Below are 72,089 nucleotides of genomic sequence, written 5' to 3'. Positions count from 1 at the left end.
CAGTTAGCTAGGAACAGTTAGCTGGAACAGTTAGCATGGTTTCTTAACAAAATTCCATATTGTTAATTAGTCTGTTTCTAATCAATTTTTATTGTGTCCATTATTTCTTCATTATGCCACTTGTTGGATTCTGGTAAGTAAAAATCCAAATATGAAATTGAATTTGAATGAAAATGGTTATTCTGTGGTGAACGGATTCGTATATCGATAGATGTAGGTAGGATGGTAATCGACCGTTGAATCAGATTCGAAGACTGTACAATGTAACTTATTAATGTGAAATCTTAAATATTTGTCGGGTATTACCTACCCGTTAAAATATTTTTACCATTAACAGTTTGTACGAAAGAATTTTTAATCACAATCTTTATGAAAATATATTTACATATATATTTTCTTCAGATGTAATTATGGATTTAATGAGTCAATGTGATATTAAACTCATCAGATTTACGATTAGAACTATGATACATAATCTCTAAAACATTAGAGTTTACATAATCGTCATGTCGAACGAAGATAAATGATGTAGAATGATTTGTGGAACGATAATTATACTCGAGGTACAGAATGAGATGTTGAGGCATGGATTGTTGAAACTTGGGTTGTTGGTGGTACTGGTGCCATTGGTGCTAAGGCTGCTGATGTTACTGGTGTTGGTGATACTGTTGATGATTGCAAATTGTATACCGTGCTCTCTAAAGTTAATACTCGAGCTCGGAGTTCTCTAACTTCTTCTACTAACCCGAGTTGTTTATCAATGTGAGGTAGAGGTCGGATATCTTCTCTAGTTCCATTAATGGTAGTTTCAAGACGAAAAATTCTTGCAAATAGGGTATAAACGGTATTGCGAACGGGTTCGCCGGTGAGCGGGTCAAGTACTCCAAGGTTAGGTGGTAGATTTGATTCATGATATGGAGTACCTTCTTCCTTTCTCCATAGGGTGAGTATGTCGCGAACCCATCCCCATTTTCTCCAGTAATCACGGTAGTTGATTGGTCGGTGTGCTCCTGTCACGCTGTCTTCGGAGTCAGAGGAACTTGGTCGATTCGTAGAGGCCATCTTAAATGATCCCAGGAAAGATTTTTGGTATGAAGAGTTTAGTGGCATCAATTGATAATTAGATGGTATTCTGAATGCATAATTTGCATAGATATATATAGTACCAGGATCCCTTAAATTAAGGAGAAATTTACGAGAGATATCAGGAAAGGTCTACAGTAACAGATACACTAAGATATGAATTGTCAGATACGCTAAGATATGAATTTTGTCTATACACTATTCATGCAGTCAATGCAGTAAAATGTGTCTAGACTAAGAATAATGAGTAGGTAATTTCCTAAGGGTGATAAGCGGATGTTTTTCGATAAAAATGATAAGCAAAACTTTTGACATGCAGACACGGTCGAAGTCCAGACTCACTAATGCATCCTAACGACTATCAGTTAGGCACGCTAATGCAAGACCTGGTTCGCTAAGACCACCGCTCTGATACCAACTGTAGAGACCCGTCCTAATCCATCCGGACGAAGTCCATATCGATTACAAACGATTCACAACAGTTGATTACATCGCGAGGTAATTGACCTCTATATGATAAATTTTACAAACATTGCATTCGTTTTTAAAAGACAAACTTTCGTTACATCGACAGTTGACAGGCATGTAAAGCATTTCATAATATATCCAAATATAATTGACTTAATAATAATCTTGATGAACTCAATGACTCGAATGCAACATCTTTTGAAATATGTCATGAATGACTCCAAGTAATATCTCTAATATGAGCAAATGCACAGCGGAAAATTTCTTTCGTACCTGAGAATAAACATGCTTTAAAGTGTCAACCAAAAAGTTGGTGAGTTCATTAGTTTATCATAAAGAATCATTTCATAATTTTAATAGACCACAAGATTTCATACTTCCATTTCTCATAATCATACGTCCCATGCATAGAGACAAAAATATCATTCATATGGATTGAACACCTGGTAACCGACATTCACAATATGCATATAAGAATATCTCCATCATTCCGGGATCCTCCTTCGGACATGATATAAATTTCGAAGTACTAAAGCATCCAGTACTTTGGATGGGGCTTGTTGGGCCCGATAGATCTATCTTTAGAGTTCGCGTCAATTAGGGTGTCTGTTCCCTAATTCTTAGATTACCAGACTTAATAAAAAGGGGCATATTCAGTTTCGATCATTCAACCATAGAACGTAATTTCGATTACTTGTGTCTATTTCGTAAAACAGTTATAAAAGTTGCGCATGTATTCTCAGCCCAAAAATATAAAAGGTAAAAAGGTAAATGAAACTCACAATAATGTATTTTGTAGTAAAAATACATATGACGACATTGAACAATGCAGGGTTGGCCTCGGATTCACGAACCTATATCAAGTATTAACACATTATAGTATAAATCAATTAAGTTTATATATTTGTTATGTATTAATTATTCTTATAATATATTATGATACTTATTTGATATTTAATTAATGTTATATCAATAATATTAGTTGAAACATAATTTTATGTAATATTAGTATATTTTATGTAATAATATATTTACATATATATCTTTTGTTTTGTAAAATTAATAATTGTAGAAATACATAAGGATAATAATAATAATATTAATAATAGTAATAATTTTTAAAAGTATAAAACTACCTTAGGAGTCAGTTTTAAAAAAATTGCACCAAGCCGGGCTCGAACCCGAGACCTCTCGTTCACTCATCAACACCCTTAACCATTCCTCCATTTCAGTTTTTCTGATTTATAATACAAACCCAAATACTTATCTATTACATGTTTCAACCCACTTCATCTTCTTCACCAAAATCTAAACAATCAAACAACTTCATTCTTAATAGTCAATCATCAAAATGGTTTTAGGACTTCTAAACAAACATGAAACAAAAAATAAAAATGTGTTCATGATATAAAAAAAATGAGAAAAAAAAACAAAAAAAATCCTACTGCTTGCTTGTAGCCAAGAAAAAAAAAAATTTTGTTTTCAATTTTGAGTTCGTTTTGGACAATCTTTACAACATGAAACATGTTTCAAATCATTCCTAAAAACTATTGAAATCGTCAATTGAACTTAAAACATCAAAACAAGCTCTAATTTCTCCAAGAACAAAACAGTTGACTTTTGACAATTTAACTTTGACTCGCAAATTCGAATTCGTTATCAAGAATTGGAACTTGACATTTTGCAGGAAGTTTAAGTAAATGATTCCTAACAACTCTACATTTTTAGTTTTTGAAATTTGTTTCGAATTCACGTTAGTATATATCACTGTGAAGAACTCAAGAACTCAAAAATTGATTTTTAGATTAAGAGTGTTATAGGTTATGATTAAAACATGAATTGTGTTGTAAATCATTCCTATAATCTTTATGGATCATCAAATTAACTGGAGATATCAAAACAAACTCGAATTTGATTCAAGAACACTTAGTTGACTTTGAAAACCAAAACTTTAACTCTCAAATTAGAAATTAATAGAAAGAATTGAGGATTGAAAACTTACAGATAGTTTAGATAGACGATTCCTAACATGACTGCATTATTACATTTTAAAAATTTGTTCTAAATCAAAATATGGTGAAAAAGATGAATGTACAGAGTGTCGAGCTTATTTTCTGGGTTTTCTTTGTTTTCAACTCAAATTGCAGTTTGTAACTTATATAGAGTGATTAGGTACATGATTTAACAGTTAAATTGATTTCCAATTGATTTGTGAAGTAGACTTGTAACAAACTGGAGACATGAAGTACGTAAATTATTTTCATGTGAATAAAAAGAAAAAAAATTGATAGTTACTTCTAACATAATGAGATTCCCTATTTTTATTTTTAATAAATATTAATAGTAAATACCCTAATAATATTAATAATAATTCTAATAAAATAACTAAATAATATCATAAAAATGATAATAAATAAAAATAAGAATTCGTTTAAATCATAAATAAATTTTAATCTTAATTATCTTGTACATTATTTTACATTTTCAATTCAAATGATTATTTTGTATTTTATTAATACAACTTAATAAGCCCTCTTATATTTATACATGTATATATATTTACATATTTATTTACACACAATTGTTCGTGAATTGTCGGAAATAGTCACAGGTTAAATGAATCTATATAAATAGTTCAAACATTTCGAGACTCAACATTACAGGCTTTGCTTATTGCGTTGGAACATATAAAGATTAAGTTTTAATTTGGTCGGAAATTTCTGGGTCGTCACAAATGTTACCAAGTTAAGGGTATATTTCTGGTTTAAACCCACGTAGAATTAGTTTTAGTACTTGTGCCTATTTCGTAAAACATTTATAAAAACAGCGCATGTATTCTCAGTCCCAAAAATATATAAAAGGGAGCAAATGAAACTCACCATACTGTATTTCGCACTAAAAATACATATAACGTCATTTAACAAGTGCAAGGTTGGCCTCGGATTCACGAACCTATATTAATTATATATATTTATATGTTGGTCAATATTTGTCTAACAATTTTTGGTCAAGTCATAGTGTACCACAATCCTAATGCTCGAGACTAATATGCAAAAGTCAACAAAAGTCAACTTGACCCAAAATGACTTCTAAAATTTATACGTGTTTATTATATAACTTAACTATAGTCGTTTTATATATTTTAATATATTTATTAGATTTTATAATAATAAAAGTCATTTATTAATAAAAATTTATATTAACGTTTATATATGATAAAATATACTTTTATATATCTTAAGTAGTAAAATTTATAAAGTTCACTTAATATCGTAAAACTATAGTGGTAAGTATTATTAATGTAATTATATTACGCGTGGTGAAAAATATCTTTGTATCCCCTATTTATTTGATAAAATAATATTGATCATAATAATAATAAGTAAAAGTTGTATTATTTTGTAATAATAATTATTATTATTCTATAAAAAAAAATAACAATATCTATATTTACTAAAAATGGTATTATGATAAAATGATAATACTAACATAATAGTAATAATGATATTTCTATTAAAATAATAACGACGATAGTAATAATAATCATTTTAACAATAATACTAAAATTCAATTGACTATAACTTCTAATCCGTTCATCGAAACCATTCGATATCTAAATGAAAAGTTCTTAATTTTTCGCTAGCTTTCTAATGACATGAATATCATATACCCTATCTCAGTAGTATATGTATCTAATTCAGGATTCAACAAAGCTATCTAAGGATAATATCGAATGTACAAGCATGCATAATCCTATATACTCGAGCACTAGTCAGGGATACACTATTGATATATAAAAGTTAAGTTATGAGTGCTCACGTATCAATATTGAGATTCAATATTGCAGGAAAGTACGTAGACGCAACGGAGATGATACACACTAGATTGACCTTACGAGCATACCCATGAACCATACCCATCACCTCCATAGCTATAACCCATAATTTCCTTAGCTTCGACTCATTCAAAAAAACTATTTTGAAATCACTCGGACATCATTCCGTCGTAATATTTTATGTATACTAATAATATCTTGAAATAATACAGAGCAAATATATATATATATATATATCGATCGAGAGAGTTTAGAGAAATATATTTTCAAGTTTCTATGAAATAATTAAACCTATTGAATTCTATTTATAATAGATTTTTGAATTATTAAAGTGAATTATTAAAGTATGAATTATTAAAGTGAATTATTAAAGTATGAATTATTAAAGTGAATTATTAAAGTATGAATTATTAAAGTGAATTATTAAAGTATGAATTATTAAAGTGAATTATTAAAGTATGAATTATTAAAGTGAATTGTTAAAGTTAAAGTAAAGTAAAAGTAAAGTAAAGGTAAAGTTAAAGTATAGTAAAAGTATAAAAACTATGTATGTATAATACGCGTATAAATATATATAATATTAATTTAAATCGTTATATATATTTAATGAAATAAAATATAAATATCGTTATATTTATTATACTGGTTAAGTAATGAGTTGTCAAAAGTGATTCTAGATATTTATAAAAGTTATATACTTTTTAATAATAAAGTTCTTTTTAAACTGAAAACGTTTTTGTACGTTTGAAAATAGATTAATAGAATATTATGGAAACCAATTCTCCACTAGCTTTTGTCTAACTTTTGTAAATAACACTTTTTATTTTTATTTATAAATAGCTTTACAAATTATTCCGAATATCGTTAAGAGGAATAGATTTTCTCAAATCATAGTGGACCTCTCAACAGAGACTTGTAATCATAATTCAATGTTTCTGATAATTCAATCATTTAATATATTTTTTTTTAATTTCGTCGATAATCATATTGAAACAAATACGTTCATATAAAGCATTATACGTTTAAATACTTTGTTGACATTTTCAATTTATAACATATACACATATACATACATATTCATATATATTCATTTAATGGTTCATGAATCATTGGAATTTGGTCAAGGTTTAAATGAATGTATAAACATAGTTTAAAATCCTTGAGATTTAACTTAACATACATTGCTTATCGTGTCAGAATAATATAAAGATAAAGTTTAAATTTAGTCGGAAATTTCCGGGTCGTCACAGAATTTGCGAGGAATGATCACTTTTTCAAAATCTAGACGAACTAGAATGGCGAGCACGTTTAAAGAGGCTTGCTCGCTGGGCCGTTTTAGGGAGATCTTGAGAATTTTAGTACAATCTGAAACCTAAGATTATGCGCCGCCAAATGTACTCCATCTGGCGGCGCATATTAATGATTCAAAAAGAGTGTTTAATGAAGTGACATTAGATTCAAAATTATATGCGTTACACATAATTATATTGTGAATGAAATTATAGGCCTTAAAACTATATATATCATGATAGACCATGCATATACAAAAGTAATAATACGATATATATTGAAAATGTTCAAAAAAATAACATTAAAAATGAGTAAAATGTCTTTTTTCGGCATCCTGACGACCTCGAATGGCTAGAAACTTTCCGAGAATCTTGATTTTAGGTTTATTTTAGGGTGATCTCGAGAATTTCTGAAAAATCTGAAACCAAGGATTAGGCGCCGCCAAATGTTACTCCATTTGGCGGCGCATATTAATAATTTAAAAAGCGTGTTTAATTGTCACAACCTTAACTTTTCCGACCAGGTTGTTTATCTAACTTTAATAACTTAGAATTTTCAACTTGCTTGTAGTTTTGATGAATTATATCTTGGTTTTTTTTATGGTTTGCAAGTCTCTAAGGTAACAATTAAGCCTTGTTTAATCAAGAGATTGTCTAGCACATTTGAACAATGTCTTGAAACCCTAACTTATCACCATAAACCCTAGATTTTTGTAAATCTATACCTTTATATATAATGACTTAATGAGTAAATTTATTAATCAAGTAATTAGATTAAAGACTTGTAACTAGGACATTAAATCATAAGTCAAGACATTTTTACTCTCACACCTAGACTTGATCAACTTGTACTTAACCATTACTTCCATTTAAGCCAACCTTAATCTACCTTGAATAAGACCTCATGTAAGCTTATTAGCTAAGCCTTGATCACATAAGTAATACCCCAAGCCATATCCTAAATAATTGCACTAAACACATGTAAACTACTAGGCAAAAATCAATCAAAAGTGGCTTCCACCATACACCACAAAAACCACCACCTTCATCACCCTTCACCACCAAGTAAACTTCTTCCATAAGCCATGCAAAACCATTAATGTTCATGCAAAACACCATGATTGAATTATGCATGAACATTAATACAAGTTGGTGAGTCATTTCTTCTTCTTCCTCTCTATGTGCCACCTCCACCACCTCCTCATCACCATTCATGCAATCTTCCTCACTACACCATTAAAATCTATGCAAGATATCTTCTCCCATGCAAAACATCATGATTAGCAATTGCATGAAACATTAATGAGGATCAAGTGAGTCATCTTTCCCTTTCCCCTCCTCTTGCCACATCTCACTCTCTTCTCTCTATATAAACCTCTTCAACTCACTTCTTCACTCAACTAATCATCCATTTCACTCACATTCACTTAAAATTCATGATCCTAAACACCTTCTTCATCATCTTCCTAAGCCTAGAAGAACCTTTCTCTTCAAGGTATAACTATCTACTCTAATTCTATCATCTTTTCGAGCCATCTTCAAGAGTAATCAAGGTGTAAAAGCTTGATCTAGAGTGCTTAATCACTCAATGATGATTACATGGCTAGCCTTGATCTTGATATTAGATCAGTAATCTTAAGTTTCCTACATGTCCAATGACTTAAAATGAACCTAAACTAAGAACTAAAATGGTTAAAACACATAGAACAGTTTTATATTGAATCTGTCCAAAATTTCCACTTGAAGTTCATGACTTAAAAACCAACTTATACTTGGTCTCAGGAACTCATCTTTTAGTATGATGTTCATATATATGTTCATGACTTCCAGTAAAGTTTTCATGAATTATTTCTATTAGGACCCCGAAGTTGTATAGTGTTAATGTGAAATAAGCTTAAATGATGGTTCCTTAGAAGAGGGCTATATAAGGAACCTAATTGTCCTAATTAAATAGCCATTGCATTGTAAATGGGTTCTAGAAGCTGTGGAATGTAAATCTTATTAATTCTCTCTCATATCGAGTCTCCTTCATCTTTACTGAATCTCATTCTAACTTGTCTTTTCTTCTAATCTCAACATGATCTGACCTATCATTTGGTATCAGAGCTTCCAGGAAGTGATATTACATCACTAGATCAATCCAGAAATTGAAGATTACAGAATTTGAGCACTCTCGGTATATTGAATCAGATTCGGTATAATCGAATCTGATAATCTGACGTTCAGATTCTTGGGATAAGTTCAGCGAAGGTGTATTAGGTTGATTAGAAAGACTTTCGATCATTATTACAGCTTTTTAACATCAATTATGAAGAATCAAGTTGATATTTAGAGTTCGTGGCTAAAACTCTCGGTATTCATCAATTCCAGCTTGATTCTGTATTTTAGTAAGGGTTTGAGGTCTCAGTTGTAATTGTGAGGTGCTTAATCACATTTTTGACGGTTTAATTTCATCAATTCTTCAAGTTTTGAAGATTTGATCTACATTCGGTATCGTAACTGTCATACCGAATCTGCTTCAAAGCTGTTAATTCTCATTCAGTGTTGTAGATTGTGGTGTGTTTGTGATTCTATCACATTCGGTTTGATCATACGCAGCTAATTCATGTGGTTTGAGAAAGGATTCTGTAGAATTTCTAAGTTTTCATACATAGACTCGGTATTGTCAACTGCTACAGTTGACATTCGGTATTCCATACATTCGGTATCTTTGATATTTTGTATGATACTAACTTGTTTCCTTGTGCAGCAAGGTTATAGAATCTAATTCAAAGGAATTGGGTTGTGTTTGAATTCAAATTCATACAGAATCTGACTACCGAGTCAGATACCGAATCAGGATCTCGGTATCACTTAATTCAATAGTTTTAATTGTTCTCAGGGAACAAATCTTGTAGTTACCGAATCTATACTGAATCTGGGTGTGTTACTTGTATTTTTGATCAATTTCTGATACAGAATCTAGTTTACCAAATCTGCTACTGTAGAGAATCTATACCGAATCTGCTACAGTACCGAACCAGATACCGAATCTGACATTTTTGTTAGATTGTTGTGATTTTTCATCCTAGATTTGTGTAATACCGAATCTTTATCGAATCTACCTCAATTTCAAGATGTCTACTCAGGATACTTTGATCATTGGATCAGATTCCCATCCTCTAGTGTTGTTTGATGGCAAGTACACTCAGTGGCTTCACCGTATCACTCAGTACATAGACTACAAGGGTGAGAAAGCAAAGTAAATATGGGCTTCTCTGAGAGATGGTCCAGTTGTAGATTATCATCTGGATACTGGTATGCCAATTCTAGTCTATGAACTTTCTGGTGATAGACGTGAGAGAGATCAGGGTGACATAGAGGCAAAGAATATTGTTATGCAAGCTATCCCGTATGAGTTGTTTGAAAATGTTGATAGCAACACCACAATAAAAGATATATGGGATTGGATCAAACGACAACAAGAAGGTTATGACATGTCATATGTTACTTAATTGAATAAGGCTATGGGAATTTATGAATATTTCAAGTAAGAACCCGATGAACCACTCAAGGATACCTACCGTCGTTTCAATGGTGTTCTCAATTAGTTGAAAAGGTGAAAGATCATAAAAGTAAATGCTGAAGTCAACATGAAATTTCTCAAAAAGCTCAATGTTGATTGGCTTCCTTATGGAACCATTGTTCGATCTACCAAAGAGATTGACAAGTTAACTATTCATGAGCTTGTTAGAGTTCTTATGCATTATCAACCTGAGGTGTCTAAACTTCAAGAAGGAAGGAAAGAGTCTTCTCCAGGCGATCCACTTGCCCTTATTGCCAAAAAGAAGAGCAAATCATTTACGACTTCCAAAAGCATGTCCAAGAAAGTGCTTGTTGAAGAATCAACTGATTCTGAAGAGTTGAATCTTTCTGATGTAGATGATTCTCACCTTGAATTAGTCAAAATGGCAGCCATGTTCACAAAAACCTTGAACAAACACAAGTTTAAAGGTAAATCAAGCAATCAACGCAAGAACTCATCGTCTTCTTCGTACTACAAGAAAGCTGATCAATCAAAACAACAACAACGTGCTGATGATTACAAGAAGGATGATTCAATCTGTTTCAATTGTGGCAAAGCTGGTCATTACTCTCGTGAGTGCAAGATGCCTAAGAAGAAGGACGCGGCTTACTACAAGAAGAAAATGTTGATGGCTAAGATTGTAGAAACTGGGAGAAAGCAGAAACCGGTTGATGATACTTGGTTTAACTGGACTGATTATTCAGATTCAGAGGTGGAACATGCAAATGTTTGCAAGGTGACTAAGCTCATCAAAGCTAAGGAAGCAATAGAGAATTTTGACTCAACATTTGATGATGATGATGTACAATCATCTGAAATCTCACCTGATTTTATAAAAGTGCAAAATGACATGATGAAGAATCTGGTCTCAATGTCAAACGAAATCAAAGGTTTAAATCTGAAAACAAGGTTTTAAAAGATAAAATCAAACTTTCTGAGACCAGACCATCTTCATCTAAATTACAATCAGAATTTCAAAGATTGACTGTCCAACTCAGCACAACGGAAACTGAGTTGGAAGATCTTAAGAAATCAATTCATCCGATTAAATTCGAAAGGACAGATTATCGTCTAAAATCAGAACAACTTGCAGAAAAAGTTCAATTTTTAGAAAAAGATCTTTCTGATTTGAAAACTCAACATGAACCCACACTTTCAAAGCTAAACAAGAAAATTATTCAATTGGAAAACACCATAATTGAAAAGAACACTGAAATTTCTTCATTGTCAAAAGAGTCTTTTCAAATGAAAGCTCAACTTGCTCGATATGAGGAAAAACTCTATCGCACAGAGCAATCTAAAGCTATCATTGATATGGAACTTTCAAAACAAACAATTTTCATGAATAGACCAAAAACGATTCATGGTGAAAAGTGAGGATTGGGTTATGAAGATCCTAAGATCTTAGATAATGCTTCCAAAAAGATTCCAGGATTATATCATTCTGATTACTTTCAAGCTGGTTTACCATCTCATTTTGTGCATGCTTCTGATGCTGATTTTGATGATATTATTGCTAATCGCAAATCTAGAAAATACCATCAAATTAGCTTAATGTATGAAAAAATCAATGCTAAAATGGGTAAATCAAATCCTGATTTCTTGAAGGAACTTGTTGAAACTGAAAAGAATATGCAACGTGAAATTTATCTGCCTAAGCGTAGGCTGGTTTATATCCTGACACTCATGCTAGAGAAATACATTTTAATGCTTGAGCATGAAGTGTTTTACAAACCTAGTTTTAGCATTATTTCCATAAATGAGGTGTTTGATGAACCAACTTTTGATGTGAAACCAATTATACCGGCCTTACCTGCATGCTCTGATGATGTTTTCTGTGAAGACCTAGCACATGAACTAACTATCTTCTTTGAGACGGAATCTCTAGGTCAACCTGTTTTAGATGTAAAGGTAGAACCTCGAGATGAACCAACTGTTGAAAAATTGATAGACTTTGATGTAACAATTGATCCTTTGAATGAATTTTACGCTAGCGTACCTGCTTTACACATTTTAAGTCATAAGGTAGATAGACTAGAAAAGAAGAATGTTGATTTGTAACTTAAGTGTCAATCATTAGAACAAATGCTTACTTTGAGTGATAAAACGCCCCACTTCCTAAGAAAGAGTGTACTTATAACTTTAAGGAGGGTGAAGTGATAGTTTCTGCTGAGGAATTATGTCATGAGATTAAAAGTTTAAAACACAAAATAATTCAAATGAAACAGGCTAACATACTTAAGCAATCATCTTCTGTTGAAACCAATGTGTCTGAATGTATTGGTGGAATTACTAAGACGGGGAAGGAAATAACAACATCTAAGGATGAAAAACCCATCACTATTCTTAAAAACCCACTACGTTCTCAATTTGTTAAACGTGTTTCAAAAGTTGCACCTTCAACGCAATTTGTTGTCAAGAAAGTTCATTCTCAAAATGGTTCTGTGTTAACTGAAAAGATTCCTATGATTCCTATGTCAAATAAATCAAAGGAGAGTCTTTTAACAAAATCAGTCAAGTCTACACAACACACGAGTCTTAAACCTGATTTAAGTGAGTATGATGCAAAGGAACGTAAAATCAAATTAGAAATTTTACAAAATCAATCATCTCATGTGTCAACTGGAAAATTTGGACGCCTAACTAACAGAGGTGTTTTTCGTGACACAGGTCATAATCCAAATTTGACTTACAAGTCTGTATGGGTTCCTAAGTCCATGACTAAGAAAGTTGCAACCAAACTAAAGCAATCTGCTAGTCGACCTAGGAAATCATCTCATGTTTTTCAATTTCCATCTGTGAACAAAACATCTGTTTGGAATAAGTTGTGTGTTAAGACTTCTGATAACGATGTAAAACTTGATATTGCATATGATGCTTCATGTAATGTGGTTTTAAATTATGCTTTATTGTCTAAATTGCATATTGCTTTACGTGATTATCTTGTTGTTGATCCAAAGTTTATTGTTGGTACTAACCGTAGAGGACCCAAGAAACGTTGGGTACCTAAACTCTAGGAAATTAACGTTTACAGGGTTTCGACGTCTATTTTTGGTATATCGATTTCGGTTGTTCTCGACACATGACGAGCGATAAATCCTTTCTTGTCAATTTCGTTGAAAAATTCCCGAACGGTTACTTTTGGAAATGATGAAACTGCAGCAATAACGGGCTATGGAGATTTTGTGAAAAATGGCATAACGATCAAACAAGTCTCATATGTTGAGGGTTTGGGGTGCAGTTTATTTAGTGTCAGCCAATTTTATTACGGAGATCTCAAGGTTTTGTTTGAACATCATCAATGCTCGGTGCAATCCACCGATGGAAACAATCTCCTTGTCGGTAAACGTTGTGCTTCACTTTATACTATTGACCTCAATGATGCACCATCCCATGAAACCATGTGTTTGGCTACTCGGTCAACGAAGGAGAATTCATGGTTATGGCATCACCAGATGTCACATCTGAATTACAAGGGTATTAATCTACTGATCTCTAAAGACTTAGTTGATGGTATTCCAAGCTTTCAATATGATAAGCATCATGTGTGTCCATCATGTACGATGGGTAAGCTGAAATAGACTAATCATCCGGTTAAGAAAAATCCCAGTACTTCATCATCCTTGCAATTATTGCATATGGACCTATGTGGACCCTTGAGAATTTCTAGCCTTGGGGGCCGGAAAAATGTGCTTGTCATTGTTGATGACTATACCCGATTTACATGGATTTTCCTTCTAAGGACTAAGTCAGAAACCCCCGACATTATCATTGAGTTCATTAAAAAGACTCAACGCTCTTTTAACAAACATGTTAAGAGTATTCGAACTGATAATGAGACTGAATTTAAGAATGACCTGATTGATAGTTATTTGAAAGATCAAGGCATTGAACATCAGTTCTCTGCTGCATGCACCCCACAACAGAATGGAGTAGTCGAATGACATAATCGTATGTTATGCGACGCAGCTCGAACGATTCTTTCTTACTCCAAACTACCTCCGAAAATGTGGGGGGAGGCCATTTCCACTGCATGTTATACCCAAAATCGATGCATCATTAATAAACGTTTTGATAAAAATCCTTATGAGTTACTATATGGTAGATGCCCGAATGTCAAATATTTCCGTGTCTTTGGTTATATATGCTATGTGCTTAACTATTTTGACAGCCTTGAAAAGTTTGATCCTCATGGCGATCAGGCCATATTTCTCGGTTATTCTTCGAACAAAGTTGCCTATCATGTCTATCACAAACGGACAAAGACGATCAAGGAAAGAATTAATGTACGGTTCGATGAGTTATTGGGAATGGCTTTTGAACAACTCAGTTCAAAACCCGATCCTAACATAGCTACTACTTCTTTCGCGCAAAATTCAATTTTCTTGAAGAAGGGTGTTCTACGGTAACAACAGAGGAATTGGATATCTTGTTTGATAGTCTTTATGCTCCTCAACGGGATTCAAATGTTCAAGCCGTATCGGTTACACCATCACAGTCAACTACTGTGGAGACTCAACCAAGTCTTTTTGATGAAGATACAACACCAACTGTTTCACCTGTTATTTCTTCATCCTCCCTTTCACCTCCCTGATAATCTTGAACCAATTCAAGATTCATCCGTTGATACAACTCCAGTTGTTTCTCCAGATACTCAAATGAATCCATTAGAAAGTGTTACATCAGATCAAGCGGATCAAGGCTCAATGTCAACAACGGTTGATGTTTCCATGGATATCACTGATGTATAACCTCTTCCACATAACAATCGATGGACTAAAAGTCATCTGATAGATCTTATCATTGGTGATGCATCTGCTCGAGTCTCAACTCGAAGGGCTACTCGGAATATGTGTCTATACACTGCCTTTCTTAGTAAGATTGAACCAACAATGGTTGCTCAAGCTTTACTAGATCCGAACTGGGTGGTTGCAATGCAAGAAGAGATCAATCAATTTGAACGGTTAAAAGTATGGTGGTTAGTTCCAAGATCAACGGGTCAACGACCAATATGGATTAAGTAGATTTTAAGAACAAGAAAGATTCTGATGGAATTGTGGTTCGAAATAAGGCACGTCTTGTGGCCAAGGGATATCGACAACAAGAGAGTATTGATTATGACGAAACATTTGCTCCGGCTGCTAGGATTGAGGCTATTCGTCTTTTCCTTACATTTGCTTCTCATATGCAGTTCACGGTGTTTCAAATGGATGTCAAAACTGCTTTTCTGAATGGTCATCTTCAAGAGAAAGTTTATGTTGATCAACCAGAAGGCTTTGTATGGTCTGAAGCAAGCACCGCGTGCATGGTATGAGACCTTGACAAAGTATTTGCTGTATAATGGCTTCTCTCGTGAAACTATTGATACAACGCTATTCATTCGTAAAAACCACGGTCACATTCTCTTAGTTCAAATTTATGTTGATGATATTATTTTTGGTTTCACGTCCCCCGCCTTATGCAAAGAATTTGGTGACCTTATGGCCAACAAATTCGAAATGAGCATGCTTGACCAGTTAAATTTCTTCTTGGGGTTACAAGTAACACAATTACTAAATGAGATTTTTATCAGTCAAATAAAGTATATCAATGATATGCTAAAACATTTTAAAATGACTGCTTTAAAACCAATGACAACCCCAATGCAGACCTTACTGGATGCTGATGCTAATGGGGAACCCTTTGACACTACACTTTATCGAACCATGGCTGGATCTTTAATGTATCTGACTGCAAGTAGACTAGACATTACACTTGCTGTAACTGTTTATGTCCGCTTTCAGTCAAACCCTAAGAAATCACACTCCAAAGAGGTTGTTAGGATTTTTTAGTACTTTAAAGGTACACCTAACCTTGGAATCTGGTATCTTCATGGATCCGATTTCAATCTCACTGTTTATACTGATGCGGATCATTGCGGTTGCCATGTTGATAGAAACAGTACATCTGGATCAATTCAGATGTTGGGGAATAGGCTAGTTGATTGGTCATCCAAAAAGCAGAACTGTGTGTCTTTATCAACATCTGAGTCTGAGTACATTGCTGCAGCTCACTGTTGTTCACAAGTTTTGTGGATGCAAATTTTACTTTTGGACTATGGCTTTAAGATTTATAAGACCCCAATTTACTGTGATTCACAAAGTGCTATGGCCATTACAAGCAACCCGGTCCAGCATTCTAAGACTAAACACATAGATATTTGTTATCATTTCATAAAGGACCATGTAGAGAAAGGGGATGTAGAGTTATACTTTGTGCCTAACAAAGTGCAATTAGATGACATGTTCACTAAGCCCTTAGATGAACTTAGGCTAAAATTCTTGATCAAAGAAATTGGCATGGTAGAATATAGTGCTTGACATTCCTTAGATCTTTTGGAACTTCTTATTGGGATCTTGTGTTTAGGGGAAGTAGATATTTTCAAGGGAGAGCAACTGATTTCTTCTGCTTTAGATAACATCTTTCAAGGGGGAGCCTTTTAGAATTCTTTTAACTTCCTGGGATTAAGTTTCAATGGTTACGATAGGGGGAGGTAATTCATTGATATCATATTTCAAGGGGGAGTTAATTCATTTTCTTGAGAATATATCAAAATGATGATTTACTCTCCTGTATATCACATTCTGAGGGGGAGAAAAAGGGAGAAAATGAAAAGAAATTGATTTTCAAAAGTAAATTTCATAAACTCTTTGTTTTATATCTGAAATAATTCACTAAGGCTTGTATACATCTCAGTATGAAACCCGTTTTAACAATTGGTATCACTGAAGATTTGTACTTTGTACATAATTCAAAGTTTTCTAAGTACAAATCTTGTTTTGAGAAAAATTCATAAAAATTGGAAAAGATAAAATCCAAAAAGATTTTAATTTTACTGAATAAATGCTAATTTTAGCATTATACCGAATCTGACAACCAACAGTACCGATTCGGTAAGTTCAAAATTTTTAAAAATTGTCTCAGAAATGTTTTTCATTAAAAATGTGATAATCTTGAATGATTTTTTATAAAGATTTGTCAAAATTTGAAGTGAATTTGTTTGAATTTGAAAATTGGACTGCATTCGGTAATTAAGGCCCATTCGGTAAAGCCCATGTTTTTAAAAACATTCGATAGCTATAAATAGGAGGGTCAAAGTCAAAATTTCTCTCACTTTATTCTAATTGCATACCGAATCTGAACTAATCTACCGAATCCCGTCTTCTGTATCTTCATTTTCTTGGTAATTCTTTGTTTTAATTGAATCTAAGATACACATATTGTAGATCTGAGATAATTGAACAATTATAAACCAGAAAATAATGCAAATAACAAGATTGTGACACTTAATTTTGAAAAAGTGTTGATTATACCGAATCTGAGTCGAATTCCTTAAATCTTAGATTAAACTCATCTGATTTGGTTAATTAACATGAAATTTTGTCAAATCTATGTTAAATTAGTTGATCTATCAATTGACCGAGTCTGATTACATGTTTAATTGAGTATTTGATGGATTTTTTACATACCGAATGTGTTCTTGCTACAGTACCGAGTCTGTTCACGTCATTAACATGTTTTTCTGATTTGTTTGAGTTGTTAATTGATTATGACTATGTTTTTGCATGATATAAGACTGAATATGCATGTTTGGGTGATTATATGTGATTTTTGAAGATACCGAATCTGTTCTTGGCATTTTACCGAGTCTTTGATTTGGTACTTTAAAAATAATGTGATTTTCAACTTGATAAATTTTACATGCTTTATTTAAGTCTTTGGTATGAAAACTCAAGCTTATTTGGTTACAGAATCTGAAGTTTTCATGACTACCGAATCTGCTTGATTTGTGCTTAAATTGACTAAGTGTTGTTCTGATTCTTTGTGTTATATAGTTGACTTTGCATGATGATTTTGTGCTGTAATGAATATCATATGAATGTCATGTTTGTCAATTACTTGTTCATATTTGAAATAAATGATTTTTATAACTTAGAAAAACCATAAAAATTATAAAACTTGAAAAATACAAAGGATTTCAAAGGAAAATAAGAATAGAGATATGTGCTTTATTATAAACATCTTGTGGTCTTCTATTTCTTATTTATACAGCTAAATGGCGAACAATCACTTCATCAACTCTGAAACCAACATTCCTTGCAACTACTGGACTGCAGTACTGGAGAGGCATACATTATGGCCTGCTCTAAGCTCTACTGGCAGTGTGGCTGTGACAGATCAGGAGCTACTAAACAGAACTATTAGGTTTGTGGAAGCTACACAACCTACTGCTGCAAATCCAGAGGGAACACAAACTCGTTTTGTATTTGAGCTAAGAGGAGTTCAAGGGATGAGGAGTATCACAAAGGCTGACTTCAGGAGGATCTTTAGACTTTCTCTTGTACAAAATGCTCCTGCTTTCCCTACTACTCAGCAAATGATGACTTCAATTTTTGATCTTGGTTATGTTGGAGCTACCAATGTTCCACCGGCTAAGTTTCAGAAGAAATACCTGCACTCAAGGTGGTATGTGATATTCTCAATCATCAACAGAAGCTTACTGATGACACGGAGTGGATCAGACAGCTTAACTGTGTCAATGGTGAGACTGTTCTACTCTTTCACAAGAGTAGAGTCTCCTGACTATGCAGAACTTCTATAGGATTTAGTTCAGGCCCAAGTTGATAAGCCAAGGGGTTCATACATCCCTTGTGAAAGGTTTTTTGTATCTTTATCCATGATACTATAAATGCTTGCAGAAATGCAAATATATTTGTACCAGGTACACATGGATTACTGATGAAAAGATTTGGGGAGCTGAAGATGAATACCCCGATGGTATCTGACAACCAATTCACGGCGCCGATTCCAAATTGGCTAGTGGGGCTAGCTGCACCCCAAGATGCTCGAATGCGTTCATATTTTGAGGCTGTAGGAATACCTCTTCTGAACCCGGTACAACAAGAACAAGTTGAACCCGCCACGGTTCCAGCCCCAGAGGTTGTAGAGGAACCTTTAGTACAACCACCCGGGCCAGCTAATCCTCCACTTAGGGTAAACCTTAAACATTTTAGGGTAGCACGCCAAGCTCAACCCGTGAGGATCAGGGAACCTAGATCATCTAGGATTGAACCAACCCTTTCCACAACACCCGAAGTAAGCAGTGACACCGATTCATCAGCAACTGAATCATCTCCTGAACATTCTCCTAAGAGAATTCGATTTATGCCCGATGAGATTATTCAGACTCCGCCAACCCAACGAGTAACTTGATCTAGGACTTCGACACCTATCGTCCACCAAACAGTTACTTCAATCGTTGGTGATACGGACCAAGACCTAGAGCCTATTAGGTCACCCTCACCCATTTCTGTATCACATCCAATAATAACATTAAGCCCTATACTAAATAAATAGCAAGCTTTGGTAGGCAAGAGAGCTAAACACTCGGATGGAAAAAAGACCAATAATCTCATCCAATCTAAACAAGACTTAATAATAAATCTTACACAGCAAGATGCTTCGGCATCTAAGGAAGTAAAGTCTTCCTCTGCAGTAAAGTCTGCGTTGACTCAATCGATTGAGGAAACTCAATCATTGAAGTCCAGAACGGCCAAAGGGGAGCCGAAAAGTCGTGAAAAGGCACCCTGCGTATCGGCTGGAAATCCTCCTGTGCCTCAACGTATAACAGGGTCTCGAGGTCCGACTTATCTTGATAAGGGAGATCTGCTACGTCCCATGGAAATGAGTCAACATGACAATCCTTCGGGATATTTATCAGACTTCCTGCAGACTGATCCCTTGGTTCATCAAAGTGATCCATTGGTTCAAACCACTTCTCTTCCGGATTCTGAATATCAGGGCTGGAGGAAGAGTCATTAACTGAAAGAGATGTGCCACCTCATGGTATATCAATGATTTCAGGAGTCAGAGATTGTAATATCTCTGCAAGGACTAAACCGACGGGTAGTTCTACTACTCTGTCAGAGTTCCATGAGACTAAAGTCACGGAGGCGGATGCTTCGAAAGAAACTTCGCCGGTGACAACTCCAGTTGTTACCCAACCTCCATCAGAAGGGGATATCACGAATCTGACTAGTAGTATGTACAGCCCCACATATAAGAATAATCACGTATATCCTTACCTGCCCTCATGGCAAATCATACACTTCCACCGACATTGCCTCCAACCGATGCTGCTGCTGCTGTTCCTATTGTTAATTTACCACCATCACCCTCACATTCACCAATTTTCTATGATGCTTTGGAGCAAGAATATTTCAGTCGTATATTTTCTTGAGTCAATCTTGATGTTCTTCGATGCACTTCGCTTCAAGCATTGTTTCGCGCTCGAGTACGATATCCACTTACTTCCTGCTCTTCTCCAATAAGTCCTCACCGTGATAATGAACATGACGATTCTGATCCTCAGAATAGTCATGATGGGGAGATAGGAGTAGATGAATATTATCTAACGGTGACCATTTCAACTAAGGGTGGTGGTGTGAGGTCTTCATCAGCTTCTCAAGCTCAACAAGTTCAGACGGAATCAGAAATGGTTTCTACTCATGATGATATTGATCATAAGGAGCCTGGGAAAGTTATAATTCCAATTGTACATTCTGAGGCTGATGGTGGACCGGTAGATGAGGATTTGAACTTAAGTGATTTTTACCTTGAAGAAACATATGATGATGGGTTTGTCATTCTAAGCAAGTTATCTTCAGTATCTTCAATTCCGGAAGATGTAGAGATTGTGGACGAATGGAATCCTGATCCAGTAATGGAAAGTGATGATGAAATGGATTCTTCTGATGACTATGAAGACAATCTTTATGTTAATCCAGATGATGATGATATCTTTGATCATATTGAAGATGATAATGTTCCAGCAGATGATACGACAAATCCTACATATAAATCATCAAATTCTACACCATCATCAAGTTCGAATCCAACAAATGCTAACAAAAGCTCAACTTCTGGTACATCTACATCAAGTGAAACAGTGAATTCCAGATTCAAATACAACCACGGTATATTCTTTAAGAATCGGGAACACAGATTGTTATTGGAAGTTGAACATGATTTCATAACTTTACGAAACACATTCATCGAGGAAAATGCATACAAGATCTTCCGCATTAATGAAACACCAAAGAGTAAAAGATTTACTTATATAGGTTTACGATTGCTTCCAGCAAGTGAAAGAAACTGGTATGAGTTTATGTGGAGGAAACATATCAACAAAGATGAAGATGATTTATGGCTTCAAAGAAAATATTGTATTTCATAAGTGTTAAATATTACTCGAGTCGGAGTAGAGATAAGTGAGAAAAGAGACGTCATCAGTCAGTTCCACGTTATTAGAGAAGATGAGAAGGAATACAAATTCACAGAAGCAGATTTTCATAATCTGGATATGCTTGACATCATTCACATCTACAACTACCTCAGTATCATCACCATTCAACCTTTTTCTAAGGTTCAAGCTTTGGAAGCTGTGAAAAGATACATGATGGAGACAATTGAACTGATGAGACGTGAAGATTTTCAAATTGGTCTCGAAGCAAATAGGAAAAGATTCGAATAACCTGTCCGAATAAATACACAGAGGGACTGAATGATATGAGAATGTTTCAAATGCAATTCGAACCTGAAGGGTTTGTATTTGTAAATTCTCAGTAAGAAAAAGTGTTCATCCGCACTGAAGAGTTGAACAAATATTCAGATGGAACACTTAAGGCTGCACTGAAGTATCTTAAGATTTGTCAAAGCAAGTTTAATGACATTGATATGAAAATGGATCTTGGAGAGTTTATAAAGCATATCAGAGATCGTCTAAAGCTCAGGAGTCGTACAAGACAGTTTTTAGATTCTTCGTGGCCAAAGAAAGAGAAGGTATTTTAAAGAAATGGATGAATATCCATTACATGAGGGAGATCCAATAAAAGCGTGGGGAGTTTGGAAACCTTCTAAGCAAATTTCAGAAAATCAAGTAGAAGTTTCAAAACCAGATGGTTCACGATGGAAACTAATGTTTGGACCTTTCAAGATTACTCAATATTATTATATTGTAAAGTTCACATTTAACACTAAGGGAGAGATTGTTAGGACCCCGAAGTTGTATAGTGTTAATGTGAAATAAGCTTAAATGATGGTTCCTTAGAAGAGGGCTATATAAGGAACCTAAGTAGTCCTAATTAGATAGCCATTGCACTGTAAAGAAAAAATATCATGGTTAGTCCCCAAACTTTGTACCAAAAATCAGACTAAGACCTAAAGTTTAAATCGATCAAGATTGGTTCCAAGTTTTAAGCATAATACACGTTTGGTCTTAGATTTAACTAAGCGTTAAAATCATCTAGTTAACTTTAACATGTGATAAACAAATGATGGACTTTTTTGTCTTTTCACTTTCAACATGGAAGCCCCACGTTCTTTGCAGAAATTTACTGTATAAAACAAACATGGTGACACAAGTCAAATACTACTTTATAAGCCATTAATCATCAATTAATTTTCTTAGATATATTACTATATGAATAACTCATATCAAGAAATTACACACAAAATAATGTTTCATGAAGCTCCGAAGTAGAGTAAACTGACACAAGGCAATTAATTACAAGTATTTAACAGAAAAAAAAAATAAAATAGAGTAAACTGACACATTCACCATCTCCTCCTAACTGACCTGAATACTCACTTCCATCCTATTGAAATGGAGTGATAATGTATCCCAGAATACATTTTCTACCACCACCACTACCACTTAACAATAAAAGTCAAAAGGTTTATTACTTAATTTTTGTTAATGGGTTTTATATATAAAATTACAAAAAAACAAAAAGGCATGAAATTTACAGAAAAAGACGACATCGTCCTCTTCACTTGTCTTGGTCTGTTACTTTTGTTAATTTCAATTAAGACAGTCCCGTTCCAGATCTAGAATTTTAACCCCCACCCCCACTTGTCTCCATCAAATCTGGAAATAAGACTAATGATGATGATGTCACCGAAAAGATCAAGCAGCAGTACCGTTCGCTGTAGTAGTGGAAGAGAAAAACGAAAGCCGTCACCGGAGTACAAATTGAAATCAGATCTAGAGATGATGATGATGATGATGAACAGAAACATTCACCAGATGACGATGATGATGATGAACAAAAAGGTTCGGTGGTGGCCTGAGTTTATCTATTTCACTGAATTAGGGTTGTAATTTATTCGGTACTCCGTAAAAAATAAAGGTCTGGGTTGTTTTGGCTTTACAAACAAAGTTAGATGGTTGCCTTGGTTTACGTGGGGTTTCAAGTTGTAAGCGAAAAGACAAAAAAGTCCATCCTGTGTTTATCACGTGTTAAAGTTAACTAGACGGTTTTAACGCTCAGTTAAATCTGGGACCAAACGTGTACTATGCTTAAAACTTGGGACCAACCATGATCGATTTAAACTTTAAGTCCTTATATGATTTTTGATACAAAGTTCGGGGACCAACCATGATATTTTTTCCATTGTAAATGAGTTCTAGAAGCTGTGGAATGTAAATCTTATTGATTCTCTCTCATACCGAGTCTCCTTCATCTTTACTGAATCTCATTCTAACTTGTCTTTTCTTCTAATCTCAACATGATCTGACCTATCAATTTCAAAGAAAAAGTCATTTTGCATTTTTATTTGGTAACACAAGGTCCAGATTTGAAGCAATCTGACCAAGATTCAAAGGATCATGCAAAAATCAAATTATAAGATAGATATGGAAATATAGGCTTTTGATTTGGAAACTAGAAATAATAAGTCCCAACAAGTTGACACAAGATTTTGTTGTAGTCAAATTTTGGTCTAAAACTTTATCTTTCAACTAGGTTAATGATGACCTGGAGGTGATTCCTTTTGAAAATGAGTACTTATATATGTCCTAAAACCTCTGTAAAAAGTCTTGAGTTAAACAAATATTTTTTTCTATTTTAAACTTGCATGGGAACTTATAGTGCAAACCTGAACAGTTTTGCATACTTGTAAAAGGGTGAACTTCGACCAACTTTTATTTTGAGTCTAGAAGCTAACCTTACATGGTTGGAAACTATACACAAAGATCTTTCTAGAAGTGGTAATATTATCATAAATGGATGTCTAGATTGAAAGAAACACCTAAGCTAAAGTTATGGTAAAACTAGTCAAAACTGTCAAACACTTAAAACTATGAACTATGTAAACTTTGAAACCGAGAATTGAAAGGGACATGTAAGATCACTTAATAAATTGATCTTAGACCTAACCTAAATACTATATTAAATAGTATGGCCTCTGACCTTAATTCATATTTAGATTCCAAGTCCAGATCACCGTAAACTGTCTAACCCGCACTTCCAAGTCTCGCACCGCATTGCATCACAAGTGAGTTCGTAGCCCCCTTTATCTTATTTTATAACTATTTTTGGGGTGAGAATACATGCCTACTGTTTAATACACTTTATTTACGAAGTTTGTTTTATAACATATTCTTATTTATTAAATAACACTTTATGCATTTCGAAGTTTGTTATATGTGAGTTTTATGCTAAAAAGCCCTTAACTCGGTAGTATTAATTACAGTGACTTGTAAGTGTGAATCACTAGAGCAGATATGTTAGGTTTAACAACCTTACCCTACCTTAATTAGTGGTGCTAGTTACTTCGACACATACATTTGGCATAGTGAATAGTCCAATATAGGGTAAAGGATATAATGTAGGATACTACATGTGGTGTTAAGCGTTATTTTCGAGTGCTCATGAAACATATACACTTTAAAACTATTTGGAAACTGTTTATGAATTTGATAACTGTGAAATCCTATAAACCGTGGAACTGTTTAAAAACTTGATATGTTACGAACTACGAACTTATTTTCGTACTTGAAAGTTTGAGATCATATTACTCCTAAACTGTTTATGAACTTGAGATTTTGTGACCTGTTTTACTATCAAACTATTTATGGACTACAAAATTTAATATTTGTGTTACTGTTTTAAACTATCTCAAACTTTTTGAAACTGTGAAACTTTCGTAAATTTTATACGTTGTACAAAAACCTATGAACTCACCAACCTTTGTGTTGACGGTTTAGCATGTTTATTCTCATGTACTTATTGCTTCCGCTGTAACACTTTTCTGTTGCTTAGAGGTCAAGCCAAGCACTGGGACCAGAGTTAACATTCGCGTCAATGGCGATTTTGGCGGGGTGTTACATTAATGAAGTGACATTAAATTCAAAATTATATGAGTTATAAAAAATTACATTGTGAGAGTAATAATAGGCCTTAAAACAACATGTACCATGCTAAGTCATGCATAAACAAAAGGAATAATATGAAGAAAAAAAAAATTCAAAACGGTCAAAAGAGCGTCAAATCGAAAAAATAAAAGCAAAATTGAAGGTTTTCGAGGTCTCGTTTCGAAAAATATTTGGGACAAACTGAAATGCCCCGTTCATATCGATTATAAACGTTTCATATTAATTGGTTTCATTGCGAGGTTTTGACCTCTATATGAGACGTTTTTCAAAGACTGTATTCGTTTTTAAAACACACCATAACCTTTATTTTATCGACAAAGGTTTTGAAGACATAACATAGATTATCAAATAATGATAATCTAAAATTCTAACGTTTACACACGACCATTTCATAATGGTTTACAATAATAATATGTTACAATAACATAAGTTCTCGAATGCAGTTTTAAACAATATTTTACAAGCATGCAGACTCCAAATCTTGTCTTTAATTAGCATGCGACAGCGGAAGCTCTTAATAATCACCTGAGAATAAACATACTTAAAACGTCAAAAAAAAAATGTTGGTGAGTTATAGGTTTAACCTATATATCAAATTAATAATAGACCACAAAATTTCATTATTCATAAATAGTCATAAAAGTCATTCATATGATTGAACACCTGGTAACCGACATTAACAGAATACATCTAGAATATCCCCAACACAGAACCACTCGTCTGTAGAGAAAAATTGAAGTACTAAAGTAGTTCAAATTCTCTGACTGGGGCGTGTCAAAGCCTATAGATCTATCTTTAGGATTCGCGTTAATTAGTGACAATTATAATAAACACTAATTCTTAGGTTACCAAGTTCAAAAAGGGTGATATCCGCTATAGTAATTCAACATAGAATGTAGTTTCAATTACTTGTGTCTGTTTTGAAAAACATTTATAAAATTGCATGTATTTTCATCCCAAAAATATTAGATCGTAAAAATGGGACTATAACTCACTTTCACAGATTTTTACTTCGTCGTAAAAAGACTTGGCCACGGGTCGATTCACGAACCTATAACAAATATATACATATATATCAAAGTATGATAGAAATATATTCAGATCAAATTTTTGAGGACTCGTTTCGAAAAATATTTGGGACAAACTGAAATGCCCCGTTCATATCGATTATAAACGTTTCATATTAATTGGTTTCATTGCGAGGTTTTGACTTCTATATGAGACGTTTTTCAAAGACTGTATTCGTTTTTAAAACACACCATAACCTTTATTTTATCGACAAAGGTTTTGAAGACATAACATAGATTATCAAATAATTATAATCTAAAATTCTAACGTTTACACACGACCATTTCATAATGGTTTACAATAATAATATGTTACAATAACATAAGTTCTCGAATGCAGTTTTAAACAATATTATACAAGCATGCAGACTCCAAATCTTGTCTTTAATTAGCATGCGACAGCGGAAGCTCTTAATAATCACCTGAGAATAAACATACTTAAAACGTCAAAAAAAAATGTTGGTGAGTTATAGGTTTAACCTATATATCAAATTAATAATAGACCACAAAATTTCATTATTCATAAATAGTCATAAAAGTCATTCATATGATTGAACACCTGGTAACCGACATTAACAGAATACATCTAGAATATCCCCAACACAGAACCACTCGTCTGTAGAGAAAAATTGAAGTACTAAAGTAGTTCAAATTCTCTGACTGGGGCGTGTCAAAGCCTATAGATCTATCTTTAGGATTCGCGTTAATTAGTGACAATTATAATAAACACTAATTCTTAGGTTACCAAGTTCAAAAAGGGTGATATCCGCTATAGTAATTCAACATAGAATGTAGTTTCAATTACTTGTGTCTGTTTTGAAAAACATTTATAAAATTGCATGTATTTTCATCCCAAAAATATTAGATCGTAAAAATGGGACTATAACTCACTTTCACAGATTTTTACTTCGTCGGAAAAAGACTTGGCCACGGGTCGATTCACGAACCTATAACAAATATATACATATATATCAAAGTATGATAGAAATATATTCAGATCAAATTTTTTATTTACGTGTTGACGATTTAAGTTGTTAAGTTAGCAGTCCAACGTTAGTAGACCACAATTAATAGTCCACAGTTAGTAGTACATAAATAAATCGATATAGTATATTGTCTTAATATTTTCAAGACCCATATTATACATATTATCTCGAATCAATCTACGACCCATTGTATACATGTCTCAGACTCGATCACAACCCATGGTATATATATTATTTTAGAATTAACCTCGACCCATTATCTGCCAACTCGAGCATTACCGCATATTGTATCTTATGGGTTATTCAAAATAATATATAGATGACGTCAATATGATATGTCAAAACATTGTATACGTGTCTATGGTCTCTCAAGACATGTATAATACAAGAAAGTTAGCTAAGATATAGTTAGTATAGATTTGTTATAAAAATTTCTGTAGCTAAAACTAGTAATTCTATCCAATTTTGTTTTACCCATAATTTATTCGTTATAAATCCGTTTTGAGTGAATCAAATTGCTATGGTTTCGTATCAAACTAAAATTTATTAAACTAAAAATAAAGTGATGGTTTATAGTCAGAGTTATAGGTTACAAGTCGTTTTTGAAAGAGATAGTCATTTCAGTCGAAAGAACGACGTCTTGATGACCATTTTGAAAAACATACTTCTACTTTGAGTTTAACCAAGATTTTTGGATATAGTTTCATGTTCATATGAAACATAATTTTCCCAGAAGAACAAATTTCAAATCAAAGATTTTCATAGTTTTTAATTATCCAACCCAAAACAGCCCCCGGTTTTACTACGACGACGTATGTCCGATTTTACGGTGTTCTCCGTGTTTTCAAGTTTTAAATCATTAAGTTAGCATATCATATAGATATAACACATGTGTTAAGTTGTTTTTATAGGTCAAGTTAGAAGGATTAACTTTGCTTGCAAACAAGTTTAGAATTAACTAAACAATGTTCTAGTGATTACAAGTTATATTCTTCGAATAAGATAGTTATATAAGTATGAATCGAACGATTTTATGAACATATTTACTACCTCAAGTATAGTAGGTAAACCTACTGGAAATGACAAAAAATAATCTTGAGCTTGAATGAATCTTTGATGGCTTGAAAGTTCTTGAAGTAGAATAATGACACGAAAACAATTTCAAGTAAGATTAATACTCGAATTAAGATAGTTATAGTTATAGAAATCGAATCAAAGTTTGAATATGAATATTAATTTGATTTTGAATGATAATATACTGTAAATAACAAGGGTTTCTTGATCTTAGATGATTACTTGGAATGGATTAGAAAGATTGAAATTAATCTTGCGAACTTGAAAGATTTCTTGAAGTGTTCTTGATGTGTTTTTGAATGACTCTTTTTATGGTGATCTAAGCTTTGATTATGTGGTCAAAACTTACTGAATATGATGAGAATTAAGAGAGATAGGAGTGTGGGTGTTTAGAGAGTACAATGATGTAGTAAGCTAGCATGGAATGCATGTATATATGCATGATACTACACGTTTTTTTTAATAAGTCAATAAAGGATTCTAGTTTTTGTTATTTAGTCACAATAATGCTTACAAGAAATTAAATGGTTGGTTACACTTGTTTGTTAATCATTTAGGGCTGCTAAGGAGCTGATGATTGAGTGTATATACCAATATTATATACATCTAAAAGCTGGGTATAATACGAGTACGAATACTGAATGACTACGAGTAGAATTGTTGATGAAAACGAATGGGAATGTAATTGTAACCATTTTTGTTAAGTATAAGTATTTTGATATATGTCTTGAAGTCCTTCAAATGTGTATTAATACATCCTAATACACTACATATATATACATTTTAATTAAGTCGTTAAATCAACGTTAGTCGTTACATGCATGCGTTGTTTTGAAACCTTAAGTTAACGATATCATTAAATGTAATTAATCCCATTGTTATTATATCTAATGAGATGTTAAATTGTTATGTTATCATGATTACATAGTGTGTTAATATATCTTAATATATATATATATATATATATATATATATATATATATATATATATATATATATATATATGTATATATATATATATATATATATTAAGATGTTATTACAATGATAATCGATACATATAGATATCGTTTTGAATTCCTTAAGTTAGTAGTCTTGTTTTATGTATATAGTTTGTTGTTAATATAGATAATGAGATACTTAAATATCATTTCATCATGTTAAACATATACATAAGTCCATATATTTATTATCATGTCATATACAAGTTATAACGTTCGTGAATTATCGGACAAACTGGGTGGTCAAACGTTTACATAAAAACCGTTTCAATTAATCAAGTCTTTACAAGTTTGATTGCTTAACATGTTGGAAACATTTATTCATGTAAATATTAATCTCATATAATATATAATCATGGAATTCCGGGTTATGACAGTACCTACCCGTTAAATAAATTTCGTCCCGAAATTTTAAGCTGTTGTCTCATCTTCTGGAAATAAGTGCGGGTATTTCTACTTCATCTGATCTTCCCGCTTGATATGCCACTAATGGACGGTTTTATTTGTACGGTGTCGTTAGGTCGCAGGATGTCCGATTCGATAGCACACAGTGTCTTTTTTATTTATATTTTGTGTGGCCTAAATTTAATTTTATTTTCTAAGGTGTAGAAGGTGTAAGCTAACCTAATGTCATATTTTTATGCTGATTAACGAATTGAAGATCAAGTGGATAATTGTATTTTAGTTAAATTACCTGGATACAAGATAGTAGTTGATTTTAGCTAAAGGTCCTAAATGCAGAAAAGTAAATAAAGTGGAAGGATATCTGGAGTATGCAGATCAGGGAAATGTTGACCAAGATATCATTATTTGGTTAGGGAAAGGTAATTATGCTTATGTTAAGACTATTGTTTAGAATGATGTAGATCTGGCTGGATGATCTAATTACACAGACCTACTTGTCTCTGAACTCTCGGAGTTCTCTTTGAGCAGCGAGAAGTATGTCACTTGGTCGTATAATTGAAAGGTAACAATACCTCAGAGGTTATCCTCAGTAAAGTACTATGTTGGTTTGTGCTCTAATCCTAACCCTCGTTATCAGTTTAGGTAACTGAATAACAATGTGCCGTGTTGATTGAACACTGATCACAAACGGAAGGAATCTGTCGGTTTAAGTTGGCAAAACCTTAAATGAAAACTAAAAACCATTCCATCATACTAATAAGATCACAACAATTCAAACATTATACATCATCACAGTTAATATACTGATAGTAAAGCAGATAGAAACCTAATAAATACCTAAACAGTTGATATGACTAAGACCAAGGGCAACAATCAGACAAGAACATGCAATAGGCTTGGGTCATACAATAAAGGTACTAACTAGATCTTAACAGCTCATAAGAGGTCTCTTCGGAACAGTCAATAGGTATATTAGGTCATTCATGTCTCAATTCCTAAGTTCCGTGTCCTAAAAGTGTATTAGATGCCTCTCGGGAACTCCAGCCATACCGAGTTCATAGAATCTTCAAATACATTATAACCAGGGGTCTTAGTCCTATGAAGTAGCTAATTTCATATAGGTGGACAAGTCCTGATCACAACCTAGGTTGGTCAATCCTTAAGATGCTAGCATACAGATCTATCAGACTTCCTAGTTCAGCATTATAACAGTAATCGTACTAAATTAATATAATTACGCTAACCCAAACTTCTATCATGGCAACATACAGATTAATTAAGCTATCATGGCAATATCAGAACACATTATTAAACATAAAAAGTAAGAACACATGTTTAATACAAAAGACAAGCGTTTCGGATAAAAACCTGAGAAGGCCGAAGAAATCTGCCCGAGATCGCAGGGACTCGCCGGGATATCCTCCAGAAAATAAAAGCTAAGCTAACTACTATTAAAAACTAACTAAAAGCTTGAAAATATGAAATGAATTACAAATTGAGTGTGTATTGGAATGGATGGAGAGAGCCCTTTAAATAGACTAAATTTTTTCCTGTAAACGGCTGGCAAGCCGTTTGGCAAGCCGTTTGACAGGTCGTATTTGGCAAGCCGTTGAAAGGCAAGCCATTTATCGAGCCCGTTTGCCTGACCGTTTGGCAGGCCGTTTGCCATACTGGCAAGCCATTTTGCAAGCCGTAGGGCAGGCCGTTTTTGGGGCTGGTCATCCTTGATTCACTGGATCGTAACTTGATTTCTTGTCTTTCACCGTTTTCGCTCTAGAATCTTCGTTTTAGCTCCGTTTTACTTGATTATTTTTGCATCACCTTCGTAATTACTTAATCTACAAAATCAACCGAAAAAGCGATAATTTTGCCGACAAAGTTTAAATCTTTATTGTTCTAGGGCTTAATTTAGGGATAAAAAATGTGACTTTGTGCCCGATATCACCGCTCCCAGGTGAACTCGGGTCCTCTACGAGCATTCCATCGAACCTTAACGATTGGTATTTTTTTTGCTTAAGTCCTTTAACCTCACGATCCATTATTTCGACGGGTTTTTCAATGAATTTAGGTTTTCATTGATCTTAATTTCGTCTAAAGGGATAGTGAGATCTTCTTTAACAAAGCATTTCTTCAAATTCGAGATGTGGAAAGTATTATGTACACGAGCGAGTTGTTGCGGTAATTCAAGTCGGTAAGCTACCGGTCCAACACGATCAATAATCATGAATGGACCAATGTATCTCGGGTTTAGTTTCCCCCATTTACCAAAGCGAACGACTCCCTTCCAAGGTGATACCTTAAGCATGACCATGTCACCAATCTCAAATTCTAGATCTTTTCTTCTAACATGTGCGTAGCTCTTTTGTCGACTCTGGACAGTTTTCAACCGTTATTGAATTTGAATGATTTTCTTAGTAGTTTCTTGGATTATCTCCGGACCCGTAATTTGTCTATCCCCCACCTCATTCCAACAAATCGGAGACCTGCATTTTCTACCAAAAAGTTCTTCGAATGGTGCCGCATTAATACTCGAATGATAACTCTTGTTGTAGAAAAACTCTGTTAATGGTAGATGTCGATCCCAACCATTTCTAAAATCAATAACATATGCTCGTAGCATGTCTTCAAGTGTCTGTATCGTTCTTTCACTCTGCCCATCAGTTTGTGGATGATAGTCAGTACTCATGTCTAGATGAGTCCCCAATGCTTGTTGTAACGACTGCCAAAATCTTGAAAAGTGAAATGACCCGTCCTAATCCATCTGGACAAATACATTACATTTGGTTACATCGCGAGGTACTTGACCTCTATATGATACATTTTTACAAACATCGCATTCGTTTTTAAAAGACAAACTTTCATTACATCGACAGTTGACGGCATTCATACCATTTCATAATATATCCAACTATAATTGATTTAGTAATAATCTTGATGAACTCGACGACTCGAATGCAACGTCTTTTGAAATATGTCATGAATGACTCCAAGTAATATCTCTAATATGAGCAAATGCACAACGGAAGATTTCTTTCATACCTGAGAATAAACATGCTTTCAAGTGTCAACCAAAAGGTTGGTGAGTTCATTAGTTTATCATAATCATTCATTTTCATCATTTTAATAGACCACAAGATTTTATTTTTCCATAAATATACATCTCATATCAGGCATTTCGCAAACTGCATGGAGATAAAAATCATTCATATGGATTGAACACCTGGTAACCGACCTTAACAAGATGCATATAGAATATCCCCCAGTATACAGCGTGCAGCTAATATACTAAATAATACCTCGAAGTACTAAAGCATCCATACCCTGAATGGGACTCGTTGGGCCCGATAGATCTACCTTTAGGATTCGCGTCAATTAGGGGCCATTTCCCTAATTCTTAGGTTACCAGACTTGAAGGGGCGATATTCGGTTTAATAATCCAACCATATAATGTAGTTTTCGATTACTTGTGTCTATTTCGTAAAACATTTATAAAAGCAGCGCATGTATTCTCAGTCCCAAAAATATATATTGCAAAAGCATTTAAAAAGGGAGCAAATGAAACTCACCATACTGTATTTCGTAGTAAAAATACATATAACATCATTGAACAAGTACAAGGTTGGCCTCGGATTCACGAAACTATATCAAGTATGTATATTAACACATATAATAATATTCAAATAAATATATATTTTGATATTAGTAATATACTTGTGATATTAAATTTAATATTAATAATTACTTAAATATATTTATTTTATATATTAAATTATCATAATAATCTAGTACGTACTTTATTAAAATATTTTAGAAAAGTACTTAGTATTAATATTTTTAAATACTCATAATTTTTAATATGATAACATCTTTAATAAATTTGAATTAAATTAAAACGTGAATGAACAAAAAGTATTTTATTAGTCAAAAGTAGTATACTTGTTATATATACTTCTATATATTTAAAGTTTGTATCTAATTTATAATATCTATCTTTTTAGTTTAAGATCATAAAAATATAGTTATATTTTATATACGAATATATTTTAAACTAAAGTTATAGTTAGTAATTTTAATAATAATAATAATGATAAAAAATAATACTAATAATGATAATCATATTATAATAAGGATAATACTAATAATGATTTTGTTAGTAATAATAATACTAATAATGTTTAATAATAAAAATAATAATAATAATAATAATAATAATAATAATAATAATAATAATAATAATAATAATAATAATAATAATAATAATAATAATAATAATAATAATAATAATAATAATAATAATAATAATAATAATAATAATAATAATAATAATAATAATAATAATAATAATAATAATAATAATAATAATATGAATAATAAGTATACTACCTTAAAAATAGCTTCCTAAAAAGATGTCGTAGCCCGGGCTCGAACCCGAGACCTCTCAGTTAAACACCAACATCCCTAACCATTCCACTGTTTCGTATTTTCTGTAATAATAAGGATTTAAATCATTTTAACCCGTTTTAACCAATTCATTTTTTTTTAAATTAAAACTTCCTCATCATCTATAATCTATACTATCATCTTATATCTATTATCATCATCTATCTCATCAATATCATAATCGTCATCATCACAGAACATCATCTACCTCATCGTTCTTTATGAACATCACAAGTTCACAATCATCTACGAATTTCGCAGCCCAACTTCATCATCATACTCGCGTATTATTATCTTTATCATACTCATGTCATCATCTATTCATCATGATAATCATCATGATAACCAATACAGTAATCATCGTTATTATTATCAAATCTTCCTCATCATCAATAATCATTAGCGATTCATTATCAACTCATATTTGTTGTCGTTCGTTCTATCAGAATAATAAGAGAAGCTGGATCACGAACGGGAAAAAAAAAGCCCAACTATAATTATTTCGATCCAAAACATCTCAGCCCTGTTATTCCCCGGCCCAATCATAAAAATTCGTGGGCCTTCCTTTTGATTTGGTAACATGAACTACAATAAGCAGCAAGAAAAATATATAAAAGAAGAACGTGGCCTCCACATCATAATAACCGGTTTTTTTTTAAAAGAAAGTGGAATTAATATTGGTGTATGTCGGCCACCAAGGTAAAAAGGAAAGGAAAGGTGCAATTATCTTCTATTTAATATCAAATCATCATCATCTTTTATTTTAAGTATCTTTACTCACCTTCTTCTAATCGAAACAGTAATCATGACAATCGGTGTCGTTTCATAGGCAAAGGTGTAGCGTGTGATTTGTGGGATGCAACAGGTACATCACAATAGAAACGAAAACGATGGCATTTGATTTGTGGTGTAGATGATCGGCATGATTAAATAGAAAGAGGAAGAAAGAAAAAAAATATAGAGAGGGAGAGAGAGAAAAGATGGCTGAGGGTGTAGGTGGTTGATGGAAGTGGAAGACGGTTTATGATGGTGGTTATCCGGTGACAATAACTCAACAATGGCAGTCATGGGTTTCAACTTGTTGAGAGTGAAGAATGATGATGGTATAGCGGTGGGTTTTGGTTTATGGGTGTTGTATTTACGATAAAGGAAAAACAGAAATTTTGTAGCGTAACAGTAGTACTCAAACAATGGTTGTAAGTGTTGCAGGTCGTGATACGGTTTATGGTTATAAGGGTGGTGATGTGAAGTTGAGAGGTGACGGTTGTGTGATTTTAACAGAAAACGAGAAGAAAACATATATATGTATTAAGTTGATGATGGTGGTGTCATGTGGTGTTTTAATGGAGGTGAAATGGGCTCATGGTTGTGGTTCAAATGGTGAAGAAGGTGGTTGGTGATGATGTCCATTTAATCGAGGGTGGTTCATGGTTCGATGATGGATGCAGAAGTAGGAACCGAAAACAATAATATTGGTGGTGATCTTGGTTGCTTTGCATATGTAATATGTGTGAGTGTGTCTGTATTTTGTTTTGTATATGTAAGATATATATATATATATATATATATATATATATATATATATATATATATATATATATATATATATATATAATAAATGATTTCGTTGACACACATAGTACACTTGATTGAATTCATTGAATCACGGAGTAAATAATAACAATAGTATAATATTAAATATCCATCTTAGTTGAGTCATATACTTAAAGAAACGTGTGAAACAAACAGTAGCCGCCTAATAATTTGTAACTATATACCGACAGTTTACACGGATACTGTATCGTGCTCCGTTGATAACTAGTGGCAGATTAAAAAGTCTTCGGGAAAATTCAATATTTTTTAAATTAACTATATTTATTTATTTTGGTCATTATGGTATAAAATTCGATCCTAAATTTATTAAATAAAAAATACATCAACTGTCCATCTCATTTATGGGTGAAATATAAAAAGTGTTGAAATTTATTAATTAGCTTCTATATATATATATATATATATATATATATATATATATATATATATATATATATATATATATATATATATATATATATAATAAACCTAAAATTTATATAGCTCATTTTCGGATCACCGTTTATTTTAAAATTACATAAGTTTGAATTTAACTTGCTTAATATCAATCGAAACATCAAACGAGTATTACAATCACTTAATATTTATTTTTAATATACTTTATTTATATATAGAGATATATTTTAAATAATAATTATTATAATATCCTATTTTTATTTTATTAATTTTTTAATAACAACAACAAGTAATACTTCAAATTATATTTCGAATTATTATTTATATATACATACACACATATCTAATTACAATTAATTGTTCGTGAATCGTCGAGAGCAGTCGAAGGTCAATTGAATATATGAAATAGTTTCAAAATTTTCTAGACTCAACATTACACACTTTGCTTATCGTATCGAAATCATATAAATATTAAGTTTAAATTTAGTCGAAAATTCCCGGGTCGTCACAGTACCTACCCGTTAAAGAAATTTTGTCCCAAAATTTGAGTGAGGTGGTCATGGCTAACAATAAAATGTTTTCATGACGAATATGAGTTGATAAATAGAATTTTATCATCATTGAGTAATATGGATTAAACAATTCGATTATTTGAAGAGTAAGAATGAAGCTATAACAAAAGAGTGAATAAATAATGGCATGTTCGTCTTAACCGGTGACGTAGTCACGGTTGATTTTCGGAATTCAGGGGATTTAAAGGAAAATCTTCGAAATCTAGAAGATTTGATTCTTCGGCGAGTAAGGAAATTAGGATCTCTATAATTAAATACGGTGATCTGCCTCAATTACTCTTTCTGATATTTCCATTATAAATTAAACTCTTCCGTTCCATTATTCTCATCATTCCTATACTTTCTTTCTTTGTTCATACATCCAAAAGATTGTGAAAATGCTTAATTCTGTTCTAATCCTTGATATTTTTCTAACTATCACTTCTGTCATTCTTCTTTTAAATTTTTCATCAGAAAAAACCTGTTTACTTCTACTATTACCTTGTGGTGATACTATTCTTAATTCTACCGTGTCCTTATATTACTATTTGTATTAATATACATGGTTTGTAACCTCCGTGGTGTTATTGGGCTTTATATTTTCTCTTATATTTTGGAGCTCTTTGCCTTTTTATTATCTTTTCGACCTCTAGTAAAGTGAGTAACGGTCCAGAATTCGTAAGTATGGAATTTCGAATGAACTTAACGTTTTAAACAAGAAAGAACGTAATAGGACGATTTAATTTGTTAAATTACCAGAATTACTGAGAATAGAACTATCAAGAATATATTTTCTTGATATGTTTCAGAAGTTAAGCAGAATGAAAGAGTTATGTAATATGGCACATGATGACATTATGATCTGTGAATCATCATATCCCATTAGAAACTCAGCATGACTTACTGTAATATAATCACGTTGATCAAGTGTAATTATATTATACTAACTCATGCTTCAGTTCCCAACACTACTTCGGAATTCATTCATAGTTTATACTTAGATTTTACAAAAATTTCTAGTATAATGTGTTACAGATAGCACGAAGAGGTATATAATTTCGGACGAGAATATTTATGAAAATATCTTCAGAAGTATCGAAGGTATTTATGATGATATTTTGGAATTTATAAGTTCGAAGGTTAATGAAGAAAAATTTTTCGCAAGATTTTAACATGACTTCGGAGAAAGATATTCTCTAAAGATTTCAACGGATCCAAAATTACCTGAAGTCTTTGAATATAGGGTATGGTCCTTGTATTTGTCCTTGGTCTCCTTCATGATTAGCTCAATCCGTTTTCCAGTTCCAACTTTTCTGAGCTTTTTCAACATACTATTCTTTGTCATCAAACTTCCGACGATTAAGGTCGTTTACGGTTGCCTACAGTTTCTGCTGCTTCATTCAGCTTTTTCAAAGTTCAATGTATTGATTTGTAGGCTGGGTGCTTTTCAAAATTTCTGAATTGAAGATCGTAATTCTAGGAGATAATTATTATATGTATACATATAACTATTGATGTAGAAATGCTACGAGATTCGAAATACTGATTGCTGATTCTCGGTAATTGGTATAGCAATTATTGTTACAGGGTATAGATGAATACATGATGGGGTTTCAATGAATATAATGATTTTTCGAAAAGTCCAAATTCATTGAAGTTGTTGGTAAGTTTACCGCTAATGTGGTGGAATATAAATGGTTCCCCGGTAATGATGACGACAGGCAAACTTATATATATCGAGGTTATAATAAGGCTAATTCGAATGGAAGTCGAAGTTGATTTGCTGAAGCTGTGACAAAATTAGCTAATTTGAAAAAGAGTTGTAATGTTATTTTCGGTAATAACAATGCCAAAGGAGCTAGCACAGACACGTGTTAAACGTTTACTCAGGTTCCGAGTGTTTTCAGGTGCATAACTATATGCATCAATCTCTCCTTCTGTAGATGAAGTGCGGTTGGTTCATCCTATCGATTAAAGTGTTTTCAAGACTTATGAAAGGTTTGAATCGCATATTGTAATCGTCAAGATACAAATGAGGTTTAAGATGAAATCAAGTGGCAACTTGAAGAATTGTTTAGTTTCATATGTTATAATTAATATTTTAATTCATTTTAATTGTCCAATGTTGGCAGTCCATAGTTAGCAGTCCACAATTAGTAATCCAATAATTCATATATAATATTCGAATTAATTAATATGTATTTGTGACTCATTGTATACATGTCTCAGACTCGATCACAACTCAAAGTATATATATTATTGTAGAATCAACCTCAACCCTGTATAGCTAACTTAAGCATTACTGCATATAGAGTGTCTATGGTTATTCCAAATAATATATATAGATGCGTCAATATGATATGTCAAAACCTTGTATACGTGTCCCGATATTTAAAGTGCGTAAAATAAATAACAGAAATTAAATGACGATAAATAAAATTGCGAGAATTAAAATTGCGATAATTAAATTGCGATAAATAAAATGTAATCAGTTAGCTAGGAACAGTTAGCGTGGATTCTTAAAAAAATTTCTCATAGTTAATTTGTTTGTTACTAACAAATTTTATTTTGTCATATGTTTTCTTCATTATGCCACTTGTTGGATTCTGATAAGTCAAAATCTAAATATGAAATTGAATGAAAATGGTTATTCTGTTGTGATCGGATTCATATATCTGTGGATATAAGTAGGATAGTCAATGACTGTTGAATCAGATTCGAAGAATGTACAGTGTAACTTATTAAAGTGAAATCTAAATATTCCTCGAGTATTACCTACCCGTTAAAATATTTTCACCATTAATAGTTTGTACAAAAGAATTTTTAGTTACAATCTTTATGGAAATATATATACACATATATTTTCTTCAGATGTAATCATGAATTTAATGAGTCAATAAGATATTAATCTTATTTGATTTACCGTTAGAACGAGAATTATAATCTTTAAGACTTTAGAGATTACATAATCATCATGTAGAACGAAGATAATCGATGTAGATTGATATGTAGAACAAGATAAAGTAGATGGGACAATAGGTAGAACAAATATTACGCTCGCGGTACAGATTGTGATGTTGAGGCGTGTGTTGTTGATGGTACGGGTGTTGTTGCTAGTGGTGCTGTTGATGTCGGTGATGTTGCTGAAGCTGGTAAGTTTTGCACCATATTATCCAAAGCTATTACTCGAGCACGAAGTTCGTTGACTTCTTGTATTACTCCGGGATGATTGTCGGTTTGGACGAGCAGATGAATAAGATTCATAATTTGAGATAGTATATAGTCGTGATGAGATACTCTAGAAATGAGAGAGAAAATGGTGTTTCGAATAGGTTTGCCGGTAAGTGCTTCAGGTTCTTCGCCAAGAGGTGAATTCGGTTGGTGGAAAGGATCTCCTTCTTCACGTCTCCATTGATTAAGTCGACTACGAACCCATCTCCAATTCATCCAGAATAGATTATGGCTAATTGGTTGATTCATTCCGGTTACACTGCTTCCGGAGCTTATGTGAACATCCATGTCAGAATAATTGTTGGAATAACTATCGAAATCTGAGGGACTCGAACTGGTTGAGGGATTCATCTCGTAGATCAGATGAAGTATTTTCGATAAGAAATAGATTATAGGATGTAGATTAGTACCCTGCAATACATAATTTACATATGCATATAATACTAAAATCCCATAAGTTACGGAGGAATCTACTGAAGCTATCAGGCAAAGGTAACAATAACAGATACGTTAAGATATGAATTTATCTATACGCTGTCTATGCAATAGAGGCAGTAAGACGTGTCTAGACTTTAAGGATGATAAGCAAATAATTTTCAACACTAAATGATAAGCAAAACTTTTGACATGCAGACACGGTCGAAGTCCAGACCCACTAATGCATCTAAACAACTATCAGTTAGACACACTAATACAAGACCTGGTTCGCTAAGACCACTGCTCTGATACCACCTGAAATGACCCGTCCTAATCCATCTGGACGAATACATTACATTTGGTTACATCGCGAGGTACTTGACCTCTATATGATACATTTTTACAAACATTGCATTCATTTTTAAAAGACAAACTTTCATTACATCGACAGTTGACGGCATTCATACCATTTCATAATATATCCAACTATAATTGACTTAGTAATAATCTTGATGAACTCAACGACTCGAATGCAACGTCTTTTGAAATATGTCATGAATGACTCCAAGTAATATCTCTAATATGAGCAAATGCACATCAGAAGATTTCTTTCATACCTGAGAATAAACATGCTTTCAAGTGTCAACCAAAAGGTTGGTGAGTTCATTAGTTTATCATAATCATTCATTTTCATCATTTTAATAGACCACAAGATTTCATTTTTCCATAAATATACATCTCATATCAGGCATTTCGCAAACTGCATAGAGATAAAAATCATTCATATGGATTGAACACCTGGTAACCGACCTTAACAAGATGCATATAGAATATCCCCCAGTATATAGCGCCCAGCTATTATACTAAATAATACCTCGAAGTACTAAAGCATCCATACCCTGGATGGGGCTCGTTGGGCCCGATAGATCTACCTTTAGGATTCGCGTCAACTAGGGGCCATTTCCCTAATTCTTAGGTTACCAGACTTGAAGGGGCGATATTCGGTTTAATAATCCAACCATATAATGTAGTTTTCGATTACTTGTATCTATTTCATAAAACATTTATAAAAGCAGCGCATGTATTCTCAGTTCCAAAAATATATATTGCAAAAGCATTTAAAAAGGGAGCAAATGAAACTCACCATACTGTATTTCATAGTAAAAATACATATAACATCATTGAACAAGTGCAAGGTTGGTCTCGGATTCACGAACCTATATCAAGTATGTATATTAACACATATAATAATATTCAAATAAATATATATTTTGATATTAGTAATATACTTGTGATATTATATTTAATATTAATAATTACTTAAATATATTTATTTTATATATTAAATTATCATAATAATCTAGTACGTACTTTATTAAAATATTTTAGAAAAGTACTTAGTATTAATATTTTTAAATACTCATAATTTTTAATATGAAAACATCTTTAATAAATTTGAGTTATATTAAAACGTGAATGAACAAAAAGTATTTTATTAGTCAAAAGTAGTATACTTATTATATATACTTCTATATATTTAAAGTTTGTATCTAATTTATAATATCTAGCTTTTTAGTTTAAGATCATAAAAATATAGTTATATTTTATATACGAATATATTTAAAACTAAAGTTATAGTTAGTAATTTTAATAATAATAATAATGATAAAAAATTATACTAATAATGATAATCATATTATAATAAGGATAATACTAATAATGATTTTGTTAGTAATAATAATACTAATAATGTTTAATAATAAAAATATTAATAATAATAATAATAATAATAATAATAATAATAATAATAATAATAATAATAATAATAATAATAATAATAATAATAATAATAATAATAATAATAATAAAATAATAATAATAATAATATGAATAATAAGTATACTACCTTAAAAATAGCTTCCTAAAAAGATGTCGTAGCCCGGGCTCGAACCCGAGACCTCTCAGTTAAACACCAACATCCTAACCATTCCACTGTTTCGTATTTTCTGTAATAATAAGGATTTAAATCCTTTTAACCCGTTTTAACCGTTTCATTTTTTTTAAATTAAAACTTCATCATAATCTATAATCTATACTATCATCTTATATCTATTATCATCATCTATCTCATCAATATCATAATCATCATCATCACAGAACATCATCTACCTCATCGTTCTTTATGAACATCACAAGTTCACAATCATCTACGAATTTCACAGCCCAACTTCATCATCATACTCGCGTATTATTATCTTTATCATACTCATGTCATCATCTATTCATCATGATAATTATCATGATAACCAATACAGCAATCATCCTTATTATTATCAAATCTTCCTCATCATCAATAATCATTAGCGATTCATTATCAACTCATACTTATCGTCGTTCGTTCTATCAGAATAATAAGAGAAGCTGGATCACGAACGGGAAAAAAAAAGCCCAACTATAATTATTTCGACCCAAAACATCTCAGCCCTGTTATTCCCCGGTCCAATCATAAAAATTCGTGGGCCTTCATTTTGATTTGGTAACATGAACTTCAATAGGCAGCAAGATAAATAAATAAAAGAAGAACGTGGCCTCCACATCATAATAACTGGGTTTTTTTTATAAGCACGTGGAATTAATATTGGTGTATGTCGACCACCAAGGTGAAAAGGAAAGGAAAGGTGCAATTATCTTCTATTTAATATTAAATCATCATCATCTTTTATTTTAAGAATCTTTACTCACCTTCTTCTAATCGAAATAGTAATCATGACAATCATTGTAGTTTCATAGGTGAAGGTGTAGCGTGTGATTTGTGGGAACAGGTACATCACAATAGAAATGGAAACGATGGTGTTTTATTTGTGGTGTGGATGATCGGCATGATTAAACAGAAAGAGGAAGAAAAAAAAAATATAGAGAGGGAGAGAGAGAAAAGATGGCTGAGGGTGTAGGTGGTGGATGGAGGTGACAAAAACTCAACAATGGCAGTCGTGGGTTTCAACTTGTTGAGAGTGAAGAATGATGATGGTATAGCGGTGGGTTTTGGTTTATGGGTGTTGTATTTACGATAATGGAAAAATAGAAATTTTGTAGCATAACAGTAGTACTCTAATAATGGTTTGTAAGTGTTGCAGGTCGTGATAAGGTTTATGGTTATGAGGGTGGTGATGTGAAGTTGAGAGGTGACGATTTTGTGATTTTAACAGAAAACGAGAAGAAAACATATATACATGTATTAAGTTGATGATGGTGGTGTCATGTGGCGTTTTAATGGAGGTGAAATGGGTTCATGGTTGTGGTTTAAACGGTGAAGAAGGTGGTTGGTGATGATGTCCGTTTAATCAAGGGTGGTTCAAGGTTCGATGATGGATGCAGAAGTAGGAACCAAAAACAATAATATTGGTGGTGATCTTGGTTGCTTTGCATATGTAATATGTGTGAGTGTGTGTCTGTATTTTGTTTTGTATATGTAAGATATATATATATATATATATATATATATATATATATATATATATATATATATATATATATATATATATATATATATATATATATATATATATATATATATATATATATATATATATATATATATATATATATATATATATAATAAGTGAGTTAGTTGACACACATAGTACACTTGATTGAATTCATTGAATCACGGAGTAAATAATAACAATAGTATAATATTAAATATCCATCTTAGTTGAGTCATATACTTAAAGAAACGTGTGAAACAAACAGTAGCCGCCTAATAATTTGTAACTATATACCGACAGTTTACACGGATAGTGTATCGTACTCCGTTGATAACTAGTGGCGGATTAAAAAGTCTTCGGGAAAATTCCATATTTTGTAAATTAACTATATTTATTTATTTTGGTCATTAAGGTATAAAATTCGATCCTAAATTTGTTAAATAAAAAATACATCAACTGTCCCTCTCATTTATGGGTGAAATATAAAAAGTGTTGAAATTTATTAATTAGCTTCTAGATATATATATATTTTTTTAATAAACCTAAAATTTATATAACTCATTTTCAGATTACCGTTTATTTTAAAATTACATAAGTTTGAATTTAACTTGCTTAATATCAATCGAAACATCAAACGAGTATTACAATCACTTAATATTTATTTTTAATATACTTTATTTATATATAGATATATATTTTAAATAATAATTATTATAATATTCTATTTTTATTTTATTAATTTTTTAATAACAACAACATGTAATACTTCAAATTATATTTCAAATTATTATTTATATATACATACACACATATCTAATTACAATTAATTGTTCGTGAATCGTCGAGAGCAGTCGAAGGTCAATTGAATATATGAACATAGTTTCAAAATTTTCTAGACTCAACATTACACACTTTGTTTATTGTATCGAAATCATAAAAAGATTAAGTTTAAATTTAATCGAAAATTCCTGGGTCGTCACAAAAAGAATCTGCCATCCCTATCAGAGATAATAGAGATTGGTATTCCATGTCTGGATACGACTTCTTTCAAGTATAGTCGTGCCAACTTCTCCATTTTTTCATCTTCTCTCATTGGTAGAAAGTGTGCTGATTTGGTAAGACGATCGACTATTACCCAAATTGTATCATAACCACTTGCAGTTCTCGGCAATTTAGTATTGAAATCTATGGTAATGTTTTCCCATTTCCATTCCGAGATTTCAGGTTGTTGAAGTAGACCTGATGGTTTCTGATGTTCAGCTTTGACTTTAGAACAAGTCAAACATTCTCTTACGTATGTAGCAATATCGGCTTTCATACCCGGCCACCAAAAGTGTTTCTTGAGATCTTGATACATCTTTCCCGCTTCTGGATGTATTGAATATCTGATTTTATGTGCTTCCCTAAGTACCATTTCTCTCACATTTCCAAACTTTGGTACCCAAATTCTTTCAGCCATGTACCGAGTTCCGTCTTCCCGAATATTAAGTTGTTTCTCCGATCCATTGGGTATTTCATTCTTCAAATTTCCTTCTTTTAAAACACCCTGTTGTGCCTCTTTTTTCGAGTAGTAAGGTTAGTATGAATAATTATATTCATAGCTTTTACTCGAATAGGTTCCCTATCCTTTCTACTTAAAACATCGGCTACAACATTTGCCTTCCCTGGGTGGTAACGAATCTCAAAGTCATAATCATTTAATAGCTCAATCCACCTACGCTGCCTCATGTTCAGTGTTTTTGATTAAATATATGTTGAAGACTTTTTTGATCGGTATATATGGTACATTTGACCCCATATAAGTGGTACCTCCACATCTTTAATGTAAAAACAACAGCGCCCAATTCCAAATCATGAGTCGTATAATTCTTCTCGTGAATCTTCAATTGTCTAGACGCATAAGCAATTACCTTCTTTCGTTGCATTTATACACAAGCGAGACCTTGCTTTGAAGTGTCACAATAAATCACAATCATCATTCCCTTCAGGCAATGAAAATATAGGTGACGTAGTTAACTTTTTCTTCAACAATTGAAATGCTTTCTCTTGCTCATCCTTCCATTCAAATTTCTTCCCTTTATGTGTTAATGCAGTCAAGGGTTTTGCTATTTTGGAAAAATCTTGGATAAATCTTCTGTAGTAACCAGCCAATCCTAAAAATTGGCGTATCTGCGTTGGAGTTTTCGGGGTTTCCCACTTTTCAACGGTTTCAATCTTTGCCGGATCAACCTGAATACCTTCTTTGCTCACTATGTGACCGAGGAATGCACACTTTGAAAACTTAGCGTATAGTTTTTCCTTCCTCAATAATTCTAGAACCATTCTCAAATGTTCTCCGTGCTCTTGGTCATTCTTAGAGTAAATAAGTATGTCATCAATGAAAACAATTACAGAATTGTCAAGATATGGTCTACACACTCGGTTCAAGAGATCCATGAACATGGCTGGTGTGTTAGTTAAACCAAATGGCATAACCATAAACTCATAATGACCGTAACATGTTATAAAAGCAGTCTTTAGAATATCACCCTCCTTCAACCACATTTGATGATACCCAGAACGTAAATCAATCTTCGAATAAACCGACGAACCTTGCAATTCATCAAATAAGTCGTCGATTCTCGGTAGTGGATAACGGTTTTTGATGATAAGTTTGTTCAACTCGCGGTAGTTGATACACAACCTGAATGTACCATCCTTCTTCTTGACAAACAAAACTGGAGCTCCCCATGGTGACGTGCTTGGTCGAATGAAACCACGCTCGAAAAGTTCTTGTAATTGGCTCTGTAATTCTTTCATTTCGCTAGGTACGACTCTGTAAGGAGCACGAGCTATCGGTGCAGCTCCGGGTACAAGGTATATTTGAAATTCGACGGATCGGTGTGGAGTTAATCCCGATAATTTTTCGGAAATACATCGGGAAATTCTTTTGCGACAGGAACATCATTGATGTTCTTTTCTTCGGAATTGATTTTCTCGACATGTGCAATAAGATTTAACTTCGCGTTGCTCTTTTCTCCGTACACCATTAAGGGTTTTCCCTTTTCGCGCAGAATACGAATCGCATTCTTGTAACAAACAACCTCTGCTCTCTCCTTTTTCAACCAGTCCATGTCGATTATTACATCAAAACTCTCTAACTCTACTGTTATTAAGTTGATCTTAAACGTTTCGCCGACTAGTTTAAATTTTCGATTACGGCATATATTATCGGCTTTAATTAATTAACCGTTCGCTAATTCGAGTAAAAACTTATTATCCAAAGGCGTTAAAGGACAATTTAACTTGGCACAAAAATCTCTACTCATATAGCTTCTATCCGCACCCGAATCAAATAAAACATAAGCAGATTTTTCATCAATAAGAAACGTACCCGTAACAAGCTTCGGGTCTTCCTGCGCTTCAGTCGTATTGATGTTGAAGACTCTTCCACGGCCTTGCCCATTAGTATTTCCTTGGTTTGGGCATGCTCTGCTGAATTGGCCCGGCTTTCCGCATCCATAACAAATAATAGAATTATTTGTTCTGTTATTTTTATTGGCCGTCGGTCCATAGACGTCACACTTCATTGCACTATGACCGTTTCTGTTACACTTGGTACATACTACCATACAGAACTTATCTGGATGGTATCCTTCACACCTTTTGCATGGAATTTTCTGCCTCTTGTTGTCATTGTTGTTATTGTTGTTGTTGCTGGAATTATTGTTGTTGCGGTTATTATTGTTGTTGGGATGGTTGTTGTAGTTGTGGTGGTTGTTATTGTAGTTGTTGGGGTTGCGATTGTTGTTGTTGTTGTGATTGATATTGCAGTTGTTGTGATTGTTGTTGCAATTATGGTTGTGATTGTTGTTGTTGTTGTTGTTGTTGTATTGGTGACCCTTGTCACTTTTTTCTTCCCACTTTCTCTTTACTTGTTTCATTTTGGCCTCCTCGGCCGCCTGCTCTTTAATCCTTCCCTCAATTCAGTTTATGAGTTTGTGAGCCATTCGACTTGCCTTTTGCATTGAGGTGGGCGCGCTTGAACTCACATCCTCCTGAATCCTCTCTGATAACCCTTTCACAAATGCGTCGATCTGCTCTTCTTCATCTACGAACACTCTTGGACACAATAGGCACAACTCGGTGAATCGTTGTTCGTATGTGGTAATATCGAATCCTTGCGTTCGTAATTCTCTAAGCTCTGTTTTGAACTTGTTAATTTCATTTCTGGGACGATACTGCCCATTCATCAAGTGTTTGAATACTGACCACGGTAGTGTGTAAGCAACATCTTGTCCCACCTGTTCAAGATAGGTGTTCCACCATGTTAATGCAGTACATGTGAAGGTATGTGTGGCGTACTTTACCTTGTCTTCTTCAGCACATTTGCTTATAGCAAACACATATTCGACCTTCTCGGTCCATCGTTTCAGTCCAACTGGTCCTTCAGTTCCATCGAATTCCAGAGGTTTATAGGCAGTGAAAGGGTTGTAGGACCATCCTACACGGTTTCCTGTGGAGTTAACTCTACTGCTAGACCCTGAGTTATTGTTGTTGTTTTGCATTGCAGCCTGTACTACGGCAATGTTTGCAGCAAGGAATGCACGGAAATCTTCTTCGCTCATATTCAAGTTTTGTCAAGTAGTCGGTGCCATTTCCTTCAAAAATAGCCAAAAGAGTTAAGTTAATCATATAGAATATTAGGAGTAGTCAATAGTATTTTGTAGCATAATATGAACTTATTTATAAAAGCCTTTTCTTCATATCAGCGTTTTATAATTTTATTTCAGGTAGTACCTACCCGTTAAAGTTCATACTTAATAGCTAGCGCAAAAATTAACTACTACTATCGAAATAATATTCTATCATGAAAAACTTAATTCATTAACATTTCACGCTTAAACTTTTGATACAATATTTTACAATCATACCATACCGCTATTTTACATATAGCATAAAAGTACAAGCACGTTATCATACATATATTACAAGACATGATAAGAGTAAATGACTTCAACTCTTTTATTCAGACTTGTTTGCTTCATCTTCCTTGGACTCGGTTCGTTTTGCTAATTTCCTAGGGATAAACGGACCAGTACTCATACGAGGAGTCCTTTTTACAAATGGTTTGGAAAAATCTGGTCCCTTGGATGTTCCCAGGCTATAGTTAAAGTTTAAGAAATACGGGTGTTTACAGTATATTTCGTCAGGGTATTTCATGTTAACGTATAGTTCATCGGGTTTGGAATCAGGTTTCTCTATTTTAATAGCTTTTCCCTTATTATTTTCTTTTTCTTTATTAAATTGGGCTGCGGTAATTTCTATTACTTCATCAAAATCCTCATCGGGATCCGATTCATCAGAAAATTGGTAATTTTCTCAATATTTTTCCTCCTCAGCGGAGACACCATCGACCATTTTTAACTTTGGTCCATTGGTTGAGGATTTTCTTTTATTTAACTATTTTTCTGTGGTTTTTAACATTTTCTCCTCCGGATCTTCTTCTTCCGGTTCTTCTTCTTCTTCTTCTTCTTCTTCTTCTTCCGGTTCTTCTTCTTCTTCTTCTGGTTCCTCTTCTTCCAGAATTTGTGAATCTTCCCAAAATGTATTTGATTCATCATTGTTATTAGGTGAGTCGATGGAATTTGTACTAGAAGTAAACATCTATCATACAATAGCAAGCACGTTAAGAGATTAATATATCACATAATATTTACATGTTAAGAATATATAGTTTTCAACAAAAGTGTTAAGCAATCGTTTTTAAAACAAACACGGTCGAAGTCCAGACTCACTAATGCATCCTAACAAACTCGGTTAGACACACTAATGCAAATTTCTGGTTCTCTAATACCAACGCTCTCATGCCAAATGAAATGCCCCTTTCATATCGATTATAAACGTTTCATATTAATTGGTTTCATTGCGAGGTTTTGACCTCTATATGAGACATTTTTCAAAGACTGCATTCGTTTTTAAAACACACCATAACCTTTATTTTAACGACAAAGGTTTTGAAGACATAACATAGATTATCAAATAATGATAATCTAAAATTTTAGCGTTTACACACGACCATTTCATAATGGTTTACAATAATAATATGTTACAATAACATAAGTTCTCGAATGCAGTTTTTAAACAATATTATACAAGCATGCAGACTACAAATCTTGTCTTTAATTAGCATGCGACAACGGAAGCTCTTAATAATCACCTGGGAATAAACATGCTTAAAACGTCAACAAAAAAAATGTTGGTGAGTTATAGGTTTAACCTATATATCAAATTAATAATAGACCACAAGATTTCATTTTTCATAAATATTCATAAAAATCATTCATATGATTGAACACCTAGTAACCGACATTAACAGAATGCATCTAGAATATCCCCCACACAGAACCACTCGTCTGTAGAGAAAAATCGAAGTACTAAAGAAGTTCAAATTCTCTGATTGGGATGTGTCAAAGCCTATAGATCTATCTTTAGGATTCGCGTCAATTAGTGGAAATTATAATAAACACTAACTCTTAGGTTACCAAGTTCAAAAAGGGTGATATCCGGTATAGTAATTCAACATAGAATGTAGTTTCAATTACTTGTGTCTATTTTGAAAAATATTTATAAAACTGCATGTATTCTCATCCCAAAAATATTAGATCATAAAAATGGGACTATAACTCACTTTCACAGATTTTTACTTCGTCGGAAAAAGACTTGGTCACGGGTCGATTCACGAACCTATAACAAATATATACATATATATCAAAGTATGATAGAAATATATTCAGATCAATTTGTATTTACGTGTTGACGATTTAAGTTGTTAAGTTCGCAGTCCAACGTTAGTAGTCCACAGTTAGTAGTACATAAATAAATCGATATAGTATATTGTCTTAATATTTTCAAGATCCATATTATACATATTATCTCGAATCAATCCACGACCCATTGTATAGATGTCTCAAACTCGATCACAACCCATGGTATATATATTATTTTAGAATTAACCTCGACCCATTATATGCTAGCTCGAGCATTACCGCATATAGTGTCTTATGGGTTATTCAAAATAATATATATAGATGATGTCAATATGATATGTCAAAACATTGTATACGTGTCTATAGTCTCTCAAGATATGTATAATACAAGAAAGTTAGCTAAGATATAGTTAGTATAGATTTGTTATAAAAAATTGAGTAGCTAAAACTGGTAATTCTATCCAATTTTGTTTTTCCCATAATTTCTTGGTTAAAAATCCGTTTTGAGTGAATCAAATTGCTATGATTTGTATCGAACTAAAATTTATAAAACTAAACAGAAAAGTGATGGTTTATAGTCGGAGTTACATGTTACAAGTCGTTTTTGAAAGAGATAGTCATTTCAGTCGAAAGAACAACGTCTTGATGACCATTCTGAAAAACATACTTCTACTTTGAGTTTAACCAAGATTTTTGGATATAGTTTCATGTTCATATGAAATATCATTTTCCCAAAAGAACAACTTTCAAATCAAAGATTTTCATAGTTTTTAATTATCCAACCCAAAACAGCCCCCGGTTTTACTACGACGGCGATGTCCGGTTTTACGGTGGTCTTCGCGTTTTCAAGTTTTAAATCATTAAGTTAGCATATCATATAGATATAACACATGTGTTAAGTTGTTTTTATAAGTCAAGTTAGAAGGATTAACTTTGTTTGCAAACAAGTTTAGAATTAACTAAACTATGTTCTAGTGATTACAAGTTATATTCTTCGAATAAGATAGTTATATAAGTATGAATCGAACGATGTTATGAACATATTTACTACCTCAAGTATAGTAGGTAAACCTAATAGAAATGACAAGAAATAATCTTGAGCTTGAATGGATCTTTGATGGCTTGGAAGTTCTTGAAGTAGAATCATAACACGAAAACAATTTCAAGTAAGATTACTACTCGAATTAAGATAGTTATAGTTATAGAAATCGAATCAAAGTTTGAATATGAATATTACCTTGATTCAGAATGATAATATACTGTAAATAACAAGGGTTTCTTGATCTTAGATAATTACTTGGAATGGATTAGAAAGTTTAAAAGTAATCTTGCGAACTTGAAAGAATTCTTGAAGTGTTCTTAATGTGTTTTTGAATGATTCTTTTTATGGTGATCTAAGCTTTGATTATGAGGTCAAAACTTGCTGAATATGATGAGTATTAAGAGAGATAGGAGTGTGTGTGTGTTTAGAGAGTACAATGATGTAGTAAGCTAGCATGGAATGCATGTATATATGAATGATACTACACGTTTTTTTTAATAAGTCAATAAAGGATTCTAGTTTTTGTTATTTAGTCACAATAATGCTTACAAGAAGTTAAATGGTTGGTTCCACTTGTTTGTTAATCATTTAGGGCTGCTAAGGAGCTGATGATTGAGTGTATATACCAATAGTATATACATCTAAAAGCTGGGTATAATACGAGTACGAATACTGAATGACTACGAGTAGAATTGTTGATGAAAACGAATGGGAATGTAATTGTAACCATTTTTGTTAAGTATAAGTATTTTGATATATGTCTTGAAGTCCTTTAAATGTGTATTAATACATCCTAATACACTACATATGTATACATTTTAATTAAGTCGTTAAATCAACGTTAGTCGTTACATGCATGCGATGTTTTGAAACCTTAATTAACGATCTCGTTAAATGTAATTAATCCCATTGTTATTATATCTAATGAGATGTTAAATTGTTATGTTATCATGATAACACAGTGTGTTAATATATCTTAATATGATATATTAAGACGTTATTACAACGACAATCGTTACATATAGATATCGTTTTGAATTCCTTAAGTTAGTAGTCTTGTTTTATGTATATAGTATGTTGTTGATATACATAATGAGATACTTAAATATCATTTCATCATGTTAAACATATACATAAGTTCATATATATATATATATATATATATATATATATATATATATATATATATATATATATATATATATATATATATATATATATATATATATATATATATTATCTTGTCATATACAAGTTATAACATTCGTGAATCATCGGACAAACTGGGTGGTCAAACGTTTACATAAAAACAATTTCAATTAATCAAGTCTTGACAAGTTTGATTGCTTAACATGTTGGAAACATTTATTCGTGTAAATATTAATCTCATATAATATATAATCATGGAAAATTTTGGGTTATGACACAAACTGCCTACGGTAGTTTGCCAAAGGATATATCTAAAAAAATAAACGATTTCAAAAAAAACGGTGACTAAATCGGAGCTACGAGTCAAAAAATACGATAGATCTAACATTTTGGCCAAAGACACAAAACACCAAGCACCACGCACCGTCGGTGTTGTTTTGTGCATGGTGTGAATTTGCGAGGAATGATGTCTTTTTCAAAATCTAGACGACCTCGAATGGCGAGCACGTTCAAAGAGTCTTGCTTGCTGGGCCGTTTTAGGGAGATCTTGAGAATTTCAGTACAATCTGAGACCTAAAGTTATGCGCCGCCAAATGTACTCCATCTCGCAGCGCATATTAATGATTCTAAAAGAGTGTTTAATGAAGTGACATTAGATTCAAAATTATATGCGTTACAAATAATTACATTGTGAATGAAATAATATGCCTTAAAACTATATATATCATGCTAGGTCATGCATACACAAAAGTAATAATACGATATATATTGAAAACGTTCAAAAACAACATTAAAATGAGTAAAAAGTCTTTTTTCGGCATCCTGACGACCTCGAATGGATAGAAACTTTCCGAGAGTCTTGATTTTAGGGTCATTTTAGGGTGATCTCGAGAATTTCTAAACAATCTGAAACCAAGGATTAGGCCCCGCCAAATGTTACTCCATTTGGCAGCGCATATTAATGATTTAAAAAGCGTGTTTAATGAAGTGACATTAGATTCAAAAATATATGCGTTATATAAAAGTACTCTGTGAGAGAAATAGTAGGCCTTAAAACATCATGTACCATGCTAAGTCATGCATACAGAGAAGGAATAATATGACAGACATTCAAAATGGTCAAAAGAGCGTCAAATCGAAAGAAAAAATCAAATTTGAAGATTTTCGAGATCTCGTTTCGAAACATATTTCGGACAAACCGCCTACAGCAGTTTTCCAAAGGATAGATCTTGAAAAAATACACGATTTAAAAAACGGTGACTAAATAGGAGCTTTGACTCAAAAGATACGATAGATCTAACATTTTGGCCAAAGACACAAAACACCAAGCACCACGCACCGTCGGTGGTGTTTGGTGCGTCTTGTGAATTTGCGAGGAATGATGTCTTTTTAAAATTCTAGACGACCTCGAATGGCGAGCACGTTTAAAGAGTCTTGCTCGCTGGGTTGTTTTATGGAGATCTAGAGAATTTCAGTACAATCTGAAACCTAAGGTTATGCGCCGCCAGATGTACTCCATCTGGCGGCGCATATTAATGATTCAAAAAGAGTGTTTAATGAAGTAACGTTAGATTCAAAATTACATGCGTTACACATAATTAAATTGTGAATGAAATAATAGGCCTTAAAACTATATATATTATGCTAGGTCATGCATACACAAAAGTAATAATACGATATATATTGAAAACGTTCAAAAAAGAACATTAAAAATGAGTAAAATGTCTTTATTTGGCATCATGACGACCTCGAATGGCTAGAAACCTTCCGAGAGTCTTGATTTTATGGTCGTTATAGGGTGATCTCGAGAATTTCTGAACAATCTGAAACCAAGGATTACGCGCCGCCAAATGTTACTTCATTTGGCGGCGCATATTAATAATTTAAAAAGCGTGTTTAATGAAGTGACATTAGATTCAAAATTATATGCGTTATATAAAATTACATTGTGAGAGAAATAATAGGCCTTAAAATAACATGTACCATGCTAAGTCATGCATACACAAAAGGAATAATATGATAGAAATTCAAAACGGTCAAAAGAATGTCAAATCGAAAAAAAAAAGCAAAATTGAAGGTTTTTGAGGTCTCGTTTCGAAAAATATTTGGGAGAAACCGCCTACGGCAGTTTGCCAAAGATAGATTTTGAAAAATACATGATTTAAAAAAAAAAAAAACAGTGACTAAATCAGAGCTACGAGTCAAAATATACGATAGATCTAACATTTTGGCCAAAGACACAAAACACCAAGCACCACGCATCGTCGGTGGTGTTTGGTGCGTGGTGTGAATTTGCGAGGAATGATGTCTTTTTTAAAATATAGACTACCTTGAATGGCGAGCACGTTCAAAGACGCTTGCTCGCTGGGCCGTTTTAGGGAGATCTTGAAAATTTCAGTAAAATCTGAAACCTAAGGTATGTGCCGCAAAATGTACTCCATCTGGTGGCGCATATTAATGATTTAAAAAGAGTGTTTAATGAAGTGACATTAGATTCAAAATTATATGCGTTACACATAATTACATTGTGAATGAAATAATAGGCCTTAAAACTATATATATCATGCTAGGTCATGCATTCACAAAAGTAATAATGCGATATATATTGAAAACATTCAAAAAAGAACATTAAGACTGAGTAAAATGTCTTTTTTCGGCATCCTAAGGACCTCGAATGGCTAGAAACTGTCCGAGAGTCTTGATTCTAGGGTCGTTTTAGGTTGATCTCGGGAATTTCTGAACAATCTGAAACCAAGGATTAGGCGCCGCCAAATGTTACTCCATTTGGCGGCGCATATTAATGATTTAAAAAGCGTGTTTAAAAAAGTGACATTAGATTCAAATCGAAAGAAAAAAAGCAAAATAGCAGGTTTCGAGGTCTCGTTTCGAAAAATATTTGGGACAAACCGCCTACGGCAGTTTTCTAAAGATAGATCTTGAAAAAATACACGATTTAAAAAAAACGGTGACTAAATCGGAGCTTCGACTCAAAAGATACGATAGATCTAACATTTTGGCCAAAGACACAAAACACAAAGCACCACGCACCGTCGGTGGTGTTTGGTGCGTGGTGTGAATTTGCGAAGAATGATGTCTTTTTAAAATTCTTGACGACCTCAAATGGCTAGCACGTTCAAAGAGTCTTGCTCGCTGGGCCGTTTTACGGAGATCTTGAGAATTTCAGTACAATCTGAAACCTATGGTTATGCGCTGCCAGATGTACTCCATCTGGCGGCGCATATTAATGATTCAAAAAGAGTGTTTAATGAAGTAACGTTAGATTCAAAATTACATGTGTTACACATAATTAAATTGTGAATGAAATAATAGGCCTTAAAACTATATATATCATGCTAGGTCATGCATACACAAAAGTAATAATACGATATATGTGTGTGTGTGTGTATATATATATATATATATATATATATATATATATATATATATATATATATTGAAAACGTTCAAAAATGAACATTAAAAATGAGTAAAAAGTCTTTTTTCGGCATCCTGACGACCTCGAATGGATAGAAACTTTCCGAGAGTCTTGATTTTAAGGTCGTTTTCGGGTAATCTCGAGATTTTCTGAACCATCTGAAACCAAGGATTAGGCGCTGCCAAATGTTACTCCATTTGGCGGCGCATATTAATGATTTAAAAAGCGTGTTTAATGAAGTGACATTAGATTCAAAATTATACGCGTTATATAAAATTACTCTGTGAGAGAAATAATAGGCCTTAAAACAATATGTACCATGCTAAGTCATGCATACACAAAAGGAATAATATGGCAGACATTCAAAATGGTTAAAAGAGCGTCAAATCAAAAGAAAAAAAATTGAAGGTTTTCGATGTCTCGTTAAAAAATATATTTGGGACAAACTGCCTACGGCAGTTTGCCAAAGGATAGATCTAAAAAAGATACACGATTTCAAAAATAACGGTGACTAAATCGGAGCTACGAGTCAAAAGATACGATAGATCTAACATTTTGGCCAAAGACACAAAACACCAAGCACCACACACCGTCGGTGTTGTTTGGTGCGTGGTGTAAATTTTCGAGGAATGATGTCTTTTTCAAAATCTAGACGACCTCAAATGGCGTGCACGTTCAAAGAGTCTTGCTCGCTGGGTCGTTTTAGGGAAATCCTGAAAATTTCAGTACAATCTGAAACCTAAGGTTATGCGCCGCCAAATGTACTCCATCTGGTGGCGCCTATTAATGATTCAAAAAGAGTGTTTAATGAAGTGATATTAGATTCAAAATTATACGCGTTACATATAATTAAATTGTGAATGAAATAATAGGCCTTAAAACTATATATATATCATGCTAAGTCATGCATACACAAAATTAATAATACGATATATATATATATATATATATATATATATATATATATATATATATATATATATATATATATATATATATATATATATATATATATATATATATATATATATATATATATAATGAAAACGTTCTAAAAAGAACATTAAAAATGAGTAAAAAGTCTTTTTTCGGCATCCTGACGACCTCGAATGGATAGAAAATTTCCGAGAGTCTTGATTTTAAGGTCGTTTTAGGGTAATCTCGAGATTTTCTGAACCATCTGAAACCAAGGATTAGGCGCCGCCAAATATTATTCCATTTGGCGGCGCATATTAATGATTTAAAAAGCGTGTTTAATGAAGTGACATTAGATTCAAAATTATACGCGTTATATAAAATTACTCTGTAAGAGAAATAATAGGCCTTAAAATAATATGTACCATGCTAAGTCATGAATACACAAAAGGAATAATATGGCAGACATTCAAAATGGTCAAAAGAGCGTCAAATCAAAAGAAAAAAAATTGAAGGTTTTCGATGTCTCGTTTCGAAAAATATTTGGGACAAACTGCCTACGGCAGTTTGCCAAAGGATAGATCTAAAAAAGATACATTATTTCAAAAATAACGGTGAGTAAATCGGAGCTACGAGTTAAAAGATACGATAGATCTAACATTTTGGCCAAAGACACAAAACACCAAGCACCACGCACCGTCGGTGTTGTTTGGTGCGTGGTGTAAATTTTCGAGGAATGATGTCTTTTTCAAAATCTAGACGACCTCAAATGGCGTGCACGTTCAAAGAGTCTTGCTCGCTGGGTCGTTTTAGGGAAATCTTGAAAATTTCAGTACAATCTGAAACCTAAGGTTATGCGCCGCCAAATGTACTCCATCTGGCGGTGCCTATTAATGATTCAAAAAGAGTGTTTAATGAAGTGATATTAGATTCAAAATTATACGCGTTACATATAATTAAATTGTGAATGAAATAATAGGCCTTAAAACTATATATATCATGCTAAGTCATGCATACACAAAATTAATAATACGATATATATATATATATATATATATATATATATATATATATATATATATATATATATATACATATATATATATATATATATTGAAAACGTTCTAAAAAGAACATTAAAAATGAGTAAAATGTCTTTTTTCGGCATCCTGACGACCTCGAATGGATAGAAACTTTCCGAGAGTCTTGATTTTAGGGTCGTTTTAGGGTGATCTCTAAAATGCCCCGTTCATATCGATTATAAACGATTCACAATAGTTGATTTCATTGAGAGGTATTTAACCTTTATATGATACATTTTACAAACATTGTATTCGTTTTTAAAAGACAAACTTTCTTTACATCGAAAGTTGACGGCATGCATACCATTTCATAATATATCCAACTATAAATGACTTAGTAATATTCTTAATGAACTCGACGACTCAAATGCAACATCTTTTTGAAATATTCCATGAATGACTCCAAGTAATATCTTTAAAATGAGCAAATGCACAGCGGAAAATTTCTTTCATACCTGAGAATAAACATGCTTTCAAGTGTCAATCAAAAGGTTGGTGAGTTCATAGGTTTATCATAAGCAATAAAATTCATCATTTTGATAGACCACAAGATTTAAATACAGTACGCCTATCTCGTGTACAATACCATTTTTCATAATGCTTAGCAGAGTAGGTTCGTATCCCTTTCTCCCCCGTAGATTGCCTCGTGATTTTTAAATAACCGTACACATATCTCGTGCACAAAAATAATACACATAACATGTGTATAAAAATCATTCTCTCGATACATAACATTCACTTTGCTTTCATAGCTTAGCTTGGTAACCGACCTTAACATACAATGCGCATCAATAATATCCCCAAAATAGAACATCTCGTCTGTATAATAATAATAAACTTCGAAGTACTAAACACCATGCCCACTAGCTCTTCCGTCTAGTGAACATTCTGGGTGGGGGTGTTAAACCCGGTAGCTACCTTTACGATTCGTGTGAATTAGGGCCATACCCATTTCTAATTCTTAGGTTACCAAGCAATAATAGTCAGGGGAAATATATTCACAACAATTAGTGGCAATTATCACGTCCAACTAATTCAATAATAATCAACAGAACTTCTGTCTGCATAATAATTCATTCGAGGAATGTTTTGCTTGTGTCATATCGCGTCAAATGAACTCACAATACGATATTTTGTAGTAAAAATATGCATACGACGGAACTGAACAATGCAGGGTTAAGCTTTAAAAAAATTGTCCAAGCCTAGAATCGAACCCGAGACCACTCGCTAACCCGACACACCCTTAATCATCTGCTCTGCCATGCTTATTCTGTTTTAATCCCATAACTGAATTATATAACCCGTATTAACTAGTCATCTCCTTCTTCATCATCAACTCAACTAACTAAATCTATAATCGACTGTAATATCAATTAAAACTTGATTTGTATTCGTAATTGAAACTGAACTGACCATAAATGAGGGATTTTCGTTCAATCAAACAAAGTAAAAGAAAAACAAAATTAAAAAAACTTTGTACAGACATCGTGAAGAAATCCAAATCAAATCCAAATTTTCAGAATGTTTCAGACCAAAATTTCTAAATGAAATAAGTTTTAAATCGTTCATGGAAACTTTCTGGACCTTTAATTTAACTTAAAACCTCAAAGCGAGTTCTAATTTCCTCAAGAACATTTCGTTTGACTTTTGGAAAATTTACTTTGACTTTGAAAATTCGAAGTCGTTATAAAGAGTTGGGTTTTGAAACTGTGCAGATGGTTTAGATAAATGATTTCTAATACAACTGCATTTATAGATTTTGAATTTAGATTCGATTTCGAGTTTTTGATTAAATGGTTCAAGAACAGGGGACTAACGGAGTTCTTGCTTTTTTCTGTTTAAAATTCAATCGACACAAACAGTTTAATTGATAATTGATAATAATGGTGAAGTAATTGAATGGTTTCTGTTTAATATCATGAGTGAACATTTGTTTTATAGCAGAAGTACTCGACAGCTTGTATCAATCAGGAAACAAAAATAAATAAAAAAAATAAAAAAATGGAAAACGACCTCAAACAGATTTTGTTTGCTTCTTATGATTGAATCTCTAATTGGTACGATTCGATGGACAGAAAACAAATTTCATAAAGCTTCAAAACGATAGGAAACTGATTACGTATTTTTCTTATATTTATGTATGTATATACAGTATATATATATATTTATATATATGTGTATATGTATTTTATATATATATATATATATATATATATATATATATATATATATATATATATATATATATATATATATATATATATATATATATATATCTGTATATTAACTATATAATGAAACATAATAATATTAATTATACAAATATTAATATCTAATATTAATGAAACAAATAATAATAATAATAATAATAATAATAATAATAATAATAATAATAATAATAATAATAATAATAATAATAATAATAATAATAATAATAATAATAATAATAATAATAATAATAATAATAATAATAATAATAGAAATAATAATGATAATAATATCAAAAATATTAATAATAATACTAATCATAATAACTAACATTATAATTTCACTATTAGTTATAATAATAATGATATTAACAATGTTAACAATAATATTAATAATAATGGTACTATATCAGTGTATTCAATTTCATATTATAATCTTTATTGATATTTATAGTACTAGTATTGATATTAATAATAATAATAAATGTAATAATAATATAACAGCTTAAATGTATCAAATTTTATATTTATATATAATAACATTCATAATACTGATATTAGTATTAATATTAATATTTATTTTAATATTGAATGCAATAATAACAATAATAATATAATAATTATATTTTAACTTGTAATTACATATATATGATTAGTTATGTAATATTTCATATTTATACAATATACATTATATATTTAATATTTATGCCTTTTACATATAGTAATAGTTATGTATCGAAATCTTATATATATTCAAACTACTATATATATAATTATCTTTTAAATATCAAGTTTTATTGTATATCATAAATTATCGTACGTCTTTAATTCCAGAAGCTAAATCGAATAATATTTTATTAATGTATTTCAAGTTATCAGGTTATCATATATATACCTACACATATATTCATATACATATATCTATTTATAAATGATTGTTCGTGAATCGTTGGAAACAGTCAAGGGTTAAATGAATATATGAATACAGTTCAAAATTTTTGAGACATCAACATTACAGACTTTGCTTATCGTGTCGAAACCATATAAAATTAAGTTTAAATTTGTTCGGAAATTTCTGGGGCGTCACAATCTCGAGAATTTCTGAACCATCCAAAACCAAGGATTAGGCGCTGCCAAATGTTATTCCATTTGGCGGCGCATATTAATGGTTTAAAAAGCGTATTTAATGAAGTGATATTAGATTCAAAATTATATGCGTTATATAAAATTACTCTGTGAGAGAAATAATTGGCCTTAAAACAATATGTACCATGCTAAGTCATGCATATACAAAAGGAATAATATGACAGACATTCAAAATGGTCAAAAGAGCGTCAAATCAAAAAAAAAAAGAAGCAAAATTGAAGGTTTTCGATTTCTCTTTTCGAAAAATATTTGGGACAAACTGCCGTGACAAACTGCCTACGGCAGTTTGCCAAAGGATAGATCTCAAAAAAATACACGATTTTAAAAAAACACGGTGTCTAAATCGAAGCTACGAGTTAAAAGATACGATATATCTAACATTTTGGCCAAAGACACAAAACACCAAGCACCACGCACCGTCGGTGTTGTTTGGTGCGTGGTGTGAATTTTCGAGGAAAGATGTCTTTTTCAAAATCTAGACGACCTCGAATGGCGAGCACGTTCAAAGAGTCTTGTTCGCTGGGCCGTTTTAGGGAGATCTTGAGAATTTCAGTACAATCTGAAACCAAAGGTTATGCGCCGCCAAATGTACTCCATCTGGTGGCGCATATTAATGATTAAAAAAGAATGTTTAATGAATTAACATTAAATTCAAAATTATATGCGTTACACATAATTATATATATATATATATATATATATATATATATATATATATATATATATATATATATATATATATATATATATATATATATATATATATATATATATTGAAAACGTTCAAAAAAGAACATTAAAAATGAGTAAAATGTCTTTTTTTGCATCCTGGCGACCTCGAATGGATAGAAACTTTACGAGATTCTTGATTTTAGGGTCGTTTTAGGGTGATCTCGAGAATTTCTGAACAATCTATAACCAAGGATTAGGCGCCGCCAAATGTTACTCCATTTGGCGGCGCATATTAATGATTTAAAAAGCGTGTTTAATGATACAAAATTATATGCGTTATATAAAATTACATTGTGGGAGAAATAATAGGCCTTAAAATAACATGTACCATGCTAAGTTACGCATACACAAAAGGAATAATATGATAGAAATTCAAAACGGTCAAAAGAGCGTCAAATAGAAAAAAATAAGCAAAATTGAAAGTAATCTATATCTCGTTTCAAAAAATATCTAGGACAAACCACCTACGGCAGTTTTCCAAAGGATAGATCTCGAAAAAATACACAATTTAAAAAAACGGTGACTAAATCGGAGCTACGAGCCAAAAGATATGATAGATCTAACATTTTGGCCAAAGAAACAAAACACCAAGCACCACGCACCGTCGGTGGTGTTTGATGCGTGGTGTGAATTTGAGAGGAATGATGTCTTTTTCAAAATCTAGACGACCTCGAATGGCGAGAACGTTTAAATAGGCTTGCTCGCTGGGCCGTTTTAGGGAGATCTTGATAATTTTAGTACAATCTGAAACCAAAGGTTATGCGCCGCCAAATGTACTCCATCTGGCGGCGCATATTAATGATTCAAAAAGAGTGTTTAATGAATATTAATGATTCAAAAAGAGTGTTTAATGAAGTAACATTAGATTCAAAATTATATGCGTTACACATAATTGCATTGTAAATGAAATAATAGGCCTTAAAACTATATATATCATGCTAGTTCATGCATACACAAAAGTAATAATACGATATATATTGAAAATGTTCAAAAAAGAACCTTAAAAATGAGTAAAATATCTTTTTTCGGCATCCTGGCGACCTCGAATGGATAGAAACTTTTCGAGATTCTTGATTTTAGGGTCATTTTAGGGTGATCTCGAGAATTTCTGAACCATCTTAAACCAAGGATTAGGTGCCGCCAAATGTTACTCCATTTGGCGGCGCATATTAATGATTTAAAAAGCGTGTTTAATGAAGTGACATTAGATTCAAAATTATAGGCGTTATATAAAATTACTTAACGAGAGAAATAATATGTAGTGACCTAAACTTTTTCATGTTTATATATATTAATTGAGATGGATATTTACATGATTAAATGTTTCCAACATGTTAAGCAATCAAACTTGTTAAGACTTGATTAATTGAAATATGTTTCATATAGACAATTGACCACCCAAGTTGACCGGCGATTCACGAACGTTAAAACTTGTAAAAATGACATGACGATATATATATGGATATACATATGGTTAACATGAGATTATGATAAGTAAGTATCTCCATAAGTATATTAACAATGAGTTATATACATATAAACAAGACTACTAACTTAAGGATTTCGAAACGAGACATATATGTAACGATTATCGTTGTAACGACATTTAAATGTATATATATCATATTAAGATATATTAATATATCATAATATCATGATAATATAATAATTTAACATCTCATTAGATATAATAAACAATGGGTTAACAACATTAATTGAGATCGTTAACTTAAAGGTTTCAAAACAACACTTACATGTAACGACTAACGATGACTTAATGACTCAGTTAAAATGTATATACATGTAGTGTATTTAGATGTATTAAAATACTTTTAGAAGACTTCAAGACATATATCAAAACACTCATACTTAACGAAAATGGTTACAGTTACTTTCCCATTCTTTTCTTTCATCAAGAATTCTAGTCGTATTCTTACCCGTATTATACACAGCTTCAAAACGTACTTACTATGGGTATATACCAATAGGAACTAGCATGGGATTCCACTCTTGATTATGTCATGTATGACTAATCAATTTTAACTTCTACCATGAGCTAGTCAACTAACTAGAATTCCTTTTAACCCCACTCACCACTCACCAATTACCACTCATCATTCACTCCATTTCACTTCCAATTCTCTTTCTAATTCTCTCTCAACACACACACACACTATTATGAACGTATTTTTCCAGTAGTTAATCATCATCTTCATCAAAAATCACTTCAAGAATCAAGATATAATCATCATAGGAAGAACACTTCAAGAACACTTCAAAAATCCCTTCAAGTTTACTAATTTACTTCCAAGCTTTCTAATCCATTCCAAGTAATCATCTAAGATCAAGAAACCTTTGTTATATACAGTAGGTTATCTTTCTTATAACTATAAACTATCTTAATTCGAGTAAAAATCTTACTTGAACTTATTTTTGTGTCATGATCCTACTTCAAGAACTTTCAAGCCATCCAAGATCCTTTGAAGCTAGATCATTTCTTGTCACTTCCAGTAGGTTTACCTACTAAACTTGAGGTAGTAATGATGTTCATAACATCATTCGATTCATATATATAAAACTATCTTATTCGAAGGTTTAAACTCGTAATCACTAGAACATAGTTTAGTTAATTCTAAACTTGTTCGCAAACAAAAGTTAATCCTTCTAACTTGACTTTTAAAATTAACTAAACACATGTTCTATATCTATATGATATGCTAACTTAATGATTTAAAACCTGGAAACACGAAAAACACCGTAAAACCGGATTTACGCCGTCGTAGTAACACCGCGGGCTGTTTTGGGTTAGTTAATTAAAAACTATGATAAACTTTGATTTAAAAGTTGTTATTCTGAGAAAATGATTTTTATTATGAACATGAAACTATATCCAAAAATTATGGTTAAACTCAAAGTGGAAGTATGTTTTCTAAAATGGTCATCTAGACGTCGTTCTTTCGACTGAAATGACTACCTTTACAAAAACGACTTGTAACTTATTTTTCTGACTATAAACCTATACTTTTTCTATTTAGATTCATAAAATAGAGTTCAATATGAAACCATACCAATTTTATTCACTCAAAACGGATTTAAAATGAAGAAGGTATGGGTAAAACAAGATTGGATAATTTTTCTCATTTTAGCTACGTGAAAATTGGTAACAAATCTATTCCAACCATAACTTAATCAACTTGTATTGTATATTATGTAATCTTGAGATACCATAGACACGTATACAATGTTTCGACCTATCATGTCGACACATCTATAGATATTTCGGAACAACCATAGACACTCTATATGTGAATGTTGGAGTTAGCTATACAGGGTTGAGGTTGATTCCAAAATATATATAGTTTGAGTTGTGATCAATACTGAGATACGTATACACTGGGTCGTGGATTGATTCAAGATAATATTTATCAATTTATTTCTGTACATCTAACTGTGGACAACTAGTTGTAGGTTACTAACGAGGACAGCTGACTTAATAAACTTAAAATATCAAAATATATTAAAAGTGTTGTAAATATATTTTGAACATACTTTAATATATATGTATATATTGTTATAGGTTCGTGAATCAACAGTGGCCAAGTCTTACTTCTCGACGAAGTAAAAATATGTGAAAGTGAGTTATAGCCCCACTTTTAAAATCTAATATTTTTGGGATGAGAATACATGCAGGTTTTATAAATGATTTACAAAATAGACACAAGTACGTGAAACTACATTCTATGGTTGAATTATCGAAATCGAATATGCCCCTTTTTATTAAGTCTGGTAATCTAAGAATTAGGGAACAGACACCCTAATTGACGCGAATCCTAAAGATAGATCTATTGGGCCTAACAAACCCCATCCAAAGTACCGGATGCTTTAGTACTTTAAAATTTATATCATATCCGAAGGGTGTCCCGGAATGATGGGGATATTCTTATATATGCATCTTGTTAATGTCGGTTACCAGGTATTCACCATATGAATGATTTTTATCTCTATGTATGGGATGTGTATTGAAATATGAAATCTTGTGGTCTATTGTTACGATTTGATATATATAGGTTAAACCTATAACTCACCAACATTTTTGTTGACGTTTTAAGCATGTTTATTCTTAGGTGATTATTAAGAGCTTCCGCGGTCGCATACTTAAATAAGGACGAGATTTGGAGTCCATGCTTGTATGATATTGTGTAAAAACTGCATTCAAGAAACTTATTTTGTTGTAACATATTTGTATTGTAAACCATTATGTAATGGTCGTGTGTAAACAGGATATTTTAGATTATCATTATTTGATAATCTACGTAAAGTTTTTTTTTAAAACCTTTATCTATGAAATAAAGGTTATGGTTTGTTTTAAAAATGAATGCAGTCTTTGAAAAACGTCTCATATAGAGGTCAAAACCTCGCAACGAAATCAACTAATATGGAACATTTTTAATCAATAAGAACGGGACATTTCAGTTGGTATCAGAGCGTTGGTCTTAGAGAACCAGAATTTTGCATTAGTGTGTCTTATCGAGTTTGTTAGGATGCATTAGTGAGTCTGGACTTCGACCGTGTTTACTTGAAAAATGATTGCTTAACAAATTTTGTTGGAAACTATATATTTTTAACATGTGAATATTATGTGATATATTAATCTCTTAACACGTTTGATATTATGTGATAGATGTCTACCTCTAGAACAAGTCCCATTGACTCACCTAATAATAATGAAGAGTCAAATGTAAATTGGAATGATTCGTGGACTGATTCACAAGTTCCCGAAGAGGAACCGGAAGAAGAGTCGGAACCGGAAGAAGAATCAGAACCGGAAGAGGAGGAACCGGATGAAGAAATAGAACCGGTGGGGGAAATAATAAAACGGTTAAGTAAAAGAAAATCCTCAACCAACCGACCAAGGTTAATTATGGTCAATGGTGTTTCCGCCAAGGAAGCAAAATATTGGGAGGATTACCAATTCTCCGATGAATCGGATTCCGACGAGAATTCCGATGATGTTATAGAAATTACCCCAACTGAATTTAAAAAGGCAAAAGAAAATAATAAGGGAAAGGGCATAAAAATAGAGAAATCTAATTCCAACCCCGATGAACTTTATATGTATCGTCAACCCCCGAAGTCCTTAAGTTGTAACAATGACCCGGGAACCTCTAAACCACCAGGTTTTTCTAAACCAATGTGGATAACGACGGCTCGTATTAGGGGAACATCATATATCCCTAGAAACTTGGCAAAACGAACCAAAACCGAAGAAGAAGAAACAAGCGAGTCGCAATAAGATAGTTGTATTCGTGTGGTGTAATATATGTAATATAGTGTGCTTATGCTTTATGATATATGTAAAAATTGCTTGTATTAATAAGTATTTTTTTTATGAATCTAACTCTTGTCTATTTTACAGTATAAAAACACAAAATGGATAGACAACCCAATATTTTAAGAGACCTACCCGGAGACATGATTGATGAAATCTTGTCTAGAGTCGGTCAGAATTCTTCGGCACAACTATTTAAGGCGAGATCAGTTTGTAAGACATTCGAAGAACGTTCCAAGAATGCCTTGGTTTATAAAAGGCTTTCGTTCGAAAGATTGGGGATATCACATTGGGAAATCCATAAGTTACGATGTGTTTACTTTGACGCATATATTGCGGGGAACCCAAATGCTATTTTACGCAATGGGTTAAGAAATTATTTTGACTCAATATATCCGAATATTGGACTTCGTGATTTAGAAAAAGCGGCTAACATGCAACATAAAGAAGCATGTTATGCTTACGGATTAGTAATGTTCACTTCTCACCAAAGTGAGAACAAGAACATCGGCCTACAACTATTAAACAAAACGTTCCCACAAGTGACGGAGTTGGTAATTGGGGTAAGAAATGAGGTTTTTAGATTGTTACGGGACTGTTGGACATTACGTAACCCTCGTCCCTTTGACGACGTTACAACACGCTGTCTTATCAACGGTCATAACGGTTATGTTCCACAAGACCAAGGATGGGAAGTAGTCCTAGTAAAACCAGAATGCATGACTTGTTTCTGGACGTATGAATTACGTGTCTTTATTGCCTTTGCTGAACGCCTTGTGTACTAGCTAGAATTATCTTCACAACTATCTTGTTTCAAAGTTATTGTGTGCTATATTTCATGCTTTATGTAAAATAAGCGGTATTGTAAGTTTGTAAAATATTGTATAAAAGTTTGAACGCGAAATATTATTATAATCAGTTTTTCATATAGAATTGTAGTAGTTGAATTGTATATTAGCTACCAAGTATGAACTTAACGGGTAGGTACTACCCGAATTTAAACTTATAAAACGCTAATATGAAGAAAAAGCTTTTATAAATGAGTTCATATTATGCTACGAAATACTATTAACTACTCTTAATATTCTGTATGATTAACTTGTTCCATTTGACTATTTTGAAGGAAATGGCACCGACTACTCGACACACAGTGAATATGAATGAAGAGGAATTCCGTACTTTTCTAGCTTCAAACATAGCCGCAGTACAGGCTGCGCTACATACCAACAATAACCTTGGATCTAGCAGTACAGGAAATCGTGTAGGATGCACCTACAAAGAATTCACTGCCTGCAAACCTTTGGAATTTGATGGAACCGAAGGACCGATCGGATTGAAACGGTGGACCGAGAAGGTCGAATCGGTGTTTTCCATAAGTAAGTGTAATGAAGAGGACAAAGTAAAGTACGCTACGCATACCTTCACAGGTTCTGCGTTAACATGGTGGAATACCTATCTAGAGCAAGTGGGACAAGACGATGCGTACGCACTACCGTGGTCAGCATTCAAGCACTTGATGAACGAGAAGTACCGTCCCAGAACCGAGGTCAATAAGCTCAAGACAGAACTTAGAGGGTTACGAACCCAAGGATTTGATATTACCACGTACGAAAGACGATTCACAGAATTGTGCTTATTGTGTCCGGGAGCATTCGAAGATGAGGAAGAGAAGATCGACGCGTTTGTGAAAGGATTACCGGAAAGAATCCAAGAAGATATAAGTTCACACGAGCCCGCCTCCATACAACAGGCATGTAGAATGGCTCACAAACTAGTGAACCAGATTGAAGAAAGAATTAAAGAACAGACTGCTGAAGAGACCAATGTGAAGCAAGTCAAAAGAAAGTGGGAGGAAAACGGTGATAAGAATCACCAATACAACAACAACAGCAATTACAACAATTATCGCAACAATTATCCCAACAATCGCAACATCAATCGCAACTACAACAAACGGCCCAACAACAATAACAACAACAACAACAACAACAACAACAACAACAACAACAACAACAACAACAACAACAACAACAACAACAACAACAACAACAACAACAACAACAACAACAACAACAGCAACAGCAACTACAACAATCATCCCAACAACAATAATAACCGCAACAACAACAACAATCAGAAGTAGCTATGCCAAAGGTGTGAAAAGTATCACTCGGGGTTCTGCACCAAATTTTGCAACAAGTGTAAAAGAAATGGTCATAGCGCGGCGAAGTGTGAGGTCTACGGACCAGGGGTTAATAGAACGAAAGGAACAAATGGTGTCGGAACGAGTAATGGCGGAGCAAGTAGTGTCGGAGCAAGTTATGCCAATGTAGTTTGTTTAGTTTGTTATAAATGTGGAAAACCGGGCCACATTATTAGAAATTGCCCGAACCAGGAGAACACGAATGGACAAGGCCGCGGAAGAGTTTTCAATATTAATGCGGCAGAGGCACAGGAAGACCCGGAGCTTGTTACGGGTACGTTTCTTATTGACAATAAATCTGCTTACGTTTTATTTGATTCGGGTGCGGATAGAAGCTATATGAGTAGAGATTTTTGTGCTAAATTAAGTTGTCCATTGACGCCTTTGGATAGTAAATTTTTACTCGAATTAGCAAATGGTAAATTAATTTCAGCAGATAATATATGTCGGAATCGAGAAATTAAACTGGTTAGCGAAACATTTAAGATTGATTTGATACCAGTAGAGTTAGGGAGTTTTGATGTGATAATCGGTATGGACTGGTTGAAAGAAGTGAAAGCAGAGATCGTTTGTTACAAAAATGCAATTCGCATTATACGAGAAAAAGGAAAACCCTTAATGGTGTACGGAGAAAAGGGCAACACGAAGCTACATCTTATTAGTAATTTGAAGGCACAAAAACTAATAAGAAAAGGTTGCTATGCTGTTCTAGCACACGTCGAGAAAGTACAAACTGAAGAAAAGAGCATCAATGATGTTCCCGTCGCAAAAGAATTTCCCGATGTATTTCCGAAAGAATTACCGGGATTACCCCCACATCGATCCGTTGAATTTCAAATAGATCTTGTACCAGGAGCTGCACCAATAGCTCGTGCTCCTTACAAACTCGCACCCAGCGAGATGAAAGAACTGCAAAGCCAATTACAAGAACTTTTAGAGCGTGGTTTCATTCAACCAAGCACATCACCGTGGGGAGCTCCTGTTTTGTTTGTCAAGAAGAAAGATGGTACATTCAGGTTGTGTATCGACTACCGAGAGTTGAACAAACTTACCATCAAGAACCGCTACCCACTACCAAGAATCGACGACTTATTTGATCAACTACAAGGCTCGTCTATTTATTCAAAGATTGACTTACGTTCCGGGTATCATCAAATGCGGGTGAAAGAAGATGATATTCCAAAGACTGCTTTCAGAACACGTTACGGTCATTACGAGTTTATGGTCATGCCATTTGGTTTAACTAATGCACCAGCTGTGTTCATGGACCTTATGAACCGAGTGTGTGGACCATACCTTGACAAGTTTGTCATTGTTTTCATTGATGACATACTTATTTACTCAAAGAATGACCAAGAACACGGTGAACATTTGAGAAAGGTGTTAGAAGTATTGAGGAAGGAAGAATTGTACGCTAAGTTTTCAAAGTGTGCATTTTGGTTGGAAGAAGTTCAATTCCTCGGTCACATAGTGAACAAAGAAGGTATTAAGGTGGATCCGGCAAAGATAGAAACTGTTGAAAAGTGGGAAACCCCGAAAACTTCGAAACACATACGCCAGTTTTTAGGACTAGCTGATTACTACAGAAGGTTCATCCAAGACTTTTCCAAACCCTTGACTGCATTAACGCATAAAGGGAAGAAATTTGAATGGAATGATGAACAAGAGAAAGCGTTTCAGTTATTGAAGAAAAAGCTAACTACGGCACCTATATTGTCATTGCCTGAAGGGAATGATGATTTTATGATTTATTGTGACGCATCAAAGCAAGGTCTCGGTTGTGTATTAATGCAACGAACGAAGATGATTGCTTATGCGTCTAGACAATTGAAGATTCACGAGCAAAATTATACGACGCATGATTTGGAATTAGGCGCGGTTGTTTTTGCATTAAAGACTTGGAGGCACTACTTATATGGGGTCAAAAGTATTATAT

This window comes from Rutidosis leptorrhynchoides, chromosome 1 (genome assembly GCF_046630445.1).
Source record: "Rutidosis leptorrhynchoides isolate AG116_Rl617_1_P2 chromosome 1, CSIRO_AGI_Rlap_v1, whole genome shotgun sequence".
Lineage (NCBI taxonomy): Eukaryota > Viridiplantae > Streptophyta > Magnoliopsida > Asterales > Asteraceae > Rutidosis > Rutidosis leptorrhynchoides.
Note: the sequence above shows the minus strand (reverse complement) of the source record.